The sequence below is a fragment of the Eublepharis macularius genome, chromosome 1, assembly GCF_028583425.1.
Source record: "Eublepharis macularius isolate TG4126 chromosome 1, MPM_Emac_v1.0, whole genome shotgun sequence".
In the NCBI taxonomy this organism is placed as follows: domain Eukaryota; kingdom Metazoa; phylum Chordata; class Lepidosauria; order Squamata; family Eublepharidae; genus Eublepharis; species Eublepharis macularius.
In genome coordinates this window covers 89,596,199-89,668,287 of record NC_072790.1, presented here as the reverse complement: position 1 = coordinate 89,668,287, position 72,089 = coordinate 89,596,199, and positions in this window count along the sequence as shown.

Here is a 72,089-nt window from a genome sequence, read left to right as displayed (position 1 = left end):
GATGTTATTTAGCCATGGAGGGGGGGGGGGGAGAAAGAAAATGTCCTGTTATGGAGTTATTTAAGAGGAGGAAGGAGAAAAGTTGATAAGAATTTATGGCCTACCACGCATGTGCTGCTGCACTAGAATGGTTGCTGAGCAACATAAAGGCATCATGTCATGGACTGGAAGGGTGGGGGTTAGCTGGGGGAGAAGAGAAATGAACAGCAACCCAGCAAGCAGAAAGCCCCACTCCTCCAAATCATTTGTGTATCTCCTGTTTCTTTTGTAGTTACTCAAAATGCAACTACAATTCTAAACACATTTTTAAAAGCCATAAAGAAGAGTCATTTTCAGAGAAGAAAGGACAAGAAAAATGAAAATGCATGTTTGATATTTTTCTGTAGAAACCAAAGGCTGCCAAAAAAAGAAAGGAAAATACAGAGAATAGTATCTTTCAAGGTCTGACATGAAGATCTTTGCAGAATGTTACATTTACAGAACTTTGCTAAATTTTTATAAAAGTCAGCCTGTCTAATGATTGGGAACAAAGATCACTTTCACTTGCATGAGCATTTTAATTTATTCATTTACTTACATTATTTATAGTCCTCCTTTCTCTCTGAGACTCAGGGCGGATTACCTAGTATAATGCAACATGATCAGCAGCAGGAACTTTGACTAAGCAATACAACTGGGAATAGATTGCAGAAATTTGAAACATGTTGAAACAAAATATAAGCAATTTAACAAGACATAATAAAAGACAGTATCAGACTTCAAAGCATATCTTTAAACCGTTTCCTTACAGTACAGCCCTGTTAATCATGTATGAAAGCTCTCCTGACTAATTTGGTTTTGCAGTTTGTGGAAAGCCAGGACAGTAGGGCCTTTTCTGATCTCTTCAGGGTGGCTGTTTCATAAGGTGGGGACCGCAGAGAATGCACGTGTATGGTAGCTGTTGATTTTTCCCTGCCCATTTGCAGAAGGCCCTGTTTAGATGAGTGAAGCTGCAGTGGTGGAGCATAGAGAGAGAGGTGGTCCTGTAGATATGAAGGGCCAAGGTCATGAACGGCTTTGTATGTCATATCTAAAATCTTAAATTGAGTCAAGTAACTGATGGTTAACCAGTGGAGTGACAGCTGAATGGGAGTAATATGCATGTTTTGCCTGGTTCCTGATAATAATTGAGCTGCGGCATTCTGTACCAATTGAAGCCTCCAGGTCGATGTAGAGGGGTTTTTTTAATTATTGTACATAAAGGCTGGCTTATTATTTTTACTGATTTACACCCATTTTTTCAATCAGTGTGCAGAATCTGATCGCCCAGAATGTCATTATACTTCCAACCTGCATAATTTACCATGCACTCTCAGCCTAATCTACTTCCTAAGGTAGGGAGGGAATAAATTGGAACTATGTAAGCCAGCTTGGGTCCCCGTTTGGGATAAAGGTGGGGTTTAAATAAAGTAAAGAAAAATAAATTAAAAAAAATCTTCAGATGGAGATAGGCAATAGAAAAGTTACTGTAGAGACAATATTGCCTGTGTGGTATATGCTCATGCCTACTATTGTCTCAAATTACTTTTTCAGGATTTAGAAGTAGTGCAGAAAGTTTGTTTGACCAGAAATGATCATTGGACAGAATGTATATATCGCAAGAAATAATGGCCCTGCCCCTTGAAGTACCTAGGAAAGAAGGAAGAAGCAGGGACAAAAGAAAGTAGGTGGAGGCGGTAGGGTCTGAAGAAGAGAAAGTTAAAAAAAGGAGATGAAGGAAACCAAGGGAACTTTGAAAAAGGTGGTCTGGTGGTAAGGAAAATGAAGGCAATGTTAACTAACTAAAAATAATGCCCACTTAGTCAGCCTCTCTCTCTTTTTGTGTTTTAATAGTCACTCCAACTATTTTGAAGCTATACAAATAACTTATATAGCTGACCTTAGGTGCACTTTTAGTGATCTGTTGAATTTATAAATTTGGAGGATGACTGAACCCTCTGAGCACCATGAAAAACTAACAGGGAAACCCACAAGAGATCATAGGTGGGAAGGACCAATTTGGAAACTCCCCACTCCCAATTCTCAAGATTGTATAAGCTACCACAGACTTGAGCAAGATAACTTCTTTTCCTCTTTTACTGCGCTTCAGGTTTCTTCAGCATTTGGTGCTCCTGACTCATATTTCATCTTGCTGTTTTTGGAGTGGGTTGGTGAGATTTTTTGCTTAATTCACCACACAATATTTTTTTCTGTATACCTAGGGACATCCCCATCTATAGAGATCAAAATTTTGTTCAGTCTATTATGTTAATGCATATGTATTTTAATATAACTGTATTGAAGTCATATAAACAGATGTTCAGATTCAAGTCTGGGGAAGGGCATAAATACTGAGTCCGACATTTGAGGTTATTCAGGTTCCCATAGTAACATTTTGGTATTTGGATCTTTTTTTTCTTCTTCAAAATTCCATTTTTTTTCAGATCCATTATTCACTAAGGGGAAACTTGGGGGGGGGGGGGCGGAGAGTGGCTGTTTTTAAGCAAATGATACCAAAATTACAAAGAATTTAGTCCTACCTGTCTACTAACAACCTCCCAACTTTTAAGTAGATTGGATTAAGGAGTCTATGATCTCCACAGCCATTCTACTTGTCTCCATTTTTTTCCAATGGGGGAAAATTCCATGTTTTCTCCAGGGCAAAGAAGTAGCCAAACATATGAGCACAAGCAACTACTGGCCAAAAGCCTCTCAATGCAAACAGAACCAACAAGCCAAATAGAACCAATGTCAAACCAGAGAATCTAAGCTAAACAACTGATGCAAGGAACACTGTTGCAGGCCCAACAGAGCCAATTTCAAACCAGAAAAAAACAAGCCAAGCTAATACCGAGACCTGGAAATAAAGTACTGACACAAGCACATTGTAAAATGAAAGAAAAACAGTTCTGGGAGCCTTAAAATGCTAGTTCTGAATATTCCCTTGCATTCCTGAATATTTCCATAATTTTTCAGGACACATTTACTGGTAACTTGAAAAGTCCTAGACACAGTCGAATATATGCTAAAAATTACCAATAAAGTATATATATATATCCAAATTCACATCCTTAGTCATATAAACCTTGAATCATTTCATTAGCTGACTTGACCAGTCATGATGACCTTGGAAAAGCAGATTTGAGCAGATGTAAAAATTGATTTGAGCAGATGTAAAAATAGCTTTACAAGACAGAAGGAAATGAAACCAAAACACTACAGCTGAAAAGCTTATTGGCTGCCAATTGAGGCTAATCGCATCAAACGGAGTGGACTGGAGGATTGGCTTATGGGTGCTTGTGGACATTGAACACAGTATATTTACATTTGAAAGTGCTCAAAATGAAATTTGTGCCATTCCTAACAGGAAGTTCCTTGAGCTGGCCACAGCCACCACATGTGGTTGGTAATTTTGTTAGCCATGAGATGTTCAGGCCTGGTCTGATTGGCATATTTAAGGTTGAAAAGGAAATTTCTTACAGGTCTCTCCTGTTAGGAACTCTGAAAGTTATGCCTGCAAGCATGGTGTGTCATGCTCACATATGCTGTCTGCCCATATATGATGGTTAATGCACAGGGAGCCCAATGTGTGGTATAAAATGTTGGTTAATGTGTAGAAGAATCTGCCTTTGGGCATGAAATTGGATGAAATGGTGTCTGGTCACATCATTCTATAATTCTATTATGTATTTCACAGATCTCTCTTTCATTTTAAAATAGGTTATGGAACCCAGCAGGCAACTAAGCATGGAGGCCATACAACTGTGTGGAGTGTGAAGCAGCTGGAGGGGCCAAACAACATGGTAAAAGAATCTTACTAAGAGTTCCTGAAGAAGAGAATATTTACAATGGAAATTTAGTCTGACATGGAATAAGAAATTTTATACCAGTGTTAATTGACAAGTGCCTACTAAATAGAAATATTTTTGTCAAAATTCACATTTCATAGCAGGAAACAAAATACAGAGTACATCGATATTTGGGTGGCAAGGTTACTAGCCACATCTCTAATAGTTTAGTTAAATTTTGTTGCTTGAACTGTGAAATATTAAAGATCTAAGATAAAAAAGTGCTCCCAATCGGACCAATTCTATTACGTGCACTACTGAAGGATGAAACTTTTCTTCTAGATCAAAACAGTGATGAAGAATATTGATAGTTATATAAAGTTATCTTCATGAAAACAAATATACGGAGTGAAAATGTGAAAAATAAGGACCATAAACTGGCTATATTTGTATTTTCAGATAGGTCAGGACTTAACTATATTTATTTTTATTATTACATTTGTCAAGTTCTTACAGTTCTGTCAGGTTTACAGTGTAACTTATATAACAGTGAATAAAATATAGTGCATAAAATTGGCTTAACTGGACTTTTTATTGTGCTGGCAAAGCACTTTCACCTGCATCTCAGCAGTCATCTCTGTATAGGAATTTTCAGCAGGTATGAGGTCTCAGATGTACATCAAAGGTTGTCAGGGTTGCCCCATTTACTTCAGCTTGCTACACACAGAGCTTCCCCCACATTGATGTGAATATAACATTACACACATTTATCAGAGCATATCTGTGGCTCGCTGGAATGAATGTGTTTACGATAGCATCAAAAATGAATTCTTTCTGTTATTATTATTTTTATTAAGCATGTTCAAGGCACTGGCATGCATACATGAGTGATATGATACCTCTGCTAAGAACATGCAAGAGGATCCTGGAGGGCAGGTACACAGCACCTCAAACATTCCCATCCAGCCAAGCCATACATGGCTGGGACCCAGATAGCTGTCTTCTCCCATACATTCCTGCCCAGGGGTTAAGATCACAGGAAGAGGCCCATCAAAAACAAAGCTCAGTTGGTGGGACAGGGCATTTTCAATGGCAGTCCCACAACTGTGGAACAATCTCCCCAGGGTGGTGTGCCTGGCCCCCTCACTCTCTATCTTCAGGAGGCAGATGAACAGTGCAATCCTAACCCCCCCCAGGCAGCGCGATCGCTCATGAGCCGGTGTAAATGGGGCGGCGCTGGACGGCACCCTATGGACTTTTGCAGGATAGTCCCACTGGCACCCGAGCGTGGAAAGGCGAAATGCAGCAGCCCCTGGGAGTCCCATCCACTGTTCCCCTGACAACCCCACTCACACCAGCCAATGGCCACACCCCTCCCCTCACATCCAGGTGAGGGAAAAGCAGCTGTGCAGCCAATGGGGAGGCCGTGATCCCCACTGCCGCCAATAAGCCCCCATCAGAGGGCAGGCATCCCTGCGAGGGAGGGGGGCAAAGGTGACAGTGAAGGTCCAGATCGAACACGCCCCCCTCACCCATCCAGCACCCATTTCTGATGAGGTCCAGGCCGGTGGCTGCAGCTCGGTGTGCCTGCACATACCCGCTGCCGCTGCCACCACCAAAAGAAAAGGGTTTTCCTCTCCTGAAAAGTAGGGCCAGACAGTAGGGAGCTGATCTCTGTTGCCTGGAGAGCAGTTGTAATTTTGGGAGATCGCCAGCTACCACCTGGAGACTCAGTACAGAAGAAAGACTACACAATGAAAAATCAGCCAGGTATTTAGTAAAATATTCAGTTGTTATTATTTAACAAAAGAACAATCACTATGTATTGTCAAAGGCTTTCACGGCCAGAGAACGATGGTTGTTGTGGGTTTTCCGGGCTGTATTGCCGTGGTCTTGGCATTGTAGTTCCTGACGTTTCGCCAGCAGCTGCGGCTGGCATCTTCAGAGGTGTAGCACCAAAAGACAGAGATCTCTCAGTGTCTCTCAGGACCCACAACAACCAACAATCACTATGTGAACAATTCATACAAAGTGCAAACAGTGCATTCATATACTCTAATCATCTCTAAGAATGTCCTTATCTCATAGTCCAAACCATGCAGGGAAATCCATGCCCCGCTCCGATCCTCTTAGAAACAAGGCAAGTACTCCGTGGGTAGCAGAGAAGGTAAGTGTGAATTACTTACGATCCTTAATATATTTGATGTCTTTTCTTCTCTTTTCTTTATATACAGGTGTCTTCCCAGATGTTATTTGTAGTGTCCAACCAAAAAGCAGCCCTAATCAACCAGCTAAGCGGCAGATTTCGTCCTCATGTCTTCCTCAGGGGCTGGTGGACCACCTGTACTCATAAACATATGTCTCACCACCCAAAGAGCGACACGTGAGTACTGATACACGTGTTGCTCTTTGGGTGGTGAGACATACGTTTATGCTCCTTCAGGCCATGGGGGCTGGCCACTGCCGAGTTTTCACCGTTCAATGGGTGCCGATGGGCTATGCCTTGTTTTTTCGTGGCGTAGCTCTTTTGCACCGCTGTGGGTGTTCCTGCTTCTGGAAGGGCTTAGGGAGCAAACTAATTCTGACCCCACCCTCCTCCCCACCCCCTCCTGCACCAACGCGGGGCCCTATGCTGCTTGTCTGCCTCCGCCTGGCCGCCTCTTGCTTGTGGCAGCGCCAGCCCAGCAGCAGTGGTGCGCCTTGTGCCGCCGACGGAAGGGCATTTACACCCATGTAGGAGCCAGTTCCGCTGTCACAAGCCTTAGTTTGGTTCCTATTCACTTTCCCGCCCCCCCCCCCCCCCAGGATTTCACTGCCCGACTGTTTTGTTTAGGATTGCATTTAAATGTATTTTAACTGTGTTTTAACTCTGTTTTAATGATTATTTTAAAATATATTTATGTTGTTTATATTTTACACGGTAAGCCACCTTGAATGCTTTTGGAGGATCAATGGCTAATAAAGGTTTAGATTTGTGTGTGGGTCATTCCTGCTCAGACCACAATTACCCTTTTGGAGCTGGGCTGCAGCCATACTGTAGACTTAACAACACATTGTATTTCTGTTACCCCAGAAGGCTGGACCGGAACCAACTGGTTAAAATTAAATCAAAAGAATTTTTGGCAAAACATTAGGAAGAACTTCCTGACGGAGCACTTCCTCAGTGGAATAGGCTTCCTTGGGAGGTGGTGGCCTCTCCTTTCTTGGAGGTATTTAAGAAGAGTTTAGATGGCCACCTGTTAGCAATGACGGTTCTATGACTCAATATGCATGTAGGCAGATTGAGAGAGGGAGGGCATGAAGGGATGAGTCAGTGCTAGGCTCTCATTCCCCTTTCTTAATAGCTAGGGGTAATGCTGATCACCACTATGGAGTCAGTAAGGATTTTCCCTCTAGGCCAGATTGACCAGGGATCCAGCTCTATGATTCTATGTTTCTATTTCCTAAGAATGTCCCTTAGTTAAATATGTAAATATGTCCTTGAGTTGGGTGGAGAGGCTTGTCCTGAACTTGCACTTACCAGGCATACATGGACACTTTTCAGATAGAGACCATAATAAACAGAGACAATGGCTTAGTCTATGACTTGTACTGTTTTTCTGACCAGGGAACCATTATTTTCCCCACTGGAGAAAGATAATGTGTTGCCCTTCAATCCTAGGCAAAGGAGATTAAAGCTCTGAGTTAGCTGAAGGTGAAATGCTTTGGAATTCAGACTCTTCATGGACATTTATATGGAGCAGCAAATCTGCTGCTTTGCAGAAGTTACTTTTGCCTCCACTTATACTTTGTTAGGTTTCTATTTGTACATAAGGCAAATATTACATATTCGTGTTGGTTTTCTCTGTGCTAGCCATGTGGGAGTATTGCTAAATGTAAATTGCTGCTGGGTTGTTGCTATTGGATAGTTCAGTCTTGCTATCTTGTCCTTCTGTTTAGCTCTCCATTTGTTTATTCTATACAGTGATTAGGTGAATAAAACTTCTTTCATTAAATATCTGTCTCCCTTTCATCTTTCCTTCTCTAGAAGATCTTTATGTCAAACTGGGAAGTTGTGTATACAATAGGCTCCAACTATTTATTTCCGATCCAGGATTCATATTCTAGTTCTTCATCGAACACTCTTCACTAGAGGTGGGCACGAACCAAAATATGAACAAAAATTCGTCATGAACTGGGCTGGTTCATGGTTTGTGAACCAGTGGTTCATCAGAGCCCATTTCTGATGAACCACCATGAACTTTAGGTTGATTCATTTGGTTTGTTTTTTGGTTCATCACTGCAGACAGCCTGGTGCCAGTCAATCAATTTCCTAGGTATTTGGGGGTGGGGGGGCTTTCTACATCCCCTGGAAGTGACATTTTCATTAACCAAACAAACCGGTTCATGAACTGGGACAAGTTCGTGAAAGTTTGTGAAATGTGAAACGTGACAAACCACGAACCGCATGGTTCAGTATTTTCCTGATTCATGCCCACCTCTACATGACAGGTTTGACATGGTGAATTATTTGGATAATACTTTTCAGGTATCTCTGTAGCCAGGATAGACATGAGATGTTGGTGAGAATCAAACAAGGATTAAGCTGTGGTACTTATTAATACATAATGCAAAATCATAAATTATGATTATTTGGGCTTAATAAACCAACTTCAGTTGACTTCCTTGAGTATGGATCTTTCTTTGAGAGATACTAGATAACCATTATTAGTGTAGCAGTTCAAATTCAAATGCCCAACTAAATATGATTATTTAAACTAACCCATGGTTTCACATTTATGACTGAACTGACCCAGAGTGTAAAGAAACTAACATAAGTTAAATAGGTTTGCAACCAGATCTCACAGGCAAAACCTTTGGATTTGGTCAAAAATACAATAAAAAAATAATAGCTGTTAGGTAGTCCTGAAAGTAACTATTTGGATGTGATATAAAGAGATTTCTGCTCTTTTTAGTATTACCAAAAGGATATGGTAATAACTAGTTAATCTCTCAATAGATGTTAATATTTCAAAGAATAAATCGGAAAATCTTTGTGCAGCCTTTACAGTTGGCATATATACATTGGAGTTTCCATTGACAGAGGCAGTTACCATAGTATAAGAAGTAAAGTTGCTAATAGTGTGGTTAAAAAACTGTAAAGCACCAGGGGAGGATCATTTAACACCAGAGTTGCTTAAACAAAATATGGGTTGGAAGGCATAAGTGTGAGCTAAATTATTGACACAGATTAGTAGAAACATAAGGTTCGCTTCAGGTTAGAACACTAGTATAATTGTACCTATTTTTAAATGGGGTGACATGTGGATCTAGAAAATTGAGTGATAAAAGTTTTCAATATTTCTTTTGAACTTCATACTTGAATGCTATTAAATAAATTGAAATTTTGAGCAGAATAAAATGAAAATTTTGCTGAGGACCAGGGAGTATTCCATTATGAGATGGCTGTTATAAATCTTTTTATCATTTGATCTAGAAATATTGTGTTTAGGATATTCAATCTTTATTTGTAGGCTTTGAAGACCTTACCCATTTAAGTTAGTTAGAGAGAGTAGCTGTGGAAAAGGTTCACATACACTAATATATATTATAAATTTCTTATATTGGTTGCAAATTTGCTTTTAGAAAATGATACTTGAATTAATTATGAGACTAAATGACAACCTCATGTTACATTTGTAATGTGGGGAGTCACCCACTTCGCTTTAAGTTCTATATTAACAACTGCATGGAAGAATGAAAAAAATCTATTTTTTACCCATTAGACACTATTTAACTATTTAAGTATAAATGTATATTCTGACTGGCTTCTGCAAACCTATGAGTTGTTGCATTCCACACCAGGTAAGATCCTGGGTTGTCTTCCATGGCATCCCTATGTAAAATAGATTATAGTAGTCCAGCCTTGACATTACTGTAATATGGATCTGTCTGGCCAGAGGGGTGCAGTTCAAACAAAAAGCCAGTATTTATGCCAAATTAAGATTGTAAAACACATTTTTGGCCACAACATTAATCAGTTTCTCCACTGAATGCCATGATCTAACATCACACCTAGATTCCTAACAGTGTCAGACAAAGATAATTTTGCCCTGTTGAATGCAAAATCTTCTGGACTTCAGCCCTCCAAGATGTCGGTCTTACCAAGCAGCATAACCCGAGTTTTGTCTGGATTCAAGTTCAGCCTTGTCACACCCAGCCACTTAACCACAACCACCAGGCATGTTCCCAGGACAGAGACAACCACCTCTGGCAGATCAGACAGAGAAAGATATATACATTTACATACTGGTGACATCTTACTATAAAGCTGTGGACAATCTCCTGTTAAAGCTTCACATACCATTAAAAGACACGGGATAATACTGAATCCTTTGGCACATGGCAAAAAAGTTTTCATCTTGCTGATTCCATCTCCCCAACTACAGCTCTTTCAAAATGGTTGACAAGACATAATTGAATACACTCCAGTGCTGTTCCTTTCAGTCCTATCGCCAATTCTAAATGTTGTAGTTGTGATGTAAATATCTGTATGGTGCTTAACTGAAAACATCTCAAATATCTTATGCTTTAATTTATGTTGTAAGAACACAAGAAAGAAATTTTGTTTTATCCATAATTCAAGCATTGACAAATTGGTCTGTTGTGGCAGAAATTTTAGGAAGGAGTGTGAAAGTCCAAAAACAATTTAAAATGAATTTTACATGGTATCTCAGCAGTATTTATCTGTGCAGACTGGACAATTACGATTAGAAGAAAATATTCATTTTATAGATCTTTGACTGAATGTGAAAATTGGCCTTCATTCTGGGTATCACTGAGAGAATAAGTTCTGGTTTATTTTTGATGAGCTAATTGTGAAGAATAATATGTACACAAGCATGATCAAAAATAGAAAAGATATTTTAAATGCAAGATACGACAGTTATCTAGGTTATAAGGTGGTCTCCATGACACAAATGTGTTAAAGAAAATCTGTAGTCATAAATTTGCTTGCTCAGTGGAACTTACAGCTGACTAAGCATGCATAGGATTCCTGGGTTAGTTTACTTTTTACACTGGGCATTTACATAATTAAGATTTCAGTCCAAGCATTCAAAAGTAGTAGAAGATGAATTTTTAAAATAGTTTAGAATTGAGATCATGTGTTTGTTGTACTAGGAAAATTAAAGGTCTATCAAACTATCTTCTGGATTGCTCTTTAAATAATTAAGTGATGTTTGGCCTAATAATGCTGTGGATAAATCCTTTTATTTGTATGAACTGTAGAGAAATCCTTTTATTTGTAGGTATGTCACCCCCCAGTTTAAAAAATTTCTCTTAACTGAGAACAGGTGGGAGGGGGAAAGAAAAGCCAAGCTTCACCCAGCCTTGGGCTTTAGTTATGCAGATGTGGCCAGAAGGCTTTCTGTGACAAGCATAGCCCTTCCATGTGCAGTGGGGGCAGATACTTGGAGGACTAAAATGCCAGAAGGTTTCTTCTTAGAACCTCCAGGAAAAGCTTCTCTGTCCAGCACCTTTAACTTTCCCAGAGTGTGGGCAAAGGGAGACAATTAAACTTCCTGATAAAGGGAGGAGGGTCTCTTTGGCTGATTTGAGCTGGAAGATGAAGGAGCTGAGACCTGGCCCCTTGCAAGAGGCGACCATGGACCATGTGGAAACTGGAGGCCTGAACCAGGAGAGCTATGAGGACTTCTCAGTGAGCTGCAACTTTGTAAGATAGAAAGACCTGGTTAAACAGAAGCTGTATGTTATTCATATACAAGGGGGGGGGGAGAAGAGAGAGAGAGAGAGGAATTACGTTTTTACCCATTTCTTGCTTGCTTTGGTGCTGTGCTTAAGTGTGTGAGTGAACATTTTTTCTCTTTTCTTTAATTTTTTTAAAAATTAAAATGCTGGTAGCTGTTCTCTGTACCACATCCAACTGCTCTACCACCCTACCTCAAACAGGTGCCAAGGGAAAGGGGTGGACTATTGAGAATTAGCTGAGCCTCTAGATATCACAAGGGCAGTAAACAGACCCTGCAGTAACCAGGTGCTGGGTAGCAGGAGACTGGGCATAAGGCAGGGCTCAGAGTGGCGAACTTGCCCAGGAGAGTTTCTTGGCCCTCCCCACAGGCAATTCCCACAAAGGCCAAGTGCTGGCAGCAGGTGCAAGGGAGGAGGAACAAAAGCCCCTCTGAGGGTTAGGGGGTAACATGTGGGTGGCATGTGCCAGGTGGAGACCTGGACCACCACTGGTGAACCCCAGATGCCCAAAAGGACAAGAAGGGTCTGGGGGCTGTTCTGTCACAAATGCTTACATGCACCAGTATATAAATATCACTTATACCGTTGCCAACTCCAACGGTTGGAGAAAATTGTTCTGTCCCTTTAATAGATGCTTAATAGGATGTCGTTTAGCAGATGATGTTCCTCCTGTGAAATATCTTGCACTTTCCTCCTTATACATTAGAGAGCCCAGAAGTTGCTTGCACAATGACTTGTACAAGTGGAAAAGCAGTTTAGGATATTCTATATTTAACTTAGTGCCAGGGGCTAGCATGATTCCTCCCCCAAAATTCTGCCTGTTCTAGGACCCTAGTCCTTAATATGGACATCTTCCAGTCGACCCAAGCCCATATATGTTAGAACAGACGGTAATACTTTTGGAAGGAAAATATTCTAATAATTTTGCTTGTGCTGCTGCAATTGTCAGCTCTCTAATAAATCCAATCTAGGTATGCAATATTTAATATATTATGTTTACATTCTGGTAGCCAGAATAGATATTTTACGTTTATAGATATGTTCTTGATTATTTGCCATGGCTTATGTAATAAAGATTTTGACTGACTGGCTATTTGGTACACTGGGGACTTTATGAGCCAGCCAGACTTGCTCACCTTCTGTAACTAAGTGCCAGCAGTATACAGAGGAGAACTCATTTCTCAGCACATAAAGACTAAAAATCAAACACCATTTTTGCTATTGTGATAAATGGTTCCCTTAAATCTTAGGAAGCTCAGCTTTTTACCCTTAGTAGACGTCTCCATACTGATTCATGGTTATCCCCTGGACAAAATAAAGAAGCCACAAAAATGGCTCTTTACCAACTCTTTCCTGTTTCAATTTTTTTTTTAATTTGGACTCACAAAATATCGTTTAATGTAGAAACATTTGTTTTTTAAAAGCACCACTCACTGCTTACAAAATTAATTGTGATCAAACTTTTAAGTTAGTAATTTTACGTTCGAGTACATTATGTTGATTTTTTTTTAAAAAAAAGACTGTCAGTGATGATGTGTGTGGGGGGAGGGGGGGTGGGTGTCATGATGCCCAGAAGAATGTCTTAGTAAAAGAGAACAATGTATCAATTGTATAATAAAATAGTATATAATAGTAAAATAGATTTGGCATAAATAGATGTGTCACTTACAGTAGGGGCAACCCATAGCCCTCTTGTAACATTTAAAGGTCTGATATCATATAAGGCTGATCATGTGTGATGTTAACATGCAAAATCACCCAACCAGGATCAGAGGTTAGAACTTGATCTGAACAAAGTTCCATGCAATTGGTACCAGCCTTGTGGTGATGGATCCTTAACCTCTACAGCATCTCCATAGAATTTACTTCATTTATTGTTATTTACTTAATTTATGGCCCACCTTTCTCCTCAGTGGGAACTCAAAGAGGTAATGCTTTTACTCTCCTACATTTGATCCTAACAACAGCCCTGTGGTGTAGGTTAGGCTGAGAATGTGTCACTGGTCCAGGGCCACCTAGTGAGCTTCCATGGATCAAATCATTGACAATCAGTTCCTATACAGTTGCCGTAATGTTAAAGGATACCAAATTTTTTTTGCAAGACATGTTAAGAGATTCATACATTTTAATTTAAATTTTGTGTCACAGTAACAAAAGATAAAAATGCATCATATACTTTATTAAAGGCAAACTTCTCTGTGCTTCTAGTATTGTATATGTATTTTAAAAGCTTATTGCAATGAGCTTTGAGGCTCAATCAGATATAATTTGTAGGGACCTGTCCCTCCAATGACCATACAATGTAAGCTGTGTATTTATGTGTATAGCAATCTTAAGCAGGTCTACTTAGAAGCTTACAGAGGTCTATTCAGTGGTGCTTACTCCCAGACAAGTGCTCTCAGGATTGCACTGTTAACCATTTACTTTGAGGACCCAAGTGCTTTATTGATTCACAATTCCCAAGAAATTCACAATATGCCCCATTAAAAGAGTTAAATCAGTTATGAACACAGACTTGGAAGACCATTCATTGAATAACAAAGACTTGCTTGATTTATCACTGTGGGTGGAGATTTTAATCCAAAATGAAATCTTTAATTGATTCATCCATTAAAATGTGCAGCCCTATTAGTAACATATGCATCTGGCTTTGCACCAAATCCATGTTCCTGTGATCCAGATTTCTGAAACCACCTCTGAATCACATGGATCTGTTAGGGAATCTACAATCAATGCAGTTGTTCATATAAGTACTATTAATCTGTTACATATTCCAACTCTTGCTCCAAGGAGTTTAAAACAGCCTTTACAACAACTCTGTAGAGCAGGATAGGATGAGAGGGAGTAATGTGCTCCCTGGCATCTGGTGAGTTTGAATTTGCACCAGAGAGAATCTAGCAGCTAAGCCCATTGCAGCATTTGAAACTATTTAAACCCCACCAGTCCATCTCATGCTATCTTCCCCACCCACCATCAAAAGCTACTTTTTTCATTTCAGAAGAGAGAGAAATGTATAGATATTTATGCATACAGGCTAGTGTACACACAGATCTTTGGCTTGTAAAAAATGTCTATGCTGTCCTCCTGAGTGAAGTATGGAAAGGCCAGCAATGGTAGAAATTATTGTCATTAGACAACTTGTGGTTCACTAACTGAATAACAGGCCAGACTATTAAGTGAATATAAAAGAAAAATCACGATCTACCACCAAATTCATATAAAGCCTACTGTTGATACAAATATAGCATGCACCAATGCACATATTTCTAAATGAATATATTGAAATCTCTTTCACTGCTTTTCCAAAAGTGTTCCAGATAATATTTTCCAACAGCATTGTCTACCATGAACAATATTTCTTTGTAACTAAGGAAGGGCTTTTGTATTTCTCCAAGAAAGAAACACCACATCTTTCGCAACTACAACCTTCTGTAACCTTCCTGCCCTCCTCACTCCCACACCCCCACACAAAGACCCTCCTTAATTGTATTACTATTAGGCTGCCCTCCAACCCCTACTCAAATGAGGACAAGGCTAGTTCTGTATTTCATGGGATAACAATTTATGAGCAATTAAAAATGAAGAGACACAAAGCATTCATCACAGCGGCAGCTAGACAGGCAGCAGAGGTCAAAGGTTCTGGCAATGAAGTGTGCACAATATATTTTTATTTCTGTTTTCACTAAGAAGGAAGCGGGTTAGCTAAAAATTATGGCTTGCAGTCTCCAGTTCAAAATAGGTGCAGTTAATCTTTCAAAACAGTCTATTCTAGGGCAGATGGGTTATGACAGTGTGCTCACAACTACACCAACACACAGCCACACACTCACACTCATACTGGATTCTGTATGTTATTGGCAAATTCAGAGCAGTTATAAAGAGGAACTCATCAACTACCCATTGGTATTCTAGGTGAGCTCTGGTGTAGTGCGATGGCCAAAAATGTGAACTCTGTACTGATAAGTCCCAGTTAAAATGTTGCCTCAGCCATGGACTGATTGGGGGCGGGGGACGCAAAGGCAAGCCAGCTTTTTTTAGTCTCAGCAACTATTCACCTGCCATATAGAGAGCACTACATTTTTTAAAAGAATTACTGAGATAACAGATATGACATGCTTTGAATATTCCATTTATTTATTTAGAATATATGTGCCCTATCTTTAATTAACTGACCTTCATGTAAGTTTACTGTTACAAAGAATATACCAATGTTGTGATTAAAATAACATTAGAAACATGGCTTCATAGAACAGCAACCTGGCAGAGAAGAGAAACTCTAGGGGCACAGTTTTTCTCTTGGTGGTGAAGAGATATGTTGTAGACATGTAATTTTAGAGCATATATGTGCTAAAAGAAGCTTGCAGACTCACCTGCGGACTGTGTTGGCACTGAGGGCAAGAAAGAGGTGGAGGCGTGGCTGAGACAGAAGAGGTGGAGAGTCCATGTCTTCTTCCTGGCTGGCAATGTGGTCAGCGCCATTCTGGAAGATCCATCAGCAGGAGCAGATGTTTTCTCACCTACCCGCTGCTCTCTCTGGGCAGCAGGGGGGTCGTCACAACTTTATGGGTTTAGCGATTGTGAGGCATTGGGCCGGATCCAAAATGGGTGAGTGGGGCAGGTGGCCAGCTCACCTCAGTGGATTGGGAGGCAAGGGCTGCCTAGCATGGCTGGCAGCGGAACAACGCTTGCCATGGTAGACGAGCAAAGTGGGCTGGTGAGTTATGCATCAGGTCAGCACCAGGGCCTGCTGATGCCATTGAGGATCTGTGCCCATATGCCTGGCCAATGCTTTATCCAGCTGTAAATCAATAAAGTTGTAGCCATTCCAACCAAGAGATGGTGTCTCTGTGTGTTAATCGGCGGAACCCTCTGACTGCACATAGCACATAGGTGACAAGTATTATTATGTTTCACTGATCTTTGAGCCAAGAAGAAAGATGAGGTATACATATTTTAATAAGTATAAAAGTAATAAAAATCCACAATCTATTTATTTATGTAGCTTTAAAAAATATTTCTCTGGGGGGGCATGGCGCCGACACCGAGAGGAATGGACGCCTGAAACGAGAGCTCCGGTTCAATTCCACCCCTAAACCCCGAAAAGCGCTTTGAAAACGTTCTACACAACTTAATATGAAGGGTAAGCACGACCTTACTTCAAAGAAGCCCAATATTAAGACGGTGAAAAACCTGCAGAGCTATTTCCCAACTTCACAAACAGACGGCACGGAAGGGGAGATAGAGGGAACGAGTGCAAACATGGCGGCCGCTGTAGTAAATGCTGAGGCGCGAAAAACACAGACGGTTTCCTATGACCCAGCATTGAAAGCCCTGCTGCTAGATCTTGAATCAAGCTTTACTGACAAAATCTCCCACTTGATGGAGCCTCTATAACAACAATTAAATGATCTTAAGATAGTGATGGACTCTGTGGTTGTTAAGTCGGATCAGGCTCTTACCCAGACTGCGGTTTTACGGGAGGATGTCTGCTCCCTACAATCAGAACAAGATCGCGTTCACTATAAGATCTTAGACATGGAGATTCAACTCTGGGGTGCTAATTTGAAATTTAGGGGGATAGAGGAAAATGCGGCTGTGGATGCAGACCTTGCGGTTTTTTTGGCGGGCTGGCTGACGACTGAGCTAAAGCTGGAGGAGACACATGCAATGGTTATATTCAAGGCTTATCGAGTGGGCCCTAGAAATCCGGATAAGAGGCGGGGGCCTAGAGATGTGGTGGCCGTCTTTGCCGACTGGAGGCTGAGGAAGAAAACGCTTGAGGTGGCGAGAGCGCGAAAATTTCTCTCCTATAATGGCGCGCGAATCAACGTCTATACAGACCTACCGGCAGAGATTTTGGAGCGATGACGACAACTCCGGCAGATAACCGAGGAACTCAGAAATGCCCAGATAGAATACGGTTGGACCCGGTATTCTGCGCTGAGAATCACGATAAAGGGCGCACAACACTTGATCTCTACTCCCGAGGAAGGCCTCCGATTTCTTCGTGAATTAGGCATAGAGGTCGCCATGGAGACGGAGGCCAGCACTCAGAAAAGAAAGCGACCGCTGCCCATGTCTCCTCAGAAAAATAATAAAATGCCGGTTCGGGACACTTGAAGCTCTGACTGGTAGGATTTATGACCAAAATATGCTGTGTTAGAACGTCCCAATCTTACTTTACTCGCGGGTAGGGGTGGTTGGGGTGGGATTGAAGGGATCGCTTCTTTATTAGCCCCTTCCACAGACAGTCCTCCTTATTGTTTATTTACAGCAGCCTCATTGCAGAGTTCTCTCTCGAGGGTGCTGAGGACTGTCGAGCACCTTAGTTATTGTCGCTCTATTGGAGACAGTCGATTTAGAGAACTATAAGGCATTGTGATAACTATATAAATATACTCTTCAAGTTCTCCCTGGAACATAAATAATAAACTGCTGTGTGCTCGTTGTACATAGTTTAGTTAAGGTAGTTAAGGCAAGCTAGTGTTTTAGTGTTGAGAGGTGCGTCCATTGATTTGATCTACTCCTACATAAAATAACAGAAGGAAATCCTACTTAATTAATACTTACTTGATTGGCATATCATATATTTAATACAAATCTGGGGACAGTTGACTTAAAGTGACGTGGTGTTAATTAAACATATATACACTTTCAAGCTTGTCCCAGAAAATAATAATAAAGTGCTACGTGTTTGTTGTATATAACTTTGTTAAGGTAGTTAAGGCAAGCTAGTGATTTAGTGTTAAGAGGTACATTTACTAATTTGATCTACTCCTACATACGATAATAAAAAGAAATCATAATTGATTAGTACTTATTTGATTGGCTTATTATATACTTGGAATTAATTGCTGTTTGATACATCTATAATCAGAGAGGGGAGGTAACATAGCAGACTGCAACCTCACCACAACTATCAGTTTTACCCACTGACAGCCTGCTTGCTCATCACCATACTTTAAAAGGGTAAGGGCGAGAGTTGATTAATTATTTATTGAAAATTACCAACACAGTAAATTAACTTACACTTGCTATACATTTCATTGCATTTGTGTTTTGTGATAAGATTTCTCTTTCCTTTCTAATGAATTTGTTGCATGATTGACTTTTAAAGTGATGAAATTTGATTGATTAATTAACTAACATCAGACAGTGATTTACCGACCTGAATCTTACTGCACTTGTGTATTGACCCTTCAATTGGTGCTTAGATAATTTCAGCCATCTAATTCATATCTATTATCAACTATTGAAGCAGGAGCCATTACACGCCTGCTAGCGGTATATATACTTGCACTTTTGATCCTGCAATACTATTCTATACCACTTCAAAGGCCAATTCTGATACTCTAATTTTGCCCATTCCATAATGGCCTCACAACCACATGTCCATATTGTCTCGCAAAATGTGAGAGGCTTAAATAACCCGGTGAAGAGAAGGAGAGTTCTGACCAGCCTAGCGAAGCTGAATGTAGATGTAGCCCTGATCCAAGAAACACACCTTCATGCATCCTATGAGGCGGAGCTTAAGGCCCCATGGATAAAATTGCAATTCCATGCAAAAGGCTCCTCCAAATCCCGCGGGGTGGCAATCTTGCTAGCAAACAGGGTCCAATTTGTACACAAGGCCACCCTAAGGGACCCTAGAGGCAGGTTCTTGTTTATAAAGGGGCACTTCAACGGGCAGTTACTCACACTGGCATCAGTCTATGCGCCCAACACGCAGCAACTGGAGTTCACGGAAGAAGTTCTCCAAAAATTGGAAACATTCCAGGAGGGATCAGTAGTTGTGGGAGGGGACTTTAATTACGTAGCACACTATGGCCTAGATAAATCCTCATTTCCCCTCAACAATGCACCTCGAGCGCCAAAAAGATCTAAGAACCCTAATCGTGATACACAGATGCTCACACTATTTACTCGGTTCCACTTAGTGGATATATGGAGGGAGATGAACAAACTGGCCAAAGATTATACATACTACTCCCCACGCCATGACGTATACACCAGGATCGACTATATCCTGGTGTCCCCAGATCTGAGAGACAGAGTGCTACTCTCCAGCATAGGAGACATAAATTATTCGGATCATGCTTGGGTAACGTGCAAATTGTCCCTAGACAGGCCCTACGAAAGAGAGGGGCATTGGACATTTCAGAAAAACCTCATACTAAATGAAAACAATGTCTTACAAATTGAACGAGATATCGCCCAATATCTCAAAGATAACCAAACAGGCACGACATCTTCCCAAACAGTGTGGGACGCTCTTAAGGTGGTACTAAGGGGACAACTGATAGCTCTCTCTGCCTCTCTAAATAAGAAGAAAAAACTCCAAAAGCAACTCATAATGGACAAAATCCATCAATTGGAACGCTTGCACAAGGAAAGAGGCAGCAAAAAAACCTATAAACAACTGCTCCATGAGCGCAAAGCTCTGGAGTCACTTGAAACGTCCCAAATTCAAAAGAACATCTTATATTTAAAACAAAAGTATTGGAACCACTCTCCCAGGACCCTACGTTATCTATCCTGGAAGGTCAAGGAGAAAAGAATAAAAAGGCACGTCAGACTCATAAAAGACGACAAGGGACAAATGTTCACTAAATCTCCCGAAATATTGAATGTATTTACAAAATTCTACACAAATTTATATACTTCATCCAGGCCAGATAAAGTGTCAATTAGGAACTACCTATCAAACCATAGGAACATTAAAAAATTGACGGAGGAACACAGCCAATTAATGGATACCCCAATCACCGCCACAGAACTGCTGGAATCCATTAAGAAATTAAAGAGCAATAAGGCCTCTGGGCCGGATGGCTATCCGGCCGAATTCTACAAACATTCGCTTTGGTGTTAACCCCACCCCTGTTATTGGCCTGTAATGAGGTACACAAATTGGGGACCTTACCTGGAACCTGGGCTGAGGCAGTCATCACCATGATCCCCAAGGAAGGCAAAGACCCCTCTAACCCTGGTTCGTATAGACCGATTTCTTTGCTGAATGTCGATTATAAAATCTTTACCTCAATATATGCATGACGCTTCAATTCTTTCATTGGAAATTATATTTGTACAGATCAGATTGGCTTTATTCCCAATAGGGACATCTCCAACAACATTTATAAGGCATTGAACATTTTGGCATTCAGTAGACACAACAAATTACAAACCACATTCCTCTCCTTGGATGTCGAAAAAGCTTTCGACACCCTGGAGGTCCCATACCTGCAGATGCTCTTTTCCCACATGAAATTCGGCCCCAACTTCCTACAAACAATTAAAGCGATATACGCAGGCCCCAAGGCAAGAATCAAACTTAATGACTTAGCGTCCGATCCCTTCACTCTACACCGAGGCACGCGCCAAGGATGTCCCCTCTCCCCTATCCTTTTCGCCCTCGCGATAGAGCCCTTAGCAGAGGAGATAAGAACCAATGAAAGGATTCAAGGCATTGAAATAGACAAACGTACTTACAAAATATGCTTATTCGCTGATGACATCTTGCTGTTTCTTACGTGCCCACTTGTTTCCCTAATGGCTCTGGCAGTTGTTCTTGCTCACTTTGGGTGTATATCGGGGTTGAGGATAAATCAAGCCAAATCTACCATCCTATCAGTAAACCTCCCGGAGGAGACATGTAGCGACATAAAATGGCAATTTGAATACCAGTGGGCTAAATCACACCTCCGATATCTGGGCATAAATATCCCTCCCAACCCAGCCCAGCTACTCCAGGTAAACCACGTCCAAAAGATGAAAGAAATTAAACACCTCCTGCTCAAATGGAACAAGCAAAACCTGGCATGGTATGAAAGATACCATTTGATAAAATCCTTCGTCCTCCCAAAATTGATATTTTTGTATAGAACGATTCCAATTAAAATCCCTAGCAAAATTCTGAGCCAATGGCAGACGACATTAAACCGATTCTTGTGGCAGAATAAGCGCCCCAGGATAGCCTTCAAAGTTTTGTGTGCCCCTAAAACAGCAGGGGGCTTTAACTACCCAAATATAGGGCTCTATTCTGATGCAGCCAGATTATCGGACATCCTCCAGATATTACTCCCCTCTGGACACTCCGATTGGATAAACATAGTGGGCACCTTTTCCCAGCCAAAAACATTGCGAGAAACGTTCTGGTCTATCCCAAGTTTGCGTCCTTCTTCCACACAGCAAAATATGTTCCTTACTGCACTGCTAAAGCTTTGGGACAGATATAAGCAGTCCCTTCTTCCGGCTATATCCCGCTTTTCGGTGCTCACATCGTATAAGGGCATGCCTCGCCAGCATAATATAACCGCACTGCGCTCCTGGGATGACCTGAGAGACTTGAGGTTGTTGGACATAGCCACCAAGGATGGTATTATAAGCAGAGTAGACTTGAACAACAACCTAGGCAGGGAAGTCCCCTGGTTTTTCTACCTCCAACTGCGATATCTTCTGAACGAATTAAATATAAAAAGCGTAATGACTAAACCAACAACTAAATTTGAAGCACTTCTGGACTCCCACTCATTTAACCGTAAGGGTCTCCTGTCTAAACTATACCTCGTCTTGCTTGATACCAAACCACTAAACACTGAGGCGCTGCTCAATAGATGGCAGCAAGACTGTGGGACAGAACTCACACGAGAAGATAGAGAGCATGTTTGGACATCTGCATTGCTTAATTCCTCTGTCACCAGTGTGCGTCTCCAAACCTATAAGCTTGTCCACAGGTGGTACCTCACTCCCCAAAAGCTGGCGAAAATATATCCCAGCAGATCTCCACTCTGCTGGAAAAAATGCGGGGAGCATGGTACGTTCCTGCATTGCTGGTGGGAGTGTAAAAGTGTTGCTGCCTTCTGGAAGGTGGTTCTCCAGGAAATTTCCCGTATCATGACTTATGTGATACCCCCAAGCCCGGGACTTGTTTTCTTGGACCTTTGGGGAGATCTAGATATTCCTCAGCTGCGGAAGGCATTGGTCAGAACTCTCCTAGTGGCTGAAAAAACCACAATTGCACTCAGGTGGAAATCACAATACCCACCCACTCTTGGCATATGGTATAGAATAGTGTGGGATCACCTTATAATGGAAAAGATAACGGACAGAATTCGAATATTGCAAAACCCCTCCAAACCTACACAATTTTACGCACAATGGTACCCTTTTCTGGAATTTTTATCTCAGAATGAATGGCTGATCTCTAAGCTACCTCACTACGCGATTATAAACCCCGAAATTTGAACTTTGAACTATGGATTTATTCTGTGACGTACTGGATGTGCCTGTACATGCTTCCCCCGATGCTGTTGTAATTAGCTTGCTTAACACTGTATTAGAATCCTGTTGATTATGTATAATATTTACACACTTGATTATTGCCGACTGTTAGTGTTTTGGTGTTTATGTATTGTTGTATCTGAACATTGCTACGTATGATACCACCTTTTTTCTACGCATTTATTGTTGATCTTGTTACTTGTTATACTTTCAATAAAAACTTAAAAAAAAAAATTTCTCTACCACCTCTCTAACAGAGCACCTGAGGCAAGTTACAATGAAATAACAACAGCAAAAACATATAGGCAACAAGTTTAAAATGCAAACCAGAAGTAATCTAAAGAAAATAAAGTGCTTGCATTTTTTTTTGTCCTCCATCTACTTAGTATAACTCTGTATTCTGGCACTCTGGAGTATATGCTGATTTAAAAGCTAGGCCTAATATCACCAAAGGTAAGTTTGACTTCTACTTTTGTAACAACAATTTTCTGATAACCATTTAGGTTATAAAAATGCCCACGTGACCCACAACGTCCTGCTAATTCACTTTCATATAAACAGGAGTGCCATTTGAAGAGGACTACACTAACAAAAATGATTGTATGTACAGAATGTACAATTTTCTAGTAGAGGCCCTTTCATATAATATTTTGTTGGACTTTTTGCAAGTGTCCTACGCTCAGTCATGAAAGAATTAAATTGTTGTTCTGTTTGTTTAGTCAGATAGCTAGTTAGCATAGGACCACTTAGGCATCAAGAGACGTTCCTGCCAGAGAAAGTGGGTGTCTATAGTCTTAATGAGGGAATCCAGGATTGTCTATTGGATGAGCCAGTTTATTGGGGGGCAATTAGCTAGCAACATATACTAAGGTTTTATTGCTCTTCGTTCAGTCTATTACTATAGTCTACTACTTCACTAGACCATGCAGTCTATGCTTTTCTCTCTCTAGTACCTAGTTGAGACTATCAAGATGTAGTCAGAAACTGTTTGTTGTTTTTCCTACCAAATGTACCCTTTTTACCCTATTATGTAGTAAAGTATTTTTATAGAGCTAGAACCACAGAAGTCTGTCTGCTTATATCTAATTGCAGTGCAGCCCCCAACATGTTTGCTCTTTCACATAATGCTGGAACTAGAGAGCATCTTCAGCACATACACAAAAGAAAATCTAGCACTTTTTAATGCAACACATAGTTGATCTGTAGTAGTGTTGTCAGCCTCCAGGTGGTGGCTGGAGATCTCCCGGAATTACAACTGATCTCCAGGTGATAGAGATCCATTCACCTGGAGAAAATAATTGCTTTGGAGGGTGGATTCTATGGCATTATACCATTCCGAGGCCTCTCCCCTCCCCAAACCCCACCCTCTCCAGGCTCCATCCCCCAAATCTATAGGAATTTCCCAGCCTGGACCTGGCAACCTTAATCTGTAATGATCTCTGCAACTGGAAAAGAACTAATTTTATACTGCCTAAACATGCCCGCTTCTGAGATAATATGGAACAAGCTTCTCAATCAACCCTGAGAGAATCCATATTTTTCCAGAGCAAACAAAAATCGAGCTGATCAAGTACCAACTACGTGTTTACCAAACACCTTTCAAACAATGTACATTTGGAAATGTATGAAAAATGGGATTGAGAACACATATTTGTTAAAGTGTACAAAAATATTTATTGTTGAATTTAGGCATAATTGTTTAAAGACTACATTTTAGCAGGCTTTGTATTAAAAGGTTATGTATCTCTTTTCTGATTTCCTTTATATCTAGTCATGTATCTTAGTGCTATAAGATAAATGACATCTCCCTTATCCAAATTACAGAATTTTCCTACATTGTTTCTCCTCTTGTAACCCCCACCCCAATTTCCTGAGTCTTCCTGTCATGCTTCAGGTAGCGTAAGCCATTTATGCTGCCACCACTCTGGGATTCAGGGTCCATTGGGAAGTCCCAGAGTACCCTCCCAACCCTTCTGACGAACGTAGCTTGGCCAATAAACAGGCATGAGGACCCAGCAGAGTAACAACAAACAAAAGGATTTATTTATAAGGCCAGTTAATATCAAGCAAACAAGGTGCCTTAGCAACAATAGATGGGTGAAAGTAAAATAAACAAAAGGCCCTACTGCGACTGAACTCACTGTCCTTCTGTCTGCCAGGCCTGTCTTCTCACCCTACCTGGATAAGGGCCTCTCTCCCTAGCAGAAACTTCCTCTGGCCTGCTCCCTGGGAGAAAGAACACAGGCTTTTTTCCCCTCCCAGACTTATATAGCACCAGCCCCCTGTGTTCTGATTGGTCAAAAAGGGTGCCAAAATGGCCCAGGGGCTCCTGGGAATTGTAGGCAGACTTACTCCCACTGCTAACAGGCTTCTGTGTTACCAAGGAGCCCCCCCCTCTCATGTTCTGAGGCCTGCCATGAACTGTGTCAGTTTCCTGAGTTGTTGTTTTAAAGTTACACCAGAGACTCTATTCTAGGGCAGCACTGCCCGTGCCTGTTTCCTGACTACCCTGCTTTTATGGACTCTGCTTTTGCTGTCCCTATTATGGACTATACTGCCTACACTGTTTCCTGCATCCATGGACGTCTGCCTCACCTGGGCCTAGAGCCATGCTGTTAGCAGCACAGTGCCAGCCGGGGAGACCCTCCACGAGCCTGGCCAGGCACCCCCTGGTCAGTTCTCACGGGGAATCTCTCGTGGGCCAGCCACCAAGCTAGCCCTCGCTACCGGGCAGCCTGCTAGCAAGCCCTAGTCATGCCCAGGTGGCAGCCATGTTCCCAGGCAGCCAGAAGACCAGCCTGAGCAGCCTGCTCAGAGAAACCATTTCGTGGAAGCGTGTAGACCACGTCCGCAGCGGCCAGCCTCGCCCTGCTCTGCATATCTGGATAGCCGCCCTGGAATAGAAGCTAAAGTGCCGGCTGTCCTGAGCACTTAATGGACGCATTTCAAAGCGACCTCCGCATTCCAGAGCTGATGACATAGAGACAAGCCCAGCTCCCTGGAAGATCCATTCTACCCACCCGGCATTCCCCCTCCCTCCTTTGTCCCCTCTTCCCGAGGTGTCACAATAATATATTCAGATTCTAAAGTGGCCCATCTAGGGTAGTTATAGAACCATTAAACCTTTGTTTCGCTCGTGAGAACTGCTGGGAAAGGCACCGGCCACAGGGTACGTTTTGGGGTATTTAAGCTGGCCTCCCCAGGCATGAGGTGCACGTGCCATTCCTATCCTGAAACCCTTGCTGTCACTCTCTTGGATCTAGTGCAGGCATTAGACCATCCCATCTTGCTGCTACGTCTTTCTTCCACGCCGTGACTAGGTGAGTATACCCAGTTCCGTCGTTCTCAAGTGGGCTCTCCTGCTAATGCAACCGTCTCTATTTTCCTACTCTTTATTTCTTTGTTCCTTGTATGTACTCTGTGTGTATGTGCTACTGTAGGCATACGCAACATTCTTAGTAAAAACACGTTTATTGTTATTAGTCTCGCCTCTTTATTACACAAGTGATCTGGAGAGGGACCCTGGTATATATTGGTTAAGATCCGCACTAAATTAAAACCCAGGCTGCAAGCTAATTCCCCCATTAAAAAGAGCAGTTCTGGTAACATCTGAGGCCTTGCTAGGCCTTCCTGGCACAGCCAGATCATGACACTTCCCTATCCATAAGTTGACTTCCCTAATTTGTGATTGTTTTGTGGTTGTGATGGTTCTGCCTTGGCTCCCCAGTGGGACACTCTCATTTCTAACTCAGGCAAAGATCCCTTGACCTAGCATGCAAAACGCTGTTGGTTCAGAGACTGGGACCAAAATATTCACCCCAAATCTCCCATTTAGCATGATTCTGAAGGTCTCTCTAGAAGTGCAGTTTTTTTAAAGAGTTGGTTCCCCAGACCCAGTTCAGGTTCCCTCAGCCACACTGCAGCTGTGGGGAATGGCTATTGAAAATAAAGGACAGCCCAAATGGCCTTAGAACACCACAGTGAGGGGAGGAAGTGCTCCTCCCTCACCCCTCAAGTCATTTTTCAAAATAGAAAGTGTGTGTATGGGAGGTGTCTCTGTTTTTGCTGCTCCACGTGAAGTATTCTGTGCATGTGGAGCAGTATTAACAGGGAAATACCCTCCCCCCTCATTAGGGTTGCCAGGTCCAAGTGGGGAAATTCCTGAAGATCTGAGGGGTGAAACCGGGAGAAAACTGGAGAAAGTGGGGTTTGGGGAGGGAAAGGACCTTGGCATGGCATAATTCCATAGAGTCCACCACCCAAAGTAGCCATTTTCTCCAGGTGAACTGATCTCTGTGGCCTGGAGACCAATTGTAATTCCGGGAGATCTCCAGCCACTACCTGGAGGCTGGCAACCCTACCCCTCATGCTATTTTGACCTGAGGGAAATGGCTTGGGAGGGAGGAGAAGGAGGCCTTTCTCCCCCTGCGGTGGCATTCTGAGGCTGTGTGGACTCTCCTTTATTTTTAAACAGCCATTCCCGACAGCTGCTGTGTGGCTGTGGGAAAACTGAGTTTGGTCTGGGGAACCCAGACCCAATTTTTAAAAAATTGGCACATCTAGAGAAACTCTGAGTTTAACCTGCCACCATCTCTTGCATTCCCTGCTGCTGGTTTTGCCAAGAGGGACAGCAATCTAAGGGTGTGCTGTTCCCAAAGCACTTGCAAGCTGTCTAGGTCATGGGTAGGAATCAAGGCAAAGTGTCTTAACATTATTACTACAATTCACAACTATAACTTAAACACAGGACTATAATGCAGACTAAGAAAAGAAAAGGCACAGAAAGGTTGCTAAGCTATTCAAAACTTAAAACCTGAGAATCTCCCTCGCTCCCCCTCCCCCCACATGCCAGAAGTTTGCAGATGAGTGTATGCACAGAGTAGATGCTGGTCCTCCTGCATATCTTCATTTACAGTTCCACATGGTTACATGCACACGCGTGCATGCATGCACACACCACACATACTCACAGAAGGGATAGCTCTTTTTAGGTCAACTTCCATGTGTGTCAAAGCATTAACCAATCTGGGCCTTAGGTTCTGGAACCCAAAAGCCCGCCAAGCCCAGTGTAACTTCTGAATACAACTCCACAAAACATATATTTGCCACACAGAAGCTGCAACCGCAGGGGCAGTTCCACTCCACACCAACATATGCACAGGATATGGAAGTTTGATTTCTGTGCACAGCCTGGCTCCATGGGCAGATCTTAAAACTACAAAGGGCTATGGAGAAAGCAACACTCTGACAGTACAACCTTTTTCTTTCTTACACAGAAACACAATGGGTTGAAGCAAATGAACTTCTTCCTGTCTCAGGCTCCCCCCCTATTGTTATTGAAATCACGCCTGCCTTTAAATCACCTCAGGAAAGTGGATTGCCATGCTATATTCAAATACAATGCTTGATCACCAAGTTTACTGGATTTAAAAGTTTTTCACATCTTATGTTAAGGTGCCCCAGCTTAATGTATAGATGAAAACCACAAAGGGTAAGTGAGCTGCTCCATGTTTACTATTCTCGTCCCCCTAGGTTCTATATATGTTATCATATCAAACCGTTGGCATTAGCAGAGTTATAACACTTGCAAATAAGTTTCTTTGCCATGGAAATCTGCTGACTTTAATCCCCAGATACCCAGATTCCTATCTCCTTCTAGTTGTTTCCCTCATCAATCTTGCACCCCTTCATTTTCCCACTGCATCATTAATGACCTAGTTTTCCAATCATTTTCAAAATGAGTTGGCATGACTCAGTCCTAATCGTGACACATACAATATTAATTATCCTAGTTTACGTATCATGCATTTACCTTTACTTTAAATATAGCACCCCAACATGTGTATCACATACATTTTTTGTGTTTGTACCTTTTGTATTGAACCATTTTTTGTGTGATAGTTTTGTGCATATTCTCCCTCACATGCTCTTCCATGTCTTTGGAGTATTTTGGATATCACCATCTTGAACTCAGGAGAGGTCATATGATTTATTATCACACCACATTCAGTCTACCACTTAATTTATGCCTTTGTAGCAATCCCATTGCATGTCTATCTGTTAGTAATAAAACTCCATTATCATGCTTTTGTTTTGCTGTGCCCCAAATCTTGAGTTAAAATAAGCTACCCCACATCACAATGCTGGTAACTCAGCTCATGGGACCCTGGTATATATAGGAAGAGATCCCAATATAAATAATCTCTAGCGGTGCCAGTCTGTACTCTGAATGTGCTCAGAAGCACTCTTCTAGAGCCAGAGAGCACACACATGTATCCATTCAGGTAACAGCAGCTTGTCAATACAGAGGTGCTAACATATCAAAGAGATGCCATGTTTTCTCTCCTGGCTATAAAGTCAGATTCATCATGTTCAATGCCTCTCATTTAGAGATGGGCATGTACTGGAAAAATTCCAAACCGTGCAGTTCATGGTTTGTCACATTTCATGAATTTCACAGACTTGCCCCGGTTAGCAAACTGGTTCATTTGGTTTGTGAAAATGTCACTTCTGGGTCAGCAGGTCTGCAGAGAGCCCATCTCCCCTGTTGCCTAGGAAACTGATTGATCAGCACCAGGCTGTCTGCAGTGTCAAATGGAAATATGAACTAAATGAACCGGGCTAAAATTCGTCACAGTTCATGAGAAATGAACTCCCACGAACTACTGGTTCGCAAACTACGAACCAGAGCAGTTCATAATGAACTTCAGTTCTTATTTTGGTTCATGCCTGCCTCTACTCTCATTCTTCACAGTGCTATATGTGTATGTAGATCAAGATGGGTAGCCGTGTTAGTCTGTCTGTAGCAGTAGAAGACAGCACCTATAAGACTAACAACATTTGTGATAAGGTATGAGCTTTTGTGAGTCACAGCTCACTTCTTCAGATGATGAGATCTGAAGAAGTGGGCTGTGACTTATGAAAGCTCATACCTTACTACAAATTTTGTTAGTCTCATATGTGTATGTAACGGAGATTGAAACAGCCTATTTCTTCACTACCCAAATCTCTGCTTTTGTCTGCTTCCTTGCCCAGTTAACCATAGCCCTTTGCAGATATTACAGTCATGTATACCAGCGGCCAGCCAACCAAGCATATCCTCCCAGTATGTATGGTTTCCATATTGTCTGAAAGGGGTGATGTGGGAATTTATCTGTACAGCTTCTACACCTGCTATATGAAACCCTGACTTTTTCAGAGTGCTCTTCACATGTATCAATCCACACATAGACCCTTCCAGACAATACAGGGGCTATATGTCAGGAGGTTGTACGTACAGTTGCTTTCCAATACACATGAACCACATTGCCTGAAAATGTCTTAAGATGTAGAAAAGTGCTAAGATCATTGTGCACTTAATTGTGAAGTGATTTTTTTGTGGAAACTAAATTGCGAGTCTAGACTTACAACTAAGAGAATAGGAATACACCTGATTTGCATTATCACAGAGGCAAACTAAATATAGTGGGCTAGGTGCAAAGGATTGTGACTGTGAGTGGAGTACTCCAAATGGAATATTTCCTGCTTTTTTCTTCCCATCATAGCACTGTGTGATTCCCCAAAGGAGGCTCCCATATATGATGTGAGGATTTGCTGTGAGAAAGGGTAATAATTGCCTTCCCCTTCTGTGAGCAGAAACGTCCTTCTGCTTGCAGAAGAGGGACTCTGGATCAGGACTTCCCATTACAAATTATGCAATACAGCCACAGGGAAGGGCGGCTCTTAATAAGATCAGAAAGTAGCGTGGGAGCTGGTATTCTTTAACTTTATCACCCAAGCTGGTTTTCATCTGCATAAGGGTTCCATTTTCCCCCACAAAGCAAAAAGCAGCTAGGGTTGGGGGGAAGATTTCTAGATTAGGAAAATCAGAAGTTCATTTGCAGGTTTCCTAGTGACACATGTAGTTTGACCCCTTTACATTGCCTTTTTCTATACCTGGCAGTATGTCTGCCAGTGGCAAGTATTTCTGTGTAAATGAAACTTGGAGGAAGAAAGGCATGCATGGAAGCATGCCCTTGGCAGCTGGACTAGGACCAGCAATATGATGCTCAACAATAGCTCTGCATTCTGATTTAAGAATGCAGAATTGATTAGGAAGTTTTCCTTTAAAATATCAAAAAGGCTCTGTAACTTTCAAAGTGACTTCAAAGTTTATTTTAAGTACAGATTTTGCATAGCCTGTAGGTTTGGACAAAAAGAGCAATGAGACTTTCTTCAGAGAAGGTCACAGTCTTGTGTAAAGTGTACCTCATGAGCACAGAGATCCAACTCTCTGTATAATGAGCTCATCGTTCTAGGGTGAAAGGCCATGAGAACATATTATGTAGCATTTAAATATCAGCAACCTACAAAAGACTGTTCATTTCAGTTTCCATTATTGTTCTTAAACATTCTAAAGCAGAAGAAACCCCTGTTAGGTCACCAAAGTGAGCTCAGAGGTGTTGAAGGTTCTTCTCTATCAGGATTCAGGAGTCCAGATACTTATGGGCTATGAGTCCTGCAGATGCCAAGCCCTATATCAGCACAATGGGATTTTACTTTCTGAAGAAAAGATTCTGTCAAAGTCTACTTGGAATTGGCCAAAGTGGCCTATCCAATAGGCCACTTTGGTGGAAGGGTTAAGAATCTTTCTGTCTCATCTGTAAATCAGGGCCGAATTTACTGACTTCTACAGAGGGGATGGAGTTCACCTATCGGTGAAGGGGAACAACATCTAGAATAATATGCAGCAAGGGCTCAGGTTGGCTTTAAGCCACCTGTGGGGCATGAAGGCCTAAGCAAGGGCTTGGCCTTAGTGGTGGCAGGTTAGAAATTGGGGAAAGGGAGAGGGCTGATGAGCGCCCTTGGCATATCCCCATTGATGGAGAATTGGGGTCTGTCAGAAGCAGCTGCCTGCTTCATGGCCCAGTTGTGAGGACAGACTGCCTGGTGGGGAACCCCTGGACTAGCCAGTCCTCCCTTAGTTTCATGGCTGGGTGGATGGAGCATTAAGGGGAGGAACCACTTCACCTGGCTGGCCAGGTTCCAGCCATGCATATGGATGGCTTGCACCCTGGGCAGCGGGACATGTCCAGAAAGGTCAGGGTGGAGGTTCAGGGTGACCCTATGGACGGATCTGTACTGCTAGTTAGGCCCTTGCCCTTTTGACAGCATGTTGTTACAAGTTAATAAAGCAACCCTTTAGTTCCCAACTCGTGTGTCTGCCTCTTTATTCTGACTGGGGGGGGGGGCAGCTAGAGAGTCATTTGGAGATATCAGAAAGCTCTCCAGTAATACTGAAAATAAATGATGAAAAGAAGTGTTTAAAAACAAAATTGTGAGTTACGTTGTATAGAGGTCTGTGATAAAAGGAGATCTGACAGTACAAATGGAAGAGAAGCTCCATGATTGCTTGAACATGGCTATCAGCACTATCCTTTCATGCAGGGGAAACTGATCACCTTATTCAGATATTTCATCCCACATACATTAAAGAGGCATCCGTGAGAATAAGATTATGCTTACTGATGTTGTCTCTGAACTTTTGTATGATTGACAGAGCGTCTGAAGAGAGCCCTATTTACAGATACTGGGGGTGGCGAAAAACATAAGTGGGTTCTGAATCAAATGAAGCTTGAATTCTTTCTAGAAATTAAAATGGCTAAACTGAGGCTATTGTACTTTGGTTACATCATGAGAAGACAAGACTAATTGGAAAAGACTATAATGATAGCAAAAAGGCAGTAGGAAAAGAGGAAGACTCAACATGAGATGGATTGCCAGGGCCTTCAGTTTGCAAAGGGCCTGAGCAAAGCTGTTAACATTTGGGAGGTCATTAATTCATAGGGTCACCATAAGTCAAAAATAGACATGGGCACAAATCAAAATAAGAATCAAATTTTGTGACGAATCAGGCCAATTTGTGTATTGCAAAAACATGTTTTGTGGGGCTGTTTTTCATGAAATCCATGACTTTTGGGGCCAATTTGTTCAATTTGTGAATGCTTCATGATGCCAGACAGGGTGGCGCTGATCCATTGATTCTGGAGGCAACATAGGTTCGGAATGTCTGCAGACTTTTTGTTGCTGTGGAAAGCCCAATCTTAGCCCACATAACCTTGATAGGCAGCTCTCCCTGCCACCAGAAAGGAGGAGGCCAAGAGAATGAGAGGGGAAAGCCAGCAAAGAGAGCCTGAAGGAAGATTTCTGCCACAGCTGGAAGAAAAGACAAGCGGAGCAGATCTGCTCAGGTTTTCTTTTCTTCAGGCTCTCTTTGCTGACTTTTCCTTCCCATCCTCCCATCCTCATGCTGCTCTGACATGCTCTCCCCCACCTCCAAATTCTCGGAAAAACTGAGCAGAGCGGATCCACTCTGGGGAGGTTGGGGGCAGGGAGGTGGAAAGGAATGTCAAAGCAGCAGGAGAATGGGAGGGAGAGAGTCAGGGAAGGGATCCTGAAGGTGGCAAGCAGCGAACAGTGGCAGAAGGAGCTGCTGAGGCTGCCGCTGTCAGTTTACTCCACTATCCTGTTCTTAAAAACGGAGAAGGGAAACAGAGAGGGGAAGGAGTCTCCAACTACAGTTCCCAGGTAAACTTGTACAGAACCACCACATGTAATTTGTCATTTGTAGCTTGGCTGCTTCACCAAACTTGGAGGGTGGCTGAAGGAGAGCCTGCTGAAGTCTCCCTGTGAGTTTGGCATCTCTGGGTATGAAAGGGGCCATTGTAGGGCCCCAGGATCTGATGAATCATGAACGTAACGAATCATTTCGTGAAATGGGACAATTTCATGAAAGTTCGTGGTTCATGGAATGCAATGAATCATGAAACTCAGGGTTAGGTTTTTTTCTCATTTCATGCCCATCTCTAGTCAGAAATGACTTGATGGCACATAACACACACAGGCTTTATTGGTGTGTCCAGGAACCTAGTTTCTTGGCAAGGTTCCAAAGTGTGTGGAAGCACCTACATGTGTACACAGATTCCTGGCATTTTGAGCTGAAGGTACTAGATAGTAGCACCTTCAGATATGAAAGATCTCTTCCTATATATCTCTTCCTAGATATGAAAGATCTCTTTCTGAGGTCTTGGAGAGTTGTTGCCAGTCTGAGTAGATAATACTGACCTTGATGGACCAATTGTCTGATTCAGTATAAGGCAGCTTTATGTGTTCATATGTTCAGCTTTACATGGATTAACATTGTATGGTTAGAGACAATGCAGTCCATCCCCTCTATGCATTCAAGCTACAAATGAAGAAATTTGTACAGAGTCACGTTGTCAAACCATGGTCCTCTGCTTAATAGTTATACATATTTTTATCCTATCTGAAATTCAACTTGAGATCTAAATTACTGATAATGCAGAAAATCTGCTACATTAAAGTAGCTTGGTGTGGCTTCAAGTTATAATGGAGAACCATTTTATTTGCTGTAATTTATATGCTGCTATACAGGAATGTTTTTGAAGTAGTTTACAACGATCACAAGAACATAAAAAATATGGGAGAATGTTAAAATCTTTCTTTTAGTGCTATTTCCCTGATTTGTATATCCATTTAGTCCTGCTGCAGGCCTAATAGCTGCACTGAGATGGGGCAAATGAGACTGGGAGGAAGGGTTAAAAGCACGTCCCAACATCCTTGCTCTAAATACAATTGCAAACCTCCCATGGGGACGTGAGATCTTGCATCATTTTTAGGTTTCTCTGGTTCACAGAGCTCTTTATTTTTCTTCATAAACTGGGTTTTGTTTTGGATTTTCTTTCTTTTTTTGGCTAGCTTTCTATTTATTTATTTCATTATCAGATATATTGTTGTATTGTCGAAGGCTTTCACGGCCGGAGAACGATGGTTGTTGGGGGTTTTCCGGGCTGTCTTGCCGTGGTCTTGGCTAAGACCACGGCAAGACAGCCCGGAAAACCCCCAACAACCACAGATATATTGTTGTTCATGAAGAATTGCTCTGAAGCTAATAGACCTTTACTGAACAAATTACATAGTCTTCTAACCTAGTTAGATGGCTGATGGCTAGCTAAAGGGCTGGTATGGAGTAATGGTTAGCATGTCAAACTAAGGCCATGGACAACTGGGTTTGAATTCCCTGCTCAGCCATGGAAGTCTGTCAGGTGACCTTGGGCCTGTCACAGTTTCTCAGCTTATCCTACCCTTAGAAGGTTGTTGTTGTGAGGATAATGTGGAAGAGATAACAATGTAAAAAGATGCTTTTGGTCCTTGATTAGGGAGAAAAGCAGGATATAAATTAATAACAACAGCAAACAGGGGCCCATAAAGATTTGCAGGGAAGGGGGAATCTTATTTTCCCATCCCCCACCATGACCTCTTTCTAGGGTTGCCAGGTCTGCCGAGGGTGAAAATGGATGATTGGGTTTGAGTTGGCAACTAGCATGGGGGGGGCACTCACATATACAGTGTGCATGTGTTCCAGAGCACCCCCATGTCACGCTGGGAATGACATCATTCCCAGCATGACTAGAAGCATCAGGTAGTACTGGAGATCAAATTGAGCCCAAATACTAAATTGGGGGGCATTTTTAAAAAAACAGTTGAAAGTGGCCAGCCCTGAATGAGTCATGCAAGTCATGTGGTATCAAGTCACCTGGTTGTTGCTTCTCGGCCTGGTCCCATTAAGTCCTCCCTCAAAGGCCAAAACAGCCATGGAAAGGCCCCTCCTCTCCCCAGCACCTTTTCTTGACAGAAATGAAGCCTGGAATACAGGTTAAACTGTTATGGTTGCCTAGCAAAAGCCACTGAGACATCTGGTTAATGCTACAGGCACTCCTTTTATCATTTTGAGTTTTTTAAAATACTCCTAATCTTTTTCTTTTTATTCCGTTTTCATTTCCCCCCCTGCCATCTTAGGCCACTTTTCAGGTGTGTAGGTAGATCTGTTTTGTCTGTTCATGGCCCCAGTCTCCAGATTTAAGTATCCTCAGATCTTTGCCATTTTGTTATTAGTATATAAGTTGCTGCTGCTGCTGCTAATGGTGGTGGTAGCAGCAGCAGCAGCAGCAGCAGCAGCAGTAAAAGAACTCATTTCCTGTATAAGAGTGACAGACACACTTCCTAAAACAGCATACCTTGATACTATATGATATAAACATGTTTAGATTCTTATCCAAGCACTACATGTTTTGTTCTTCAATTAAGAGAGGTACATAGCTTCCTCACATCTCATATACTTCCCAAATATTGAGTCACAGTTTTCACCATTCTGTTCCATTTATTATAATGCTTACATGCACCAGTATATAAATATTATCACCTACTCATAGGGTTGCCAGCTGGTTAGAAGAAAACTGTCCTTTTAATTGATGGGTGTTGTTTACCAGGTGATGTTATGTACTTTACTGGCCATTTCCACATATCATGCCTCTGTTAAGGGGGATGAGACATTTTTTCCAGACCAGTCACTGACTATACCTGCTCAATATGTTCGACAGTCACAAGGAGAGAACTCCCTAGAACCTCTATCTAAGTCTCTACAATGCCTAAAATACAATCTTGACCACATTGACAGCATTCTCTGGATTTTAGTGGGCTTAGACTGGAGTAACTCTGTATAGCTTTGCAGTGTTGAATTCGGTGAGACATTCCTGGTAATAATGTTTCAGATAGCAGCCACGGAATAGTGATTTCCAAAATTCTGTGTGGAACTCATTAACACATGTATAGAACCTTCTGGCCAGATGCAGGTAGGTGTTGAGAACATAACAAGCCAAGAAAGAGCAGACTTACACTTCTGGTGCTGCAAAAATTACATGCTCAAACAAAGCACAACAGCCTGAAAAATGGCTCTCAGAAGGACTGATGAAGAAGCTCCCCTGTCAGCTCCACACACTGGAGAAGGTATTTGTTTTAACTGTTTATAACAATGGGATTTATTAAAGGTATTTTTAAAGGTTTCCTCCCAAAGTCAAACCCCAAATTAACATGAAGAGGCAACCCGCAGATGCAGTAAGAGACCTGAAAAAGTGTGTTTCTCAGTATTTATTGACATACTGGTTCCCTGCAGCTTCAATATTTCAGTAATTAAATTTGTTCTAGAATTTATATTGTGTTTTTTACTCTCCCTCCTGCACTTTGTCTAATGTCACTCATTTTCACTTCCTGTTTTGCTTTGTTTAAATCTTTTCCTTTGTTTAAATCTAGGCTCACACATCTGAGTTTGACATGGGAGGGAATTATCACTGAGACTTTGTGAAGCGTCCTGATAAATCCATTGACGTAATATATTTTCTTCCAGTTACTTAACGTGGAATCTGTGAAAAGTTTAAAAGACCTTCCTGTGCTAATCAAAGTATTATATAGATCAGTGTCTCACAAAGCCCCTGAAAGTGGGTTGCAGGCCATCCCTCCCTCATGGCCACCCCTGTCCTGTGTTGTCCCTTCTCTCCTCTTCCTCCATGCCAGCGTCTCACATTCTGGATTCCTCCACCCTTTGCAACAATAAGGCAGCAGGAAGGGGGGGGGACGACAATGATCATGCGCCAACTAGTAAGTAACTGTACAGATATACACATTTTCCTATGTAGAATAAAATTTCTCTAGGGAAATCATCATGTGTGAAGTGACTTCTATAAGAACAAACTTCAGTGCTTAATTTGTGGTAAGACTTGTATTTTGGAAACTAGAACCTGACCCTGGACACAGTATCTTCCATGACATACGTTAGTGGGTAATTTTTTCTTCAGTGCATATCATTCATTCGTTCATTATTTTGATTTATAAACTGCCCATCCTCAGGGGCTCTGGGCGGCGAACAACCGTTAAAATCAATAAAAACAAGAAAACAATAATTCTAAAATATGCATATTCATTAATAAAGAATCAAGTAAAATGTGTCCTGATGGTTACCGAAGTGAGTTTCTTAGAATCTTAAAGGGGAGTAGAGGGAGTAATGGTGAAGAAGAGGATGGTCAGAGGTTGAAATATAACCCTCATACCCAAAGGCTGTGTACTTTGGGATGCCTCTTCTCTGGCGTTCAGAGTGTGATGTGGTATTTGTTGGCTTCTCAAAAACATATGGTTTGCTATTGTAGAAAATGGAAAGCTGGACTAGATGGTTACCAAGGTCATATCTTGTCTTGGGCATAAGAAAACCTTGGACCAACTCCAATTGGGCTGTACCAAGTAAATTGGAACTTGTGGGTCACCATATCCAAAAGGTAAGTGAAGGAAGAGTTAGTGGTCAACCCTTTCCCCTTATTTTTGTTCTGGCTCAAAGGGTTGCGTCCACAGTAGTGCAAGTGGCAAGAGTCACCAAGATGTCTGTTTCTACAATTTTCTCTTCACCCTGCAGTCCCCTGTGCCTTCTGAAAATTCTCTGCTATGAGTTGTGGTGAATGAAATTGGAAAGCCCACTCTGCCAGGAAGGATGCAGAAGAGACTATTATGATTAATTTTTCTCTACTCACTGAAGTCTTTATGCTGTGATACATTTTGTTTATGAGGGTTCCCCAATCTTCTACAGAAGATTTTTGTACTGCTGGGGGAAGGGCAATACAGAGATGACCAGCCTCTGTGAACTCATTCTACTCTTTACTATAACAGCCAACCCATTATTACTTTCACAATTGCTTTTATATCTGTGAGATAGGGAGAAGATAATGTTTGTGGGCAAAAAACCGCTCCCTTCCAAAGGAGCTTGAGGAGGATACTTTTTAGCAGAAAAACTAGAACAGGAAGAATATGCACTCTGCCCATTTTCTGTTCAATGTAGCCTGCCCAGACATTTTGGGATTAAAAAAAATTGGATGGAAGAACCATAGAATTCTGCATAATGTATCATGTCAGCAAGAATCCAGAATTAACAATGGACTTGTTTTTGTCTGCAGATTTCCAAATCATTAAGTAATTTTAATTTTTAAGAGTTACTTTTATTTTTATAACTTGTTTATTTTTGCTAAAAAGGGAGATATATTAGCTCTTTAGAAATGTTGAGGAATAAAGATTTCCAGTTTAAAAGATTTATGATTGGTTGTTGGAAGTTAACACTAAGGATTTGCCAAGTTACACGAAAGCCTGGAACAAAGAATTTGACAAACAATTAGATGAACAACGCTGGAACAGTATATGGAAGTGCAGTCCACAGATTTCAATTAATGTCAACATCAGAGAAATTGCTATTACATTTTTGTTATGTGCCACTTTAGTTTCAAAAACACTACAAATTGGAAAATGGCTTTGTCAAAAAAACAAAAACATGGTCAGCTTGGGATCTTCTTTCCTTCATGCAGTTTTCTAAACATGGATGAGGGTGAGATTATTGTAACAAAATAACTTGAACTGTTCATGGTATAATTGCCCTGAAGACCTAGTATTCAACCTTTTGTATAAGGATGATAATTATCTTTTTTTTGAAAAAATTTTTTATTGGGTTAGAATATTGTTATTTTTACATTACATTCAATTTTCCCCAAATTTTTCATTTCTAACCCCCTCCCTTTCCCCCCCTTTTGTAGACTTCCAACAGCTTTCCCACCCTTTGTCCCTTTTCCCTTACTTCTATTAAATTCCTCTGTCTAAAACAGATATACATTCTCCATTATATTAAGCAGTACCTCTTTAACTACTTTTCTTATTATACACCCAAACTGTATGTCTTTGGATAAACAATTTATCCCATTTTCCAGTTTTGAATATTTCTATATATCATAAACCTATATATCATAAACCATAAAAATTTCCCACATTTAAATTTGTTCTCTATATATTACTCATTTCAGCATTTTATGGCAATTCTATATAGCTCATCACATAATCAATCAATTTGACTCTTCTATACATTCAGTTTGGTGCATATAAATCTTATCAAAGAAAGAAAATATTGTTAGTTACTCAATCCTCATGTTTAAACCTTATCATTAATTATTCTCTATCAATGTTCTATCAATTAACCTATACATATCTATATATATATCAATCTGTTAATCTAACTGCTTATAAATTCACATTTCTCTTCCTCCCCCGGTAAAGTCACCCCTCTCTTTCATACTTTTATTATACTTCAGTAGTTCTCAAACTGCCACAGTTTTCCTCCCACCTCCCATTTCTTCTCCAGATATTGTTTCAGCTTCTCCCAGTCTGTGTTAAACTGCCCTGAGTCCAGATCCCTCAGTTTTCTTGTCATCTTATCCATTTCAGCCATGTACAGCAATTTGTAGATCCAATCTTCAATAGTTGGCACTTCTTGTACTTTCCATTTTTGCGCATACAAAAGTCTAGCTGCTGCTGTCATGTAAAATATCAACGTCCTGTGTTGGGCTGGAATTCCCTCCATTCCCAAGTTCAGTAGCAGGAGTTCTGGGTTCTTATTAATTTGAAATTGTAAAATTTCACTCATTTCTCTTATTATTTCCCCCCAGTACTGCCTGGCTACCTCACACGACCACCACATATGATAGAGGGAGCCCTCATGCTTCTTACATTTCCAGCATTTATTAGAAGTATTCAAATTCCCTAGCGCAATCTTCTTTGGTGTCATGTACCAACGATAGATCATTTTATAAATATTCTCTTTAATATTAGTACATGTCGTTATCTTCATTGTAGTTTTCCACAAGTATTCCCATGCCTCCATTGTTATTTCTTTATTAAAATTTATAGCCCATTTCACCATTTGTGTTTTAACTGTCTCATCCTCGGTATACCATTTCAACAGTACTTGGTATACCTTGGATATTCTTTTCTTGTCTTCTTTAAGAAGGGTCTGCTCTAGTTCCGAGTTCTCTGTTCGTATGCCCCCCTTTGCAGAGTCCGAATTGTATAAGTCTCTAATCTGTCTATACTGGAACCAATCATAGTTAGGTGATAGTTCCTCTTGCGTCTTTATTCTAAGTTTAGATACTTCAGTTTTAGTTATTTCTTTGTACGTTAAACATTGTTGTTCATTATCAACAGCTCTCGGATCTATCACCTCATATGGAACCACCCACAAGGGGGTTCCTTCTTGTAGGTAAATTCTGTACTTCTTCCAGATTGTATATAAACTTCTCCTTACAAAATGATGCAGGAACATCGAGTTGACCTTTACTTTGTCATGCCATAGGTATGCGTGCCATCCAAAAAATTTTTTGTATCCCTCTAGGGCTAGTAGTTTCTTATTCTTTAATGTCATCCACTCTTTTAACCAAACTAGGCAGATTGCATCGTGATAAAGTCTCAGGTTGGGCAGTTGCATTCCGCCTCTTTCCTTTGCATCTTGTAAAACTTTTACTTTCACTCGAGGCTTCTTGCCTGCCCAAACAAAATCTGATATTTTCCTCTGCCATTTTTCAAATTGTTTAGAGTCTCTGATGATTGGTATTGTCTGTAGCAAAAACATTACTCTTGGTAACACATTCATCTTAACTGCTGCAATCCTGCCCAACCATGACAAGTTCAATCTATTCCACTTGATCAAGTCTCTCTCTATCTGAGTCCATAATTTTTCATAATTATTCTTGAACAGATCTATATTTTTTGCAGTCAGCTCAACTCCCAAGTATTTCACCTTACTAGTTACTTCACAATCCGTTGTTTCCATTAACAATTGTTGTTTCTGCTTAGTCATGTTTTTGCATAATATCTTTGACTTCTTTTTGTTAATGAAGAAACCTGCCAATTCTCCAAACTCCTTGATCTTATCTATCACTTTTGGCATGTTCTCCAGTGGGTCTTCTACAATTAGCATTATGTCATCTGCAAATGCTCTGACCTTATATGAATAGTCCTTTATTTTTATTCCTCGTATTTCCTCATCTTGTCGTATTTGTATCATCAGAATCTCCAATACTAAAATGAACAACAATGGAGATAACGGGCAACCTTGTCTCGTTCCTTTACTAATCGTCAATTTCTTGGTCAATTCATCATTCACTACAATTGCTGCAGTCTGGTCTCTATAAATTTCCTTAATTGCTCTGACAAATCTTTCTCCCAGTTGTAGCTTTTCCATAGTGGCAAACATAAAGTCCCAGTTTAAATTGTCAAACGCTTTTTCAGCGTCTACAAAGAAGAAACCAACCTCTTTGTCACAACGCTTGTCATAATATTCAATAGCATTGATCACTGTCCTTAAGTTGTCTCTTATTTGTCTGTCTGGCAAAAAGCCTGCTTGTTCCTCCTCTATGACTTCCGAGAGCCACCCCTTCAATCTCTCCGCCAATATCTTCGCAAAAATTTTATAGTCATTGTTAAGTAGTGATATAGGTCTGTAATTTTTCACGTTGGTCAGGTCTTGGCCCTCTTTTGGGATCAATGATATATTCGCTTCACTCCAAGTATCTGGAATCCTTTGATCCCTAAAAACTCCATTCATCACCTCTTTTAGGAATGGTGCCAGTTCATTGGCCATTGTCTTATAAAATTTAGCCGTAAGTCCATCTGGCCCTGGCGCCTTTCCTAGATTTGCGGATTGTATTGCCTTGCTTATTTCCTCGTCAGTTACTTCACTGTTCAACTTATTTCTCCAAGCTTCCGAGATTTCTGGAAGTTTGGTTTTCTCCAGATATGATGCTATTGATTCTTTGTTTACTTCTTTTTTGTTATACAGCTTAGCATAAAATTTATAAAAGGCTCTACTAATGGTAGTCTGCTCCAAGTACGTTTTATTTTCTTCACAGATTTTATTTATTATTTTCTTTTCCCTTTTCTTCTTCAATTGCCATGCCAAATATTTCCCAGGTTTATTAGCACCCTCAAACACTTTTTGATTCAGTCTTTTAAGGTTCCACTCCAATTCTTTATTACTCATTGCTGTTAACTGTTCTTGAAGAATTTTAATTTCCTGGTATATTTTCTTTTCCCCTGGTCTCTTTTTTAACTGTGTTTCTTTGGCTTTTATTTTCTCCTCAATCTCTTGTCTTTTCTCCTCTTTCTTTTTTCTTGCTCTGCCATTTAAGTCCATTAGTATGCCCCTTACAACCGCCTTGTACGTATCCCAAACTTTGTTGGTTGGTACTTCTTTATTCACGTTGTACTGTATAAAAAACTTTGTCTCTCTTCTCAGTATTTCCATATTCTCTCTTTCCTGTAACAAGTCCTCATTTATTCTCCAGGCTTTCCTTTTTCTCCTTTTTCCAAATTTCCACATAATTGGGTTGTGATCTGAGCCTACCATCGGCATTATTTCTACCTCCTTAGTCCATAACGCTAAGTCTTTTGAGGCCCAGATCATATCGATTCTTGATAGTGTAAAATGCCTTGCAGAATAAAAAGTAAACTGTCTAGTTTTAGGATATTCTCTCCTCCATACATCTTCGAGAGTCTCTTGTTGAATCAACTCAAAAAAGAGCTTTGGCAATAGTCCTCTTTTCTTTTGTGCTGTTGTAGTCTTTTTGTCTAGTTCCAAATCTGTCACTCCATTGAAGTCTCCAGCAAGAATTATCTGGTCATATGCAAGATCGTCTAAGTGCTTCCTTAAATCCTCAAAGAAGCTTTCCTTTGCACCGTTAGGTGCATAAAGTCCGACTACCAACACTCTCTTTAAATTCCAATTACATTCCACTGCTACAAATCTAGCTTCTACATCTCTCATAACAAATTTTGGCTGCAGCTCCTCTTTTATGTACAACACCACTCCTCTTTTTTTCTTGTTGGAGGCCGCTACAAATTCTTTGCCCAATTTTCCAGATTTTAAATATTTTACATCCTGTTTTCTGATATGGGTCTCTTGCAAACAAACAATATCACATTTTTGTTTTAGTAGCCAATGAAAAATATTTTTCCTCTTATTCGGTGAGTTTAGTCCATTTACATTCCAAGATAATACTTTACACTTGTTACCAGAACTGCTCTTTATTATAATGGGGAATTAGCTGTAGCAGTCTGTAACTATTAATATTAAGCGAGGATCATAACCTATGTTTACGGAGGTCCCGATCCCAGACACTCTAGTGAAAAAGAGGCAGACAAGGAGTAAGGTCCAAACACGTGTATTGAGTGTAGCGTAAGCCTAGCTTGCACAATCATACAGAGAACACACAAGACCTAAGAAATACAGGGTATGAAATACAGAGACGTTCGCATTAGCTGGTTCCCAACGATGGTAAGGGAAATACTCACAATCCTGGAGCGAAGCAGAGACACGGCAGCGAGGGTGGCCCAATGCCAGCACTGGGACCACAGACGGACAGCAAGGAGGTCTGGATAGGGAATGGCTGAGGCACCGAGTGGTCTGAGAGACCAGCTTAAATACCCCAAAACGTACCCTGGGGCTGGTGCTGTACTTGGTGGTTCTCACAGATTAAAACAAAGGGTCTAATGGGCTACTGAATGGCTTGGATGGGCCACTTTGGTAATCAGATTGGGATAAGTGACACCTCAGGAAGAGGGGACAAAAGAGGGAGGGGGAAATCCAAGTGGGCTGAAAGGATGTTCCAGCGGACAGGGCTTGTCCTGATGTCATCAGCTTTGGAATGCGGAGGTTTCTTTGAGATGCATTCTCTAAGTGCTTGGGATGGTCAGCACTTAGCTCTTCTCCGGGGCGGCTCCTAAGATATGCAGAGCGGGGCGAGGGGCTCTCGCTGCGGACGTGGTGTGCCCGCTTCGCCGAAATGGCTTCTCAAAGCAGTCTCTTCCTCTGGGTCTTCTGGGTGCCTGAGAACATGGATGCCGACTGGGCATAGCTGGGGCTGGATAGCAGGCTGCCCGGTAGCAAGGGCAAGCTTGGCGACCGGCCCGCGGGAGGCTCCAGGCGGGAACTGACCAGGGAGCGCCTAGCCAGGCTCGCTGGAGGTTTCCCCGGCTGGCGCCCGGCTGCTAGCAGCGGCTTGGGCCCATATGAGGCAGGCTTCCATGGAGGCAGGGGGAACAGCACACAAAACACAGTCCAAAGCAGGGAACAGGCACGGTCCGTGGCAGATGGCAATGCAGGCACGGGGCACACTTGTAACAGAGTCCAAACACACACTGGGAATTCCAGATATAGGTCAGGGCAGGGCTGCCCAGAAAGAGAGTCCTTTGTGCAGTTACCCAAACATGGAGTCAGTAAACTACACAGTCTATAGCAGAAGCAAGGTAATTGACACGCAGGCAGGAAACTGACACGTGTATCAGAACACACATGTGCAAAGCAGTCTTTGTGCAGCAGTGAAACAGCAACGCAGGAAACTTTAGCACAGTTCATAGCAGGCTTCAAAGCAGGGGAGGGGGCCTACTTGGCAACAATTCCCCCCCTCGGAGACCCCGGGACGTCAGGCACGCGGGTCTCCGAACTTGACTTCAAAGGCGAGGTGGTCAGCAATGTCCGGTGGTCGAGCTTCGAGCGAAGAAGGAGTGGGAAGGGAAGGAGGGGGAGGCGTCACTCGAAAATTTAGTTTGGAGAACCACCTAACCGAATAAGTGCAATTTAGATCAGCCAATGGGCTGCAGGTCTCTGGGTTCACACCGGGGGGTGTGCTAAGTGCAACCGTCAGAATAAATAGTAATAATTCATAGCAATAGTAATTCATAGTAATAGGCAGCAATGACCAATTCATGCATATAAATAGCAATAATTCATATTTGTGTACATTGATTAATTCATGGATGAAGGTAATTCATACGGAATTCATGATGGGTTAAAAGCATTAAAAACCAGTTGCAATTCATATACATGGATCAATTCATAGATAGTTAAAATCATAAATAGATACATAGGATTTAAAATGATAATTCAGGAAGTTAAAACCGATTTCATAGATGATAGCAGCAACAGTAAAAGCAAGTGCGGAGAAATAATTCATGGGGGGGTAAGCGGCGGAAGGGCTCATGGGGGCAGAAAAATACACTCTGCAATTAAAAACCAAATCAATATGGCTGGATTAAAATCAAATTCATAGACTAGAACTGCCTCGGCGGAGGGAGTTGGGTTAAGAAGGCAATTCAAAAGGTTAAAATCAAATTCATCTGGATAAAGTTCATGGGCGCACTTGCAGTAGATAGAGGGGGGGACTAGTTCGGGGCTAAATTCATGGGAGTGAAATTCATGAAAGTAATGGCAGGAAATTCATAAAACAATAGGTCAACAAAGATCACAGACGGCTCAGTCCGCAGTACAGCTGCTGGACGGGGTTGCATATATACAGGAACAAGCAAACTTAGTCCATGTGCTCCAAAACACACTTCCACCCCCCCTTGCTGTCTGCGTCAAACCGCAGAGCAGGGTCGATGAGCGGCGAGAAGGGCTTCGGACACACAGTTCTAGTCCTCATGGCGGTGGCGTTGCTGGCGGTCGTTTGGAGACGGGCCGTGGGCTGGGAGGCTGAGAAACATGTCCCCCCCTAGTCCACAAGAGGGCCTCGGAGCGGCGTCCGGCAGCAGAGCGTCCATGGGGCTGGCTCAGGATCCGTACACATAAATGCACAAGCATAGTTCATACCAGCACAAGCAATAAAACAAACAAGGGTTAAAGGAGGGCGCCAAGAATAACCTTTAGGGCAAGAGGAGGTCGGGGTTGTAATGATCCAAACGGTAAGACAGCTGGAGTTGCTGGAGCTGTCGGCGGCTCCAACAGCCCAAATAAAGCAGTGAGGCACATAGTAGAACTTGAAAAGCCAAAATAACAATAATCGGGTGCAAAGCCAAATTGTAAATTCCAGTGGCAGTGGGGCTCCAGCCAAAGAGGGTCTCCCACCACGAATGCTCGCTGGTGGTCTTAATTCGCTGGGCAAGATCCAAAATTTCCTTGCCGTTGTGGGACACAACCAAAGCAGTAGCATCCCCGTCCCTCTGGATGCTTTGGAGGGTGCGGTGGAGCTGCGGGTGGGCCAGGAGCTCATGGATTAATTCCAGACCGATGCCAAGGGCGACAGGCTTCACATATCGATAGATGGAGGGTGCCACCAGGATCTCTTCTTGGGTCCAGACCGGTACCGTGTAGGTGAAGTCGCAGGCTGCCACCGAAGACAGGTTGCAAAAGCAGCGATTGACTCCCGGGATCACGGGCTTCAGCTGGAACGAGTTCAGGACCACAACATCGCAGGCCGTTCGCACGCAGGCACATCCTTTTCCAATGTAGACCACAGCGGAGCTGTTCTCCCGGACGACCTCGAAAGGGCACTCGTTGAGGGCGTCGACTTGCGGGGCTACACAGGGGTGATGAGGTGCAAAGGCTTGGTCCTGGCAAATGAAGCCGGTCTGGTCTCGATGCTGGCACCCTTGGAGGCTGACGAGCTGCCATCCGGTCGGGGTGAAGCGGGCCCAATGGTCGGGGTGGCGGGCGTAGAGGACTTCGGTGTCGCTGACTTGGAGTCCCAGAGGCACGACTGGATACACGTGGAATGACTCGTGCGCACTGGCCGTTAATAAAAATAATTTAAGCTCCTGGGTGGTCGGTGAGAATGAGGAATTTACGAGAGACCACCAGGATTCAAGCTCCAGTTCTATGGGTGACAATTTGGGCATAATCAATCTTTTAATTTCCAGGGGCAAGTGCCCATCCGTGGCTTGCCGAATTAGCCCCATGGCCACAGCCTGATTCAATTGTTGGGCTTGCATACATGCCATGGCTATTGACACGTTGCGTTCAAAAGACTGCGTCCCTTTGAGCAGCAGAGAAAAGTCTCTTTCAATTTGACTCTCCCAGTTAACTAAAATGGAGCTGATCTCGTGTTGCCCATTTGAAATGGAATTTAGGGACTGCACCACCGGTTTACCTAAGTCAGAGATGCTAGTCGTGACATGGGCAAACTTATTAGCGAGAGTCTCAATATTGACCGAATCCATGATTGCTAAGCCTCCGGCTGCAGGAGCAGTCCAGTCGGCAATGCTTCGTCTGGCACGCGAGAGAGAGGGGGAGGGATCGATCCACAGTTGTAGCCATGCATTCCAACCCTTGCTACCGGCCTCCAGATAGGGAGCGCACTGCGGCAGCCTCTGGGTTACATTCAGCTCAGCTAAGTCTATGCGGATCTCTTTTAAAGACATTTGCGGGCGGACTAGAACTCTCTCTCGAATGTCAGTTTTCAAAACATGGGAGCCCACTATATGCGTGCCGCCTTGGCTTAATTGTTCATTGCTAGCAATCAAAGGGTCAATTTGGATGGTGTGGGTCTCCTGGGTCCGGATCAGCAGGGAATAATTGCCTGGTTCGTGAGTCAAATTTACAAAGAGCAGCCCAAGCCGGTGAAATTTCTCTACTAGGGGCTTGGTTTGGCATTCGGGCGTCTGTTGAACCAGAATCCAATCGGGTGGGCCATGTTTGGCTAGGTCTTCCTCTTTTACAATCCAGGTCAGGTTCTCCCAGTGCTCTATAGCAAAGGAGAGAACTGTGCCTGAAGGGGGCGTGACAGTGACTGATGCAGACTCAGTGGTAGTAGTGCCTAGTAGGATGGTCATTCTAAAGGGGGTCTCCTGCCTTCCATACTGCGGCCGACACTAAAATAACTTCACAGTATGGTCCGAAAGCCTCAGTGACAAATGGCGAGGTTTCGAAGTTGGCAGGGGTGGTATATTTGTCTACCACCGGGACTGCGGTGGGGGCTGGCCTGATATGGGGAAGAAACATACAAGGAATCGGAGCGAGAGGTGAAACCGTATCAGTAGGCGAGTAACATACTAATTCTTGAGACAGAGTTCTTACTCCCACACATAAAATAACAAGCTCTGGGGGTCGGGTCCACTGCTCTTCACAACTGCGGAAGTTAGTGCGATCCGTGGGGGTGGTCATATTGCTCTGCTGTACAACCTTGCAGACCATCATTTCATTTCCTGCCAGGGTATTGATACATCTCCAGTGGGGGTAGGGCATTAATTTGGACGGGCGTCCCTCTATTAGGGTGCCTGCCAGTACGAGCAAACACAGAGTAGCCAGGTGCCTCATCTCCTGGCCTTCTTTTCCTTTCTGTAGTGAAAATATCCTGGGGAGACCTGCGGATATAAGTACAGGCTCCCTGAGTTTATTGCAGCAAAATAAAATAAGGTGAAGTAGGGAAAAAGAGAGGGGGTTTTTCTGCCAGCACTCTTACTGATTGGGGCTCGAACGAGAAGTCCCAGAGCACTAAGCGAGCCTTCCAGCTTGTTGCTCTGGGGAGCTCCTGTGCGAAGGCCTCTTTCTAAAGCGTGTATATTTCAGGGGGGAGCGTCTTTGCGTCGAGCAAGGGTCGGCTGTGCGTTAGGCGGGGTTATGCAAACTCGCCCCGGGGGTCCCTGGGTGCCTGGACTATGTGGCCTTCAGGTGCCCCTTGCTTGGCGGCGGGCTGCTTTTATTTTGCGGGCTGAGAGCTATCGGTCCGGCTCGGCCTGGCCTTGCCGTTTTAAAAGGAAAAAACTAGAGAGCGGTTTCCATTAACTATAAGGGTTGCTGCAGACGGGGGTCCTCGCTTTAATTTTCAAAAATAGGCCTTCGTCATATGTTTGCAGGACAACCAATTTTTGGGGGGGACTCCCTCGGGAGGCCCCATCTTCTAGTTAAGAGAAAAACGATCCACCGGGCAAAAAGGAAAAATACACTGAGCAAAAGAAAAATGCACTGAGCCAAAAGAAAAATACACGGAGCAAGAGGCACACGGGTGTGGGGTACTTTTGGGTTGCCCTCACTTGGAAGGCCTGGCATGGCTTCATTACAACTTCAATATGTCTCCCCCCCTTCTTTTCCCTTATATGGTACGGGCAAGGGAAAAGATTACGTGGGGCGGGCGGCTGCTGGCGGAAAGGGCCGAAATGGGGCCGAAGGCGCTCGGCGGCGTTTATCGAAAAGCGGCGGAGGCGGCCGAGATCTGCCGGCGCCACTGGGTCTGGGTTATTCGGGGGTCATCTTGGCGCGGGGGATCCTGGCTATGTAAATGAGGCACGCTGCCCCTTGTGCGTGGCGAACGCACCCCAATAACACATTCCAGAGGTAACATATTTACAAAATACTGGCGGGTCTTTTACCTTTGCACTAAAGCGTACTAGATGGTGGCGCCGTATAGCAACTCACCGTGACGGATATGAACATTAGTAAAAGAGGGATGTTGGGCTATTTGGGGATCCTTTTCCAGGGGAGGCACGGCCCTCAAAGCCAAAGCCGACCATCATGCGAAAGCGTGGGTCTGGCAGGTGAGACCCCGAATCTACGTAGATGCGGGATCTTCACCAGCACGGCGGGTGATATATTTTCGAATACAGGGATCACCTTTATTGGTGTGTCTCCAATATTGGAAATGCATTCACTCTTGGGCTAAAGCCTCTCCAACCACTTTCACACAGCAAATCTCTTTTGCCTGTGCAATTTTTTCCGAACATGCGGCTTACAATCCAATTGAGAATCACTTTCGGTGGTGGTCCTATTTGGCTTTGATTGCCGTGTCTTTCCCTAAGGGTCCCAACTGTGGGGCCCGCCTAATGAAGTTAAAGAATAGAATTGGAAAAACTCTTGACATTTACACTTACATCTACATATTCTACTGTTTCTTTTATACTAAAGCTACAAAGGTCTGTTCTAAGGGGACACAGGGTATCTCTGGCCCAGGGTGAAGGGATATCTGGCGAATCACTGGGCAGAGGGGGGCTGGGCTGGTGGTGGCTCCCCCAAGGTTGTACACAGGAGGGGCGGTTTGGAGCGGCTTCCCTTTCCATTCTTTTAATTGAGAGGCGTGAAAGTATTTTAGCCAGGTTCCTCCTGTTTTTCTCTGGATGGCTACCTGATAGACAGCTGGGGAGACTCTTTTTGTGATAGGGACTGGGCCTTGCCATTTGGCTGCTAGCGAATGCGCCTTTTGCGAAAACTTCCTGTACAGAACGAGCTGTCCTTCTTCCCACTGCCTGGGGTTCCTGACCCATCCTAGTTTGCGGTCCATATCTTTCTGAGCTGTGCCCAACCTCTGGGCCACTTGCATGTGGACGGCGTGTATGGATGAGAGCAGATCCTGGACCCAAGCGTCATTAATTACTACGGGCTGCATATCAGAAGGGAGCTGCGTATCTAGCCAGAAGGCCTCCGGGAGCTGCATTCTTCGCCCTGTCATAACCATATGGGGTGTTAGCCCGTGAACTGCGGTAGTGCCTCTAATGGCCATTAGGATTATGGGGAGTTTTTCATCCCAGTCTCTCCCGGAGGAGCGAACCATCTTGCGGAGAGCCTCCTTGAGGGTCCGGTTGGTTCTTTCTATTGCGCCTGAAGCTTGAGGGTGGCCTGCTATGTGGAAGCGTTGCTGGATGCCCAGTGCTTTACAAAGCTCCTGTGTTACTTCTCCGATGAAGTGTGAGCCTAAATCAGAGTCCATGACCCTCACAATGCCCCATCTTGAAAAAACATTATTAAACAGTAGTTTGGCTGTGGTGGCTGCATTGTTGCGCTTGCACGGAAACGCTTCGATCCATTTGCTAAAGGGGTCTATGACAGTGAGGCAGTAGCGATTGCCGCGAGCAGTGGGGGGAAGGGGGCCGATAAAGTCAATCTGTATGCGAGCCCAGGGTCCATCAATTCTCTGATGCTGGAGGGGAGCTCTAGGTCCGGTGGGGTCTGCATTGACCATCGCGCAGGACAGACAGTTGTCTACCCATTGCGCTACTTCGGTGCACATGCCAGGCCACCAACCAACCTCTTTTACCCTTTCCAGAGTCAGATCCTTGCCTCGGTGTCCCTGCTCGTGGACAAACTGAATTAAGTCAGCCCTAACTTCCAATGGCACTACCCAATGGCGTTCGCTGGCTGCATCTACTGCCCAAACTATGCCTTCCTCTTCTCTGATCATGAGTCTCCCTGTCTGATCCCTTCCTGCGGCTAGGAGGTCAGTTATTTCTGGGTCAGATAGTTGCAGTTGTGCTAGGTCTAGTGTTCCTGCGGTTCCCTGAGCTTGGCTGCGGGCTTGTGCCTGAGTGGTGACAGGGCGGAGGGGACAATCGGTGGCCAATTCCGGTAGGGGAGCATTTTCAGTGGCGGCTGCCTTGGCTGCAAGGTCTGCCTGGTCATTCCAGTAAGCGGTCTCTGAATTTGTCTTCTGGTGTCCCTTGACATGGGTCACCTGCGTTGGGCCTGAGCGGGACTGAAGGAGTGCTGCTACTTGCTGCCATAGCTGTAGGTGGGCTACAGGTTTCCCATCGCTAGCTCTCCACCCCTGATTCTGCCACACCGGGAGCCAGACCGTGGCGGCTTTGGCCGTCCAATCCGAGTCTGTATAAATGGCAAGTGGGCTTTCTGGGGGCTCAAACTCAAGCACTGCCAGAAGCGCTTGCACCTCAGCCGCTTGGCTGGAATGGGGGCGGGCTGGACCTTTGAGAGTGTGGGCGTCGCTCACTCGCACGGCGCCGTAGCCTGTCCGAGGGGAGCCTCCAACGTGAAAGGAGGAGCCGTCACAGAACCAGCATGTGAAGCCGTTCTGTCGGGCTTCCTCTAGCGGGACTCCCCAAGTGACTGGCCAAGCAACCTGCGGTGGCGGGTCCAGGGGGCACTCGTGCTCGGTCCCGGTTACTAACAGGCCATAGGGGGCTGGTGGCTCAGTGGTCTCCTTTTTAAATTCTACTCCGCGGTTGACCAGGGCCAGGGTCCACTGTGCTATGCGGGCGTTTGAAACTTGTCCGTCTTGTATCTTGCCAGACAGAATATATTTGAGAGGCGTGTGGGTAGTTTGGACTATTGTGCGGGAGCCTCCTATGATAAATTCCCAATGGGTCAGACTCCAAACTAGAGCAAGGCATGTCTTCTCGCATGGGCTAAACTTAGCTTCTACTGCGGTTAGGTTGCGAGAGGCATAGGCTACTACTCTAGCGGTCCCCGCTTGCTGCTGGGTGAGCGTGGCTCCTATGCTCTTGTCTGATACTGCTAACTGGATAAAGAATGGCTGAGTTACATCTGGATGGGCTAGGGCCGGGGCCGCGGCCAGGCTGCGCTTTAGCTCGGCTAAGGCTGTCTGTTGCTCCGGTCCCCACTCCCAGGGGGTGTTCTTCTTGAGGAGAGCATAAAGGGGGTGAGCTTTGTCTGCAAAGGACTCAATGAAGTCTCGGGAAAAGTTAAAAGTTCCTAAAAGGGCTCTGAGGGAGGGGACATCGGTGGGTGCAGGCAGCTTGGAAATGACCTCCATTCGCTGGGCGTCCGGGGTGCGACCCTCGGGTCCCAGGGTCAGACCCAGGTACTTGACGCTGGTCTGAACCAATTGGGCCTTTTCCCTGCTTGCCTTGAACCCAGTCTCGCGGAGGAGTTCCAGGACTTCCCTGGTGATTTGGCGGGCTAATTCTTCCGTGGGGGCGTGGACTAAAATGTCATCCACGTAGCTCAGTACGTGGGGCCTCGAGGAGGGTTGGAGGCGTTCCCACATCTGAACTACATGGGCATGACAAATGCTGGGGCTGGAGTGGAATCCCTGGGGTGTCCGCTTGAATGCGTATTGCTGGCCGCGGAAAGTGAACGCGAACTTGTACCAGCAAGACTCATGCAACCGGATAGAATGGAAAGCGTTGGCCAGGTCTATGACCGAGTAGAACCGGGACCCAGCGGCAATGGCCGTCAGGATCTCATTGTACTTGGCCACAACCGGGGCAACTGGAGGGGTGGTGGCATTCAGGGCACGGAAGTCGACCGTCATTCTCCAGGTCACTCCATCTGCTTTCAGAACTGGCCACAATGGGGCGTTGCAGATGGACTGCATCGGGAGTATGACGTCCCACTCAAGGAGTCCTTCTATAGTCTTGGCTATCCCTGCCTCAGCTTCCGCTGGGTACTTGTACTGTCTTTGGGGAGGGGGGTCCTTTCCTTCAATCAGGACGCAGGCGCCCTTCACTATCCCACACTCGGCTTTATCTGTCACCCACACTTCGGGAAAGTCCTGAACCCAGGGGTCTCCTGTGATGGGGGCGAGAGGAAGGGGGGCTTTGAGGGCTGCACATCGATGGACTGCATTAACAAAGTCTGGGCCTCCCGGGATGCGCCACAGGAGCCCGTTCGCTAAGTCAATGGTCAGTCCCTCGGCTCGGAAAAATGGCATACCCAAGAGTCCATCATCTTCTCCCCGGTTTGCGCACGCTGAAATCCGGGTGGCCAGGCTCCCAACGGAGAGGGGGATATCCTGCCAGACCGGGGATTCCTGCGTGCCGCCTCCAAAACCGGCGAGCTGCATGGTTGTGGGGGTCTGAGTTCCCTTTGTGACTAAGGTGGGCCGGAGTATATTAAGTGAAGCTCCGGTATCTATGAGGAGAGTGGCAGGCTTCTTCTTTTCCCCGGGAGTCCCGATCCCTGCCTTCACTGTCGGTCTCCCCCATGTGTCCGGCTTTAGTTTGGCAACTATGCCCATGGAAGGAGACTGGGACTCGGGGCAACCCTATGCTGATCCTGCACTCTGGTCGGTGGAAGCGGCGCTTCCTCTAAAGGGGTTGTTGGGGCTCGGGCGTTCCCGGACTGCAGCTATCGGGGGACTCGAGAAGGGAGGGTCTGGCGGTAAAGGGGGCGCTGACGGGGGTACTGGGGGCTGCTGCTGGTCTTCCCACTCCATGATCGCCTTCATTAGGACGGACGTGGGCTTTCCGTCGAAGAGCTCCATGTTCGCTCCAATGTTTTTGAGGCGCATCCAAAGTTCCCAACGGAGGGAGTCCCTGGACTGGGGCGTGCTGCCTCGGTCCCGGTAGCCCTCGTGGTCGCCCTGCGGTGCTCCCCAAGCATTAGACTGATCTGGAGGCGGGTAGACCTGATGGTGGTACGGGTGCGATGCTCGCGAGTGAGAAGGGGCTATGGGTGCATCCTGCAGTCGGGGCTCGTGGGGTCCTTGCTGGGAGGAGGAACTGTAACTCGGGGCGGGTGCAAAGGAGACTCCCGGGCGGTAGTCCCTTGGTCCTCTTCCCCGGTTAAAGCTATTGCTCCGTCCCCTCAGGATTCCTCCCCTTGCCTCCGGATACGGGCTGCGTCCCTGTGGTCGGTATTGAGAGTGGGGGCCATGATTGGCATAGGTGACTGCACTTATCGGCTCGCTCTCCTTCCTACGAGAGGCCGGGGGCTTCACATGGCGGATGGCGCCGGTTTCTCGCAACAGGCCAGCAATGCTTCTGATGCGAGCTTCCAGGTCTCCCCATGAGATGCTCCCGGGCTCCACTCCTGCTAGTGCTAGGCGGGTGGTACTATTGAGTCCATCTAAGACTGCTCTCCTGAATTCTAATTCGTCAAAGTCGGGTACATCGCTTGCATCTAAATCTACTTCATCTGCTAGCTCAGCAAGAAGCTGTTTCCTAGATAAATATGCCTCTGGGTCCTCTCCAGGTTTTTGAGATTCTGCGATGTACAGGGCTTTCAAACTCTTGGTGGGCCACAGGAATGCACAAATTTCTTTAATTGCTCCGTACTGACTGCGGGTGGCTAACCTTCGGTTCGAGATATAGGCATTCAGGGCCGAGACTATTTCAGGGGCAGCGCATTGGCGGGCCAGCTGGGCCACATCGGAACCACTAGCGGAGGGCTGGGAGGTGGTCACATGGGTGAACCACTGGATGGCCGTGTCTCGGTTTAGGGGTCCCATACGATCTGCTATGGCTTGGAGCTCATCAGGCCTCCAATTGCGGGTTTCCTTAACGACCCGGTCTGTCTTCCTGCCATCCTCGTCCATGGATACTATTTCTTTAGTGGCTATTGGGTGGAGGGGCTGTGGGGCTTCCGCAGGCTGGGGCGAAGGGGGCGACCAGTTGTCGGTACTACCTTCGGGGAGGGCCAAGAGGGCTGCGGGATGCACGGCGGAAATTACGGCCTGCTGCATTCCCAGGTGCTGCTTTAGGGCCTCTAGCTCCCTCTTACAAGCGGAGTGGTCTGCGGAGGTTACCTTGGAGTGGTTATGCTCTGCCATGAACTGGGCAGCATGGGTTAATTTTGCAATTTTCTCTTGTCCTTCAATTACTGCGTGCTCAGCCATATCGGCACGAGCGGTGGCCATTTCAGCCTTGTGCTGAGCGTCTTGGAGGGCAGTGGTTAATCCTTGTTTTTCCAATATGAAATTGACGCGTTCAGCGCGCCACTCAACTGCTTTCTCCTCATGGTCTCTCTCCTGTTCGACTAGTTTGGCCCTGAGGCTCTGGATTTCTAGGTGCAGGGCGTCCTGTTCTCGTTTTGACCTCTCCTCTAACTCCTCCTGTGCTGTTTGCAACTTGCTAATTAGGGACACACTGTCCTGCAGGGCGGTGAAAAGTGCCCAGGCTCCATATCTGTCCTTTTTGCTAGACCTAGGTTTCTCCTTGTCACAGAAGTCCTGGAAGGCGCTTCTAACTATCTGGAGTGGGTCGGGTCCCTTGAAGGAACCGGCTTCCCAAGGGCAATCTCCCTTCTTCACTAGCCACTTCTCCAGGCGGGGCACGGTGGGGTTTGCCCGGTACATTTTTCCTTTTTAGTTTAAGGCTGATCTCGGGGGAGGTTAAAGAGTGGATCAGCAACACCAGGGGTGGGGCGATTAAAGCTGCTCAAGGGTTTTAACAACTTCTTCCTCTCTATGTTCCTTTTGGGAGGTTTATCCTTCCCTCAGGTCCTCAAGGGTTTTTACCAGGGGGTTTTAAGGTTCTACTTTTAGGTTCACAAGGGTATTTTTAAGGGTTCTACACTCGGTTCTTCTCCACCGGGGGAGAAGGAAAAATTCCTATTCCCGTTTCAAGCTTGCCTACAAGCCACGGGACCAGGAAAAGTTTACTGGCTCAGAAGGTGCTCTCAAGCTCTCTAAGCCCAAGAAAAAACACTCAGTGCTTCCAAGCCTCTGCCTAGAAGCCAAAGCTCAGGGGTCTCCCAAGCCTAGGCGCTCAGAAAACCAAAAAGGGTTCCCAAGCCTCTGCTCGGAAACTGAAGTGCTCCCAAGCCTCTGCTCAGAAGCTGCAATTAAGGGGTCTCCCAAGCCTCTGCTCAGGCAACCAGAAATGCTCCCAAGCCTCTGCTCAGAAGCCAAAATGCTCTCAAGCTCTCTGCCCAAGAACTATACTCAAAGTGTCCCCAGGCCTCGTGCTCAGAGACAAACGGTTAAACTGTCTCCAAGCCTCGACCAAAAGACTAAATGTGCTCAAGGACTGCCTCTGCAAGTCCCCAAGCAAAAGTGCCCAGGAGTAAATTTACTGTACTCCCAAGCGAGGTGCGCTCAAGAGTTCTAACAACTCCCAAGCAAAAGTGTGCCCAAGAGTCCCACTGACTCCCAAGCGAGGTGCGCCCACGAGTCTGACTTAAAACTCGCAAGCGGAAAGGCGCCCAAGAGTCTAACTTAAAACTCTTAAGCACAGTGCGGCCGGCTGCCGCGGGGCTTCAGGAACCTGGCTTTAGATTCCCAAAGCTATACTGACCAAATGGACTAACGATCCCTTCACGTTTCCTCCGGAGCGGGGATTGAAGCCTAAGTGCTGGCAGGAACGGGGGTTTGGACGGGCTTAGGAGAGACGGGGGAGGGCGGAAGAGAATTTTATATGTGCTGCTTCAGGATATATATAAATCTATAGAGCCTACTTCTGGGATCCCACCCACATAGACGCGTTTAGGCGGCCCGGAAGGTGGCCAGGAACTTCACCAGTTCAGAGGTCCTCACCCACAGTACACCGGTTATAACGGCTGGAGGGCCTCGCGGTGCACCACAAAAGGCAAGTAGTCCAAAGCTGGCTGAAGGAGGAAATGGGGAAAAGCCAACCCACAAGATAGAAATGCTCGCTAGAGCCACACACACTCACACTTTTAATTCCCTGAGCTAAAATTGCGCTCTTTACACTGAGGTCTGGAAAATTTTCCTCTAAGTCAGTTCGCCGAAAACACGCGTGTCGACTCACGTGCATTCACACGAACTGGGTTATGCCCGCATATTCTCCACCAGTAAACTGTTACCAGAACTGCTCTTTATTATAATGGGGAATTAGCTGTAGCAGTCTGTAACTATTAATATTAAGCGAGGATCATAACCTATGTTTACGGAGGTCCCGATCCCAGACACTCTAGTGAAAAAGAGGCAGACAAGGAGTAAGGTCCAAACACGTGTATTGAGTGTAGCGTAAGCCTAGCTTGCACAATCATACAGAGAACACACAAGACCTAAGAAATACAGGGTATGAAATACAGAGACGTTCGCATTAGCTGGTTCCCAACGATGGTAAGGGAAATACTCACAATCCTGGAGCGAAGCAGAGACACGGCAGCGAGGGTGGCCCAATGCCAGCATTGGGACCACAGACGGACAGCAAGGAGGTCTGGATAGGGAATGGCTGAGGCACCGAGTGGTCTGAGAGACCAGCTTAAATACCCCAAAACGTACCCTGGGGCTGGTGCTGTACTTGGTGGTTCTCACAGATTAAAACAAAGGGTCTAATGGGCTACTGAATGGCTTGGATGGGCCACTTTGGTAATCAGATTGGGATAAGTGACACCTCAGGAAGAGGGGACAAAAGAGGGAGGGGGAAATCCAAGTGGGCTGAAAGGATGTTCCAGCGGACAGGGCTTGTCCTGATGTCATCAGCTTTGGAATGCGGAGGTTTCTTTGAGATGCATTCTCTAAGTGCTTGGGATGGTCAGCACTTAGCTCTTCTCCGGGGCGGCTCCTAAGATATGCAGAGCGGGGCGAGGGGCTCTCGCTGCGGACGTGGTGTGCCCGCTTCGCCGAAATGGCTTCTCAAAGCAGTCTCTTCCTCTGGGTCTTCTGGGTGCCTGAGAACATGGATGCCGACTGGGCATAGCTGGGGCTGGATAGCAGGCTGCCCGGTAGCAAGGGCAAGCTTGGCGACCGGCCCGCGGGAGGCTCCAGGCGGGAACTGACCAGGGAGCGCCTAGCCAGGCTCGCTGGAGGTTTCCCCGGCTGGCGCCCGGCTGCTAGCAGCGGCTTGGGCCCATATGAGGCAGGCTTCCATGGAGGCAGGGGGAACAGCACACAAAACACAGTCCAAAGCAGGGAACAGGCACGGTCCGTGGCAGATGGCAATGCAGGCACGGGGCACACTTGTAACAGAGTCCAAACACACACTGGGAATTCCAGATATAGGTCAGGGCAGGGCTGCCCAGAAAGAGAGTCCTTTGTGCAGTTACCCAAACATGGAGTCAGTAAACTACACAGTCTATAGCAGAAGCAAGGTAATTGACACGCAGGCAGGAAACTGACACGTGTATCAGAACACACATGTGCAAAGCAGTCTTTGTGCAGCAGTGAAACAGCAACGCAGGAAACTTTAGCACAGTATATAGCAGGCTTCAAAGCAGGGGAGGGGGCCTACTTGGCAACACACTCCATATTCATAGTTTTGTTGGTAAGTCTTTTTCATTGTCCTTAATAAATCGCTCCATCTCTCGCTCAGATCTGATGCGTTTTTTTGCCCCTCCAAACTCAAAGGACACTCCTTCCGGTAGCTCCCATCTGTACCTGATATTCATGTCCTTCAAAGTCTGAATTAGCACTTTATATTTTTTCCGGTCCAATAACACTGATCTGGGCAGTTCCTTCATTATAATGATCGTCTTGCCATCAATCTCCAATGGATCTTGAAACTGTTTTGTCACAATCCTCTCTTTCATTTTTCTAGTTGTAAACTGCACAATCACATCTCTTGGTAATTTCCTCTGGGTTGCAATTCTCGAGTTCACACGGTACGCCACATCTAGGATAGCCACAACTTCCTCCTCCTCCTTCCCCAGGTATTCAGCCAACACCTCAGTCATCTGTTCTTGCGCTGACTTCCTTTCCACTTCTGGCAGACCACGAAAACGAAGCTGCTTCTCCATGTGTTTAGTTTCTGCAACTGACATCCTCCCCTTCACCAATCTCATCTCTGTTTGTTGCGTGTCTATTAAATTCTCTATCGCGTCTTCTACTGTTTTAACTCTCTGCTGCGTTCCTTGTAGTTCACTACTAATCGTTTCCATACCTTTTTTCACTTCTGACAGCTCCGACTTTACTGTCTGTGTAACCTCTTTAACCTCTTTAATAAGCTCCAACTTCGTGTCCTTAAGTTCTTTAATCATATCTACAAGTTTTTTGTCCAAATTTTTATCCAGATTTTCTATTGCCGATTGCCACTCTTTTTTCGACATCGTGGGGCTTGCTTTAGCTCGCTCCCACGAATCTGCTCTCTTCCTTAACTCCGTGGCGTATAATTAAACGTTTTTCTTTTTTCAAATGTCCCAATCTTTACCAAAATTAAGTTTTAAAGTGTCCAAAATGTCGGGCGTCTTTTCTCTATGGTTTCTCTGTATTGTTGTAATCCAAAATGGCCTACTTCCTCTTCCGCTGAGGCCGCGACCCTTCCCCTTTCAAAAATGGCGATTCCCTGCTTCCTGTCCTTCGGCAAGGGCCGCTTCTCTCCAGCCACTCTATTGTTGTTACGCACTTCCTGTCTCCCGTCTTCCCACAGCAGGTCTCGCGATGGTGTCTTTTTCCCACAGCTCCAAAACCACAGGTATTCAAAACAATAGTCCGATTTCTGTAATAACTTCTTTAAACTTAGTCTCTTTTAAAATACGACTCCTGCCGAGTCTTCACCTCCTTTTCACTAGTCTGTTGCAGTTTAAAAATCTACTTTCTTTCCTCTCTGTTTTTGTCAATCTGTCCCGTTTCAAAAGATAGCGATCTTTACCTTCTCTTCACTTTTCTCGGGTTGTAATCACTGTTTCGATCTTAAATTCTCCTCTCAGCTTCCTTCCCCAATCGAAGCTTGGGTATGTAGGTCTTATGCCAGCCGAATTGGCCCCAAAACTGCCGCAGAGATTATAGCCGACCCGTCGCAAGGTGGGACCTCAAGGATCGGGGGGAGACTCGTTGGGTAGAGCCCCCCCTCGTCCGAGATCTAACTCACCCTAGGGTCTTGAGCGTTCTTTGCCTGCTCCCCGCCTGAGAGCAGTCGGCCGCGGTCTATTTTCACCCCTCCGGCCGGTTAAAACGGCAGTCCGGTCAGCTCCGCGAATGGAGCTGCGTTAGACCTCCATAAATCCCAAACCGGAAGTCAAGGATGATAATTATCAATTGCTTTTATTATATAAAAAATTGATCATGGCTGTTGCATAAAGAATTATTCATGCATAAAGAACTGACTGTGGCTATTGCATATTGCATAATTATTACTCATGGCTATCTTCATGGACAGGTCCACATAGCCCACTTAGAGTGCATTGCCAGAATGTATCAGAGAATGGATAACCATTGCAAAGCAGAACCACAGTTGGTGAAGCAGACCAAACTGGTTAAAGGCTTTATGTACTATAGAGAAGACATGTGCCTCATTTTGAAATCCCAGGTCAAAAGTCACCCCCAAACTATGCATCAAGTTATGATCTAGGATTGGGAGGGGGGATTTTTATTGTAATTACTGATTTTTGGGTAGGAAATTATTAGTTTGGGATTCAGATCTGTGTGTTTTGGGTGGTTTGACAGTTTGGGAGCATTATTTTCAATGGGGAATTTATTCAAGGGTCTGGGGCAGCTGTTTATAAAGATAATGGCACCACATTTGCACAGAACATTGTTCTTCTAATCAAAATAACCCATTTCAAAAAAAATTGAATGAAAGGGCTCAGTCTTACACACTCCTAAAGTATGTGCCTCTAGGGGCAGATGCATGTCTCTCTACTGATTCTGGGGGGTTGGTGGTGGTCAAGCGGTAGCCTAGTAGGAGAACGCTGGTGGGCCACCGACATTTAAAAAAAAAAGAAACCTGACTGCATTCATTCCATTTTCCTATTCTTAAAGTGACTGACTGACAATTAAAAAAATTGCCTTTCTGCAGAAAACTCTTCATTTGTCATTCTTCCTTGTTATGGTCTGTTGTTTGTTCCCTTTCAAACAGTGAGGAAAGCTTTATTTGCAGAAAACATCTTTTTCCATCCCACCCTGGCAATCTTTGAAAATAGTTTCAATTTTTCAAAAAACATAGTACATGTGTGTTATTGCATGTGACAAGTCAAACATCCAGTTGTTATGAGATACATGCATTAACACAGTGAGTCCATGGGGTACTGCAATATTATATAGAGAGTGGATGCAGTTCTCAAAAACAACTTGACTGACTTCTTTTTTTGGTATTTTTAAGCCAATAGAAGTGGGAGACTACGAATGCGGGTGCCCCATTCTCCCTGTCTGGGTAAAACCCTAAACCCTGAGTTGAAGGAGTTGGACTAGAATTCTGTGGTAACAAACTGTCGAGCTCTTTGAAAATAAGGGGAGAAAACTAAATCAAACCACGTTGTGTCTCCACAATGCAACAAAACCAATACAGCTCATGGAAAACCAATATGGTAAACCAATGTGTCTTCTCTTGCAGCTGAAACACAGCTCAACAAACCTCAGGGATTGTTTGTTTGTTTGTTTTACTCAGATTGGCAAACCCACAGAAAACTCTGCTAGATAACTGCTGACCCAAAATTTCAGTGACCTCAATTACAATAGGATACCACCATCATAACAGGATACGTTACTGTGGCCCATGTAAATGGTGCAATTTAAAAGGATAACACCACAATACCCTTGCCTATAATAACCCAGAACTCTGGTGCTTTATTTTAATTATTTCTGGACAACTTACCCCTTTGTTTGTGTACTGAGATTTGTGAGAGTATGACACCCAAAGATGGATTCCATATTTAAGTAACTTCATCTCAGTCACCATCTTCTCTCATTTTGGATTTTTTGGGGAAATCCCACTTCTGTGGCTTGTCTCCTGGGAACACACTGTGCTCATCTCTTGCAAGAATTCAGTTGGAAAGGAGACATGCCATTGCCCAGGAAATTAGTAGAATCAAAGAAAAACAAGATGCCTGTTGCATTGATTACAATAAGCACCCAAACTCTCTCTCTCTCTCTCTCTCTCTCTCTCTCTCTCACACACACACATACACACACACACGGATTTTTAGAGAAGGTTTTTTTTTTGTAATTCTCAAGAATTTCAGATTTGTGTTACCTTTATAGAAGAGCACAGCAATGACCTGAAACAGAGATGTATATTTTCAGCTTGGTAATTTTGTAATGCACACTTGAGCTAATTTTGTATAAGAGTACTCTAATCTTTGATTTGTAATTAATATTTATTTATCATTAATCTTACTATTTTATATCTATCTGCTTCTCATAAGTACAAAATTTAACACTGAAACAAAAAAAACTGATGATGTAATGGTACAGTGATTTTAACTTAATGGTGGTGGAGAGTGCCCTCAAGTCATAGCTGATTTATGGTGACCCCTAGCTAGGTTTTCATGGCAAGAGACTAACAGAGGTGGTTTGTTATTTCCTGAATCTGCGACCTTGGTCTTTATCAGAGGTCTCCCATCCAATTACTAACCAGAGCTGACCCTGCTTAGGTTCTGGGATCTGATGAGATCAGGCTCATGTGGGCTATCCGGGTCAGGACAATTTAATGGTATTGCACATTAAATTTTATTTTAATGAGCAGCATTATTTTTATAGGAAGTTTTGTGTGCTCAGATCTGGAGATAGCCTTCTGTTTTTGTCCCATTGAGCAACACTACACCATTAAGGAACACACTCTAGTTATAGCTAGACAGACGTTCTTGAAACTGGTTATTGCTAGAACAGTTCAATTGTGGATACATGTTATAGATCTACAGTTACAGGCATGTTTTGTGTTGTTAGTTGAGCTTTAATACACCTTGAAAATTGCTCACAGTAGGGGGGTAAGATAGAATCAATATACTTTGATAGAAGTTACCATTCTTATATTTTATTAATCTTACTGCTTAAATGTAGATTATTGTGTTCACTATTACTGATTTGTTTATAACAATTGTGTAAGTGTACAAAGGTTTTACTCTACTTATAAAACAATTTATAGTGTTCAATCTCAAATCATTTTATAAGTTTGATAAATTATATTAAATTATATTTAAGCTAGAGGTGAAGGATATAAGAGTATTGATTGGATTGCTGACTTCCTCAATACGTTTTACATTTTTGTTTCTTGCATTTTGTTGTTTCTATAAAAGTGTTGACTAAAGAAATGGGAATCAGAATTTTTCATTCATATTTGTTGCAAATTTAATTATAATCTTCTAGACATATAATTTAATCTAAAATCACACACTATAACTATCTAAATAGAGTGTGCTATTAGACCTGTAAGAGGAGGCACAACACTCACCACTTGCCTTTTATATTCAGGACCTTTTATTAAAATAGGGAGAAGAAAAGATAAAAGAGAAAGGAAAACTTTCTACTCACAACTCTTTACATAGACTCAATATGGTCTCTTTACAATTTAAATCCAAACTGAAAATAATCTCACAAAATGTTCGAGGAATAAACAGTTTAATTAAGAGAAAGAGAGTTTTATCTGGAATAGCAAAACTCAATCCAGATATCACCCTATTGCAAGAGACCCATCTGCATTCCTCAATCCCAAATGAGTTAAAAGCGACATGGCTGCAGCACCAATTCCATGCTAAAGGCTCATCCAAAGCAAGAGGTGTGGCAATATTAATAGCCAAAAGTGTTAACTTTTCTCATAAAGTGACACTACTTGATCCTAGAGGTAGATTTCTTTTTGTCAAAGGCCGCAACCTTACACCATAGCATCGATCTATGCACCAAACTCAAATCAACTGGAATTTATAAAAGAAGTACTTCAATCTTTAATTGAATTCCAAGAAGCATCAGTGGTCATAGGTGGAGATCTTAACTATATTATAAATCACAATCTAGATAGAACTTACTTTAATAATAGAAAACCTAGAAGGAAGAACCAAAACACATGTTTGGCAAATGTTTTAAATCAATTCCATCTAAATGATATATGGAGATTAAAAAATGGATCAGAGAAAAATTTTACATACTACTCACCGTGTCATCATGTTTATACTAGAATTGACTACATCTTAGTTTCTTCTAACTTGATAGATATGATCACCGATTCCAACATAGGGAATATTTTATATTCAGATCACACTTGGGTAGATTGCACCATCTCATTAGATTCTGTAAAAGAGAAGGAAAAGTGGTGATGAGGCAAATGCTAAGTCAATACAAGATTGCCTTACATTCTATTTAACTGAAAATCAAAATAGTGAAGTCTCTTCACAAACCATTTGGGATGTTCTCAAAGCAGTTCTGAGAGGACAATTAATATCATTATCAGCACACGTAAGCAAATTGAAGCTCTCAGCTAAATGAGACATCATAAATAAAATTCAAAATCTGGAATCAATTCACAAAGAACGGGGGGGGGACACTGTATCAGCATCTTTTAAATGAATGCAAAAAATTAGATATTCTGAAAACAAATCAAATACAAAGAAATCTGATATTTTTGAAACAAAAATATTGGTTTGCAACACCCAAATCACTCCGCGTACTTTCAGGGAAAATCAAAGACAAACTTGCATCGAGAATTGTTAATTCCATTCTAAATCAAAGAAGCCAAACTAAAACTAAACCAAAGGAAATTGTCCAAACCTTTAAAGAATTTTATATGAATCTTTATACGACAACGTCTCCAAACAGGGAAGAAATAATTAACTTCCTACAATCTCATCATCTAAAAAAGTTGACTACTAAGCATAAGCAAACAATGGAAAATCCCATTACAGAAGCTGAAATCAAGGATGCAATAAAGAATCTAAAATGTAATAAAGCGACTGGACCTGATGGATTCCCTATTAGGGAGTGCTAATAGGAAAGACTGAATATAAACTAAGTCTTTTTGCGGATGATATGTTGCTGTATTTGACACATCCAGCTAATTCTCTTCATCATTTACAAAATACTCTAAATAATTATGGGAAACTGACTTCCGGGATGAGGCAGTGAAATTACAACAGGGGAGTTTTATGAGCTCCCTGCCATGACCTTCCTGGTTCCTTGGGACCCGAGAGATCGGACCCCCAAGCCCTCCCCCCGGAGAGGGGAGGGAGGCTGGAACAAGGTGGAAGAGCCTAGGGGGACTGGTGAATCCCCAGAAGCACCGATACCGGTTCTGAAAGTAAGGACCAATGAAGGAGACAATATGGCTACATAGCTGCAAAACCGGGGGTCCAACAAGCTAAAAGGAACCACAGCGAATGAAGCAGATTCTTAACAAGACAGATAAAAAATAACTTTAAGATAGCTTAACTGACCCCACAGCCTTCCATTAAGTAAGTAGACTGTTTTATGGTTTTACGAGGGCAATCCAGCTTGATTGTGTGGCGGCTGCTCGAGCGAGCTGGGAGGGGCAGAGACGGGAGAAGAATTCTAAAGAGACTCTCTCAGCAACTGCTGGAAAGCTATAAATTTTTGAACATAATTAACCAAAACAAAGCTTTTTACCACTTTTTGAAATGGCTTCTTGGGAAGAAGAGATACTCGCCAATTTGCAAGAAATATCTAAATTAATGATGGAATTACTAATTAAAGCAGACAGGATATTTGGAGTGGAAAAGGACAAATGGATGACAAGAAATGACAATGCAGAAAACATTTCTAAAGGGACATTTAACTGAAAGAAAAATAGAGCCAAATGAGGGGGGAAACAGTCTGCGACACAGTTTGCAAAATGGACGATTTTACTAGGACGTCCCCTTCAAGACACAAAACATTAGCAAAGAAAAGGCGGAGCCACGATGCAGACCTGCACGGAGAGAATCCAGCATGCCAATACTGAAAGGGGAAAAAAGAGTGCAGCGGATCTTAAAGCAGAAAAACAAGCAGAGGAGTAACAACATTCATATTGACCCCCTTTAGAAATGGCTGGAAGACAAGGGAATCTACCTTCGGTGGCCCAGATGGACTAAGGATTGGAAGTACTACTTTTCACGAAGAAAGAAGAAAAAACAACATTCAGAACCAAATTAGGACTTATTAATGCAGACCTAACCCCTTACTTTTATAGCTCTTCTCTTCTTTCCTTATTTTTTCTTTTTTATATAACACTATATAGTATATGTTTTGAAGAGTTGAGAGAGGGAGATTGATGGAAGTATAGAGCTCTTTAGTTTTGCTACTGCTCTCTCTTCTCCTTCTTTGTTTTGAAAGTAAGAAAGAAGGAGAAATATGGATTATGACAGACTTTTTCTATATGTTTAATGTTATGCAATACAGATTTACTGAAAATTTTGGAGGCTCTATATTATAACGGACTTTGTATATCTACTGTTAAAGCGATAGTGATAATATGATAAATGGGCCTTTGGAGTTTATTAATTGTTCTTAGACTTTACTCCTCAGAATATAAACTAGTGGTTAAGCTAAACGACCATCTGCTCTTTTCAACCTTACGAGTATGAGAATCCAAGTAAACAAATGCAGATGGCCAAAATAATACAGATGAATGAGCTACTATTTTTAAAATGCAAAACTGTGTTTTAGCTATATAGTTATGCGGTTACCCTAGCCTTATCAATATGAAAACCCAAGCAAATAAGTTTGGCTGGAACAAAATAGATGGAGATATTTTTTATAGAATATAAAATTGTCTTTAAACTAAATATTGATTTGGCCTCTCCACCCTTACTATTATGAAAATTCAAGTAGACAAGTTTGGAAGGCATGGCCAGAACACATAAGAAAGAGGAGAAATTAGCATAAAATTGCTCTTTTCTTTATGTTGATGTATACTACTGTCCTGCTGATATTTTAGGCTTTACTATTTCCATCCCACTCCTGGAATGAGTAAGGATTTAAGATCCCTGATTAAAAGGTAAACGAGGTGAAATGTGATCTATCTATAATATGCACAAAAGAAAAAATTATCAGAAATGATATAAGGAGCAGAGTAAGTGGATTAAAAAGTATAGAAATTAAATAAAGACTATAGAAAATAAAAGGGAATTTTGAAGGTATATGGGGCGCTAATTACATATATAGTGGCTTTTTGATCCAGAGGAGTTAGCCGTGTTAGTCTGTAGTAGCAAAATCAAAAAGAGTCCAGTAGCACCTATAAGACTAACCAATTTTATTGTAGCATAAGCTTTCGAGAACCACAGTTCTCTTCATTAGATGCATGGAGGGCCAACAGAAACTGGTCAAATATAGAGGAGGGGAGGGGAGGGGAGGAGGAGAAGAGGGATGTAAACAACTCCTTTGATATGGAGATGCAAAGAGCTCCTTTTGATGTGGGGATCAGTTTGCTTGTGTAAAGATTCAAAGGAGTTTGCCGTGTTAGTCTGTAGTACCAAAATCAAAAAGAGTCCAGCAGCACCACCAAGACCATACAATTCCACTGCAGCACAAGCCTTCGATAACCTTTGAACCTTTACACAACCTTTGAACCTTTACACTAGCAAACTGATCCCCACATCAAAAGGAGCTGTTTGCATCTCCATATCAAAGGAGTTGTTTACATCCCTCCTCTCCTCCTCCCCTCCCCTCTCCTCCTCTATATTTGACCAGTTTCTTTCTGCCCTCCATGCATCTGATGAAGAGAACTGTGGTTCTCGAAAGCTTATGCTACAATAAAATTGGTTAGTCTTAAAGGTGCTACTGGACTCTTTTTGATAGTGGCTTTTTGTATCTGGTCAGATGGATATGTGTCTTGTATATGAATCTGCTAAATGTTTATGTCTTGTTGTAACCCCTCCTTGTTTACTATAAAAGCCCAATAAAAATTTAATATATATAAAAAAAATTATGGGAAACTAACAGGTTTAACAATAAATCACATTAAATCACAAATATTGCCCTTAAATATCAGTGTCTCAGGAAAAAAACAACTGAAGACCCATACCATACCCAGGAACTCTCATTCCTAATAACTTTGACAAATTAATACAAATCAATCATCTTCAAAAAATCAAAGAACTGAAACAAGACATCAACAATTGGAATAAATTAAATTTAACGTGGTTCGAGAGAGATAATATAATCAAATCATTTATACTACCCAAATTTATTTTTCTTTTCAGGACTCTCCCCGTCCATATTCCTTAAACTTTTTTAAGGCAATGGCAAAGTATCCTGAATGGTTTTCTATGGCATAGCAAAAGCCCTAGAATAGCATTTGCTAAACTTAAGAGAAGAAAACAACATAGTGGGTATATTTGTCCCGACATTGAGCTATATTATGCATCCACACGTCTAGTCAACTTAGTTCAAGTATTACAAAATAACACCAACTTGGATTGGACAAAATGCTTCAAACAATTTGTAAACCTCTGACAATACAAGAAACATTCTGGCTCTCCCCAAAAGATCGACCAATATTATGCAGGCATAATATCATCTTTGACAGTATCGCCAGAATCTGGGATAAATACAGAAATAAATTAACTCCTAGCATTACTCGATATTCTCCATTGACATCACATGGAGGTTACCCAAGAGAATATTTGCTTAAAAACTTGTCAGTTAACTTGCTGCTAAGAGACGTTGCTACAAAAAAGGTCTATTATAAAAGAAAGATCTAGAAGATAAAATAGGATCTGCAATCCCATGGTATGCTTATCTTAGCAAATGTTGCAAATCAAATTAAACTAATAGATCTAATGAAATGCTCAACAATGGATTTTGAAGAATTACTCAACCCTGCTAGTTCAACATCGAAGGGTCTTATAGCCAAAACTTACAATATTTTAACACAGCTTAGTAAAGTAGATAATTCAAGCTTATATAAAAGCTGGCAGCAAGACTTTAATATAAACATATCGTCTGAGGAATGGGATAAATTTGGATGACAAAATTAAATGTCACAAGTAGTCTCCACAAGCTTACAGACATTTAAAATTTTGCATAAGTGGTATCTTACACCATTAAAGCTATCTGAAATAACTTCGAATGGCTCCCCACTTTGTTGGAAAAAATGTGGAGACACAGGATCCTACGAACACTGTTGGTGGCTGTGCATGCATATTAAATATTTTTGGAATAAGGTGCTGCAGCAAATCGCAAAGATAACTAATTATGTTATCCCCCTACAACCGTAACTCATATTCTTAGATATAAGGCAAAACTTAACTCATTCCACAGATAAGACAGGATTTAATTATGTCCCTCCTGGTCACAACTAAAACTGCGATTGCCACATGTTGGAAGTCAGTTCACCCTCCCAATTTGACCATGTGGTTCAACAAGGTGTGGCAACACATGGCAATGGAAAAGGTTATGGATAGGATCTCTCAGACATCCCATCATCCTAGAGAAACAAACTTTGCATCAAAATGGCAGCCATTTATAGATTACCTTTCTGATAAGGATACTCAAGTAGCTACATCATCTTTCCAAAAATATTTAATTTTATACTCCTAAATTTGGAATACAGTATTTAGCAATTTGTTTTCTAGACAGTTTTTCACATAATGTTATTGGTGTTCAGTTTTGGACATTATAAGAGTAATATAGTTGTCAATTATTAATTAGTGTGTATGTAATTATAAAAAAGAGCACCTCTTGTAATGTCTGTTGTAAAAGTTGTTGTGTGTTTTCTGGTTTCACTGTTTAACGTTGTAATATTAAAATTTAATAATGATAATAATAATAAAAAATAAGGAACACACATTCAGTCTGGTGTAGTGGTTAACTTAAGACTGCAGGACTCTAAGCTGGAGAACTGGGTTTGATTCCCTGCTCCTCCACTTGAAGCCAGCTGGGTGTCCTTGAGTCAGTCACAGCTTCTAGGAGCTCTCTCAGCCCCACCCACCTCACAGGGTGTTTGTTGTGGGGATAATAATAACATACTTTGAAAACTGCTCTGAGTGGGCGTTAAGTTGTTCTGAAGAGTGGTATATAAATCGAATGTTGTTGTTGTTGTTGTTGTTACGAACTGAAATGAATTAAGTATTTTATTAAAACATGGCGATAAAAGAATGAGGTCCAGATGTCAACCTGATGCCCTCCTGCTCATTCTGATGAAAGTCTAGTTCTCTAAACTATTCTAAATATGAAGCAACTTTCAGAGGCTCATCATGATTCAATATACCCCTAAAGGATCTTTAATCTAACTGCCCTATTTATCTTAAGCAAGCTCAATCTGTCCTGGGATATATATATATATATTTCTCCTGATCAGGCATGGGGAAAGGGGTGTGAGCATAATTTGCCCCCTTACTACCCGAAGTCCTTCCCAAGAAGACAAAATCCTTCATGTTCTTTTTTATCTCTCCTGTCTCCAGGTGTTATCTGCACCACCCATATAGCTTGGCTTTGATTCTGTGAGTTTGACTTGGGAAATACCATATCATGTCCTTCTCTAGGATTGCTTACTATCTTGTCCCTTCCCCCCCCCCATGTCTCTTTTATCAGCCTGAAATCTGGGCCTTATCTTGCTTAGTCCTTATCAGCACATGATATCTGCCCCCCTACCCCTGATATTTGTTTCCACAGCAGAGCCTTAAGGCATTCCTTTGAACCCGTTGATTTTGCCAGCACACTTTTAGTGGTACAATCTGTTCAGCTTCAGTTGCAATCAACAGTCACTTTGAAGCCATTTTCGTGTTCTCAGCATCTTCAGCAGTCATTTTTAATTGACTTGTATACTTTGACTTCTTTTGGAAAGGTGCCCAGTTAATATTTATTTATTTACATTATTTATAGTCCACCTTTCTCACTAAGACTTAAGTGAGATTACACAGTGTGGATCAGTACAGTCAATTTCAAAGACATTTTAACACACATGTAACAGGGTATAGACATGCAAATTTGCAAAGGCATAACACTAATAGAAATCCAACACAGAGTTGGAAAAAATGCCAGGACAGAGAATAAGTAATTCTAAGACTGACATATGAAACAACATAGGATCTACCCAATAGGATCATATTTACAGCAATAGTAGTAAAGTCTAGTCTACAGTCTGTCCACTTACAACAATAATCCCTCATCCTTTTACTGATGCATTTCTTTGAGACAGCTTCCATATATTACAGCCATCCTATCTGAGTAAAAAAGCCTACTTTAAAAATTCAGTTTTCCATAGTTTGTGGAAAATCAGGAGAGTGGGAGCTTTCTAACCTCTTCAGGTAGCTCATGCCATAAAGTAGCATCCATATTACATACTACATCCATCTGGTGCTATGGAATCTCATTCTGTTCCTTTTTCTGCCAGATTCTTCTGCTGAATATCCTAATTTTGCCATGAGGATACTTAAAATAAGATTAAAATTCCATTTCTTGTGCCTCTGTATATAAATTAATATAAGAATCATTTCCTTCAAAAAAATCTTTGTTGGTTACTTGAATTTCAGTCAAATCTTTATTTTCACTATATAGAGTAAAATGTTCCTAAACAATACCAGGATCTACAGTTAACTTATTCTTTGAAATAACATAAACCAAAAAAGTTTGAGTCCAACATCACCTTGAATATCCTGTTAAGATCTTGTTAGTCTGAGATTCTGTTGTTCTACTGCAAACCAATATGGCTACCTTCTTGAAACTATTTTAAAGTGTTGCCTCACATAGATGCCTTAAAATGGATCTCTATTTAAATAAGTGATCAAGAGGTGAAAAAATTTGATTAGCAAGCCTTTGAGCTAGCTAGTTACTCTTTCATTTG